Source organism: Culex pipiens, chromosome 2 (genome assembly GCF_016801865.2).
Source record: "Culex pipiens pallens isolate TS chromosome 2, TS_CPP_V2, whole genome shotgun sequence".
Classification (NCBI taxonomy): Eukaryota; Metazoa; Arthropoda; class Insecta; order Diptera; family Culicidae; genus Culex; species Culex pipiens.
This window is the reverse complement of record NC_068938.1, coordinates 56282249-56354337: the sequence shown is the minus strand read 5'-3', so window position 1 is coordinate 56354337 and position 72089 is coordinate 56282249. Positions and strand designations below refer to the sequence as shown.

General features: G+C 36.2%; 1 protein-coding gene across 1 annotated transcript; it reads left to right on the top strand.

The window, feature by feature from the left end:
* Positions 1–18419: 18419 nt before the first annotated feature.
* Positions 18420–57171, top strand: LOC120418621 (zwei Ig domain protein zig-8-like). Its single transcript, XM_039581064.2, has 7 exons — positions 18420–18502; positions 36978–37222; positions 43980–44096; positions 44319–44412; positions 44711–44838; positions 52234–52402; positions 55350–57171. Exons 1-7 carry the CDS (start codon positions 18430–18432, stop codon positions 55451–55453), a joined length of 930 nt encoding a protein of 309 aa, XP_039436998.1. The 5' UTR covers positions 18420–18429; the 3' UTR covers positions 55454–57171.
* The last annotated feature ends 14918 nt before the right edge of the window (positions 57172–72089 follow it).

Here is a 72089-nt window from a genome sequence, read left to right as displayed (position 1 = left end):
TCAAAACTTTTTTTCGTAAAATCGCGATAACTCGTGATGTTTATAAGCAAACCCCTTATGTTTACATATCAATTTTTTGTAATTGTCTGCTCTACAACTTTGTAGAACATTGTTACACTTTAAAAAATAACCCTGCAAAGTTAGAATAAAACACGAAATTTCAAAATGAACATTTTTGTTTTAAATGAAAAATGACCCTTCTGGGTCGATATAGATTCCAAAAGAACATTTCCCTTAAAATGACATGTTCCAAAAATTTGTACAGTCGAATAACGGAAAGTGGCAGATTTTTTAAAACTTTTTTTGTGTTTTTTTCGATGAAAAATACGTTTTTCCTAAATTTTGAGTACGCCATCAAATCGGACGTCCAATTTTACATAAAAGTCACTTTGACACCAAATTTCTATCTCATCACCGTTTCAGAATGCAAATTATTTAAAAACACCTATTTTTTCGCATGTTCAAAATTGAAGGGGTCTTACCACCCCTCCATCACGAGATATCAAAAAACGGACCTCGAATTCGTGATCAGGGACAAAAGTTACCCCTTTGGACAAAGTTTCACGCAACTCGAAGAGGGGTCGGGGTAACTTTTCCTGATTTCGTGTGAGTTGGTATAGAATTACCCAAATATTAGTTAGAAATACGGCTAAAATTCAAACCATTTTTTTTTCAAAACATTGCCAAGTCAAATAAAACAAGCAAAACACAGGAATTTTCGGAAATTTAAGCCTTCATTTTTCAAAAGCGCTATGAAGATTTAAAATATTTAAAAATGGGATTTCAAAAATAATGACTCAGAAAAGAAAATAATGAGATAACTATTTTTTTAAGTACATTTGTACTAAACTGCCCATACAGATTCGCTGAAAACATAATATCGATCAGAAAATTCACTTTATTTTTTGTCACGCTTTTTTTACCATCAAATTCGAGTTAGGGGAAATATACCTTTTCTAATCAAACACCTATCTTCGTCATATGGAGAGTTTGATGCTCGATTAAAGCTCCAAAAATACTTTTTAGGCTATAAACTTACCAGCAACAGCACCGCCTCAAGTAAGCACGCAAATTTATGCCATTTACTCGCCAAAAAGATCAAATTTTATGCACTTTTGATCATAATTTCTATTTTGCGAGACCATTTCTCAGCATTTTGGTGGCACACACATCCACACGCAATGTGAGAGGTTAACTGCTTAACGAAAGTCGCCATAAATATATATTCACTTGCGCTAACGTTTTCAAAGCGCTTAAGATATAAAATTGCTTCCAACTACCGGCAACATGTTCTTTTGCACATTAGTAAGTCACTCACTTGAAAAATAATCCCGAAACATGTAAATAATTAGCAAGGGCCATCAAAAAAAAACCAACGCGCTAAGTCTTTTGACGTTTGAATTTTGACGACCCATTCCAAACGAAGGCTGAAGAAAACCGAATGAGTAGCGAAGGCATATAAAGAACAAAGGGTTGCCACCAACACCACCAGCAGTGCCTGTGGAGTGAGCCAGTGATGCCAGGAAATATTATCTATAAATGCTACTTTTCGTGAGTGTTCGCTTAAAATTTCATCAATTTTGGCAGCACTAAGCAGACCCAAATGAGCGCTGGAAAGAAAAAAAAACTAAGCTGAAAATAGGAAAATGAGCGTGGCCCAATGCACTCGACTGATTAGAATGCATTTGGGAAATATTATTTTTAAAAGCTTGTAAAAGGAATAGCATAACTTTTAATAAAAGTGCAAATAAACAGAAGTTTTCACGAAACGTTGCTCTACTCGTTGGTGTACTTGGTTTTATAAATTTCAAGGAACACTCCAGATTATCCAGCATCATTCAAACAAGACCGCTTATTAGGCTTAAAATGGGTATATTTCCCCTAAGTGACCCTTTAAGAATCACATTTACGTGTTAGATTGCCAGTTACATTGCCAAATGCATTTTTCCAACTGTTCAATACCGTCATTTTGACTGCTGTCATGAATTTCATACTCCTCAATTACATTAGAGCATTTTTGGTTCGTATTTGAGCTCATCGTTCTAAAGTAAGACACAAATATCAGTGATTGAATTATCCGATGATATTTTTTGAGAGTGCTTATAAACAACCATCAAAATTTTTAACCTTTCTAAATTCAACGTTCAATTCAAAGACTTAATAAAAATAAGTTATGAAAAAAAAAATCATCGTTTTTTTTTCAGTGTAGCCAATTACTGAAGAACTTTAGAGTTGAGCGGTAGTGGATTATTTATTGCGTAAATGTTGGCATAGAATCAACTTTGCACCTGTTTTGTTGTTGCTTTTATTTGGTTATGCAAGTGCAGAGTGTACGTCATGTTTGGAAAACATTTTATTCTTGTAAAAACTACCGAAAACAAACAATTACAATTGAACAAAACCAAAACGCATTTTTCTTCCTCAAAGTGGAAAACTCGAAAAGTTTTGGAGCACTGCCAACACACCAGGACATCACGTTTCGCACCTCTACCACACTGTGCTATGCATGAAATAAGGTGTGGCGCAACACTGAGTACGTAGATCTTCAGATAAATGCACAATTCCCCAGCCCCATCCCGTTCCAACGCTGTCCAACACAGAGCATCCTCGTGCATGTGTCTCATCTCACATCTATTGCATACGTTCTGGGTTTGTGTTTGTGTGTGTGTTGGTGTGTTGGTGTGTTTTGTTTATTCTCTGTATTTTTTTTCTCTGTCCTTTTCCAGTACCCAAAGTTAAACGAACAAAGTGGCGACTTTTTGTCATTGTGAGAGTGTGAATGCTTTCCGCCATTGTTTATCTTAGGTACAAAACACACACTCACACATTCAGAAAGGCTTTGTCCTTGCACTTCTTGTTTTGCACCGTCGAGGACGACGCCGTTGATGGCATTTTGGAATGCACACAACAGAACGAGCTCGGGCTGAATAAATAATTCGTTACATTTATCTTGCTTTGGCTTGGTCGCCGGCGTACGGAGGTGCATACGTGCATCATCATGACCATTACCTTGGGAAAGTGTGCGTTCTTGGCACGTGTGGCGTTTTTGACGTATTTGAATTAGCCTGGAGTAGAATAAACAAACCTTTTTACTTCATGTGAGAAATAAACATAAACTTAAAGAAAATGTTACAAATTTAAAATTAATGAAAAAAATAGTTGAACTGGCAAAAAGCGAAAAGTAGAACATTTTTAAAGAATGTCTTTTACTGGGACAATGTGATCAAAACTCTCAAAATATTTTAAACTAATTTTCGCCTTACATGTGGCAAGCTACCACAACCGTCACTAAATCACCCAGTAGGGGAATTGGAAGCCCATTTCCCCCAAAGAACGTGGGTCATGGTCGCCATAAAATGCACCCAAGCGTGAACAAGTCAGCTCCGTTCCTGGCGACGACTCGGTACACCTTCCTCGAAACATGCCCAAGTCCAGAAACCGGGTTGGACAATCTCATGAATAGCATCAGGGTACCGAGGGGCCGAGGGCGGTGAGATTCGGTTGGTGGAAAACGAACGCCACTTTGGAATATTGCACTATCTGTCACCATTACCGGGAGGGAGGATGGGGAGTGAGGTGAGCTTATGCGCCTTGAGGGCACCTTCAGAAGGATTTGTTCACTTTTAGTGTTCCGGGTCCAAGTTGAACGGGAAAGTGGTCGCCAAAGTGATGCATCTGCCTGGAAATGGAGGCAGAAGTTGACGAGGCAGATCATGTCGCAATGATTTCAATTTAAGTGCCATTGAGATTTAAAAAAAAAGGTGTTCTTAAAATGATATGTGTTCAGAAGTTATGAATTTTAAAACACATTTGTATAAGCCAAAGAAGACATTTTGTGTCACCAGCTCGTCTATACAAGTCTCCATAAAATTTTGGCAGCTTTACATACAAATGGCTTTTCAAATATTCAAAAATCTGTGTCTTGAGAATGGAATTTCTATATAATTTGAAATCCTGGGCAATGCAGTTAAATATTCCTTCTCAACTAAAAAGATTAGTTAAACTTTGAAAAAAATCTCATTTAAATTCGATTTTTCACAAATAAATGCACAAAACGTCATACATTTTTTTTTGATATGTTTTAAACGACAAAAAAAAATGCATCATTTGAGCTATGGCACCAACCTGGTCGAATTTTTTGGAAGTGTTGCCAATTTTTCAAAATGTGTGAAAAAACCGAAAAACTTTTTTGTTTTGTGTTTAGATGATAAAACAAAAAGCATTGAATTTGCTATCGTTCATCTCCAATAATATTTTTTTCGAAAAGATCTGAACATTTGCTACTAAGTTGCCTCAAAGACATTGAAAATTGGACCAATCAATGGTTGCTGAGGTACAGCCTCTGAAAGAAAAGTCGAAAAGTCAAAAATAAAGGGTCTTTGGGAAATTGGAAATGGGAAATTGGACGCATTTCTCTGAGTTATTGTCAATTAAAAAATTAACAATATTTCAGTGACGCAGGAAAAACTTCAGTTTCCCTGTTTGTTTTTTTTTTTCAGCAATCATTGGTCCAATCCTCAATATTTTTTTTGTAGCAAATTAGCAGGAAAAATATTTTCAGATATATTCAAACGTAGTCATAACTTGTACAGATAAAACAAGTCTCCGCTTTAAAAAAAAAATGAAGTACCATAATCGTAAAAGATTTCAATTTATATTTGAAATATTTTTCAAATGGTTTAGTTTGTCTAGAAATTCTAATGCATTATGTTTTGAAATAAGTTTTTTCAGTAGTGTTTCAAAAACAGTTGCGTAGTAACTTTGATAGTTAAATTTATTTTTGTTAAAATCAGATTTCAAGTATTCAATTTTGTCTAATTTCACTAAAACAAAAACATTTATGTTTCAGGTGAATTAGTTAAAATGTAAGAATTTCACTGAAAATTCTTTTTTTGGATCATAAAAATATCGATTTATTTGCATTTAAAAAATCAAAAGTTTTCACATTGTACATGAATTTTGTTCTACTGAAAATGCCTATAAATTTGAAGATTTTTACGAATTGTGTTTCAAAACTGCATCAAATTTATGATTTACAAACTAATTTTATCTTCTCCGGGTCCAAAATTTTCCAAAGAATCTGAAAATGTATTCGTTTTTTTATTCGAACTCATTTTTGACATAGGACTATGTCTCTACTTACTATATTGGGGGGCCAGTTCAGAAATTCGATCCAAAGTATCACTTTTAAGCGTTCAAAAAAGGGGACATTTCGAACGCTTATATCTTTTTTCCCTGTAAATTATTCCAGACGGTTGAACCACCAATCGAAAGGGGAAGACTTTACATACATACATGCAATAAATATTGCATTATTTCATACAATTTTATGTGATTTTACACCATGAAATATGTAGCCCATCAGTATGGGAAACCTACTTGACCGAAAAGTCAAGCTCATATATGCGTTTATCCTTACATTTTTTCATCGGTCTGATGGCTGAGTGGGCGAAGGCGCCAGTCCTTACTGTTGGTGCTGGGTTTGAATCCCGTCGGTTGCAACTTTTTTTTTGTGTTTGCAAAAATTGTACATGCAGTGTGTAATATTAAGTGTTTGTTTTGACCAAGGTGATGTGCATGCTTTTGCATGCGATTTTACCATCGGATTTTTTGCTGTGTAGCTATCGTTTAAGTACATAGAAAGTTTGACTGAACATAGTTAAAGCACTTAAAACATGCAATCGAAATTAGTAATTTTTCAGTTCAAATCAGACAGATGACCAATCAGAGCGAGCGTATGCATTCGAGGCCGCGCCCCTTTTGCCCCGTTCTCCGGCTGTGCCATTTCGACAGTGGTGGCCACAACCTGGAGTGGCCGGTGATCTCAAAGCAGGTTCCCTCGGGGCCCGGAGGGCCTTTTACAGAACCATACGAGTTGTGGCAATATGGGTTTCAAAATTCATTGTTTTTGATACTGAACATGAAAATTGACATTTCGACAGTAGTGGCTACAACCTGGAGTGGCCGGTGATCTCAAAGCAGGTTCCCCTGGGGCCCGGAGGGCCTTTTACCATACGAGTTGTGGCAATATGGGTATCAAAGTTCATGGTTTTTGATACTGAACATGATATTGGCCATTTCGACAGTGGTGGCCAAAACCTGGAGTGACCGGTGCCCTCAAAGAAGGTTCCCCCGGGGCCTGGGGGGACATTTACAGAACCATACGAGTTGTTGCAATATGGGTATCAAAATTCATAGTTTTGATATTGAACCTGCAAATGACCATTTCGACAGTAGTGGCCACAACCTGGAGTTGTCGGTGCCCTTATGGAAGATTCACCTTGGGGGAACATTTATGGCAATTCTGCCGACAAATCTATGAAACAAAATTAAATAATCTTATTCCAGATTTCACTAGCAATCCAAAAACTCATTCAAATTGTTTGGTCCTATGTCTTACGGTTATGTCTCTGACATATCATCTTGAACTTTTTTTTTTTTTGGGAATATCATGACACCTTACGAAAGTAAAACAATCCTACACAGTAAAAAAAAAGTGTACTTCAAACACTTCTTTCTCGCGGTCAGTATGATTCAATACCATTCCGTAAGTATTCAATTTGTACAACTTTGCGATATCAAGTCATATGTGAAGTACTTTTTGGACTGTACATTTCATTTTAAATCTTAAAATCAAAGTCAACTAAACTTGTGGCTTTTTTCCAGGCTTTTCAAAAAATTAAATTCGAAAAATTTGGCAACACTGTCAAATGAAGTTTGTCAACTTGTGCCATAGGAAAAAGGAAAAGATTTTTACATATTTTAAAAGTTTTTTGTATGGACAACTGCCGAAATTGGATATAGACTTGTTTCGACAAACAAATGGTATACAATGTCTTCTTTGGTCATGGAAAAGATACTCACCAAGTTAATAAATAAAAATGAACAAAAATGCTGATGTTTGGTAGAATAGTTCAGTGAATTATTGTTGCTATTATTGTAACTCTTGAACAACTTTTTTAAACATTTTCAACAAAATTCTGAATTGATTCTGAATCGATAAATGATATAGTCTTAGAAAGTTAAATGTTGCGTGATTGAGGCGAAAATCTTCATTTATCTAGCAGAAACCTTATTGTCTTCTGTGCTTTAAAATTGTGTTTTAAAATGCATTATAAAGCGGTTCAGTTGTTTTGTAATCATTAGTTTTAACCCTCTACTGCCCAAATTTTTTTTCGAGAATTTTTTTTCCCGTGTTCAGGAAGTTATTTTGACCAACTTTTGTTCTACGAAAAACTTTACTACACTTGTTTTATTTTTTTCGTGTTTCATTTTTAGTATTTTAATTTGCATTTATCTTGTTTAGTTTATGTTTGTTTTTGGTAGTATTATGCTTATTCTAGAACTTCCTATCATTACATTTTGCCTATCTATTTTTTTCATGTTTTTACAGTCACTTTTTAATTTTTTTGCTTGTTTTTCACATTTTCTGCTATAAAATGGCACCATTATCATTTAAATTGTAAAAAATGCGTAGAGGCATAGTCTGGGACACTAGAAAAATTACTGCATACTTCTTTTTACTTAAAATATAGGAAATGTTAGTAAAAAACACTGCCAAAGTTGATCCCTAAAAAACTGAAATTTTTAAAAACTTTGGCAAAGTCACATAACAAAAGTAAAACTTTCAACCTATTAATTTTCTAAAATGTTAAGAGTTCTTCTTTCCAATGCTTTTTAAAGATTAAAAATTGGTTGAAAAATTGATTTTTGGCGATTTTTTGAATCGAAGCCCGTCTAAAGGCGGGGTTGGGTTGCAGAGGGTTAAAATCATGTAAGTATTGAAGAAACCTTTTTTTTTTAAATTTAAACTTTTTTGCGGTACTTGTACATTAGAATTTCACAAAAATTTTAAACATGTTTTAATCGAGCCCAAATATTCTTAATATGATTGGGCTGGTACAAATTTCGTTTAAAGTCTTTTTTTTGCTGAACAAGATTTTTCCATTTCATTGTTTTTTACAGGTTTAAAGGTTGCTTGCTCGCTCACTTTGGGAGACAGGAATATTACATTCTTTGAGCAATTCAGAGCACAATTTTATCAAGCTGAAAAGCATCAGAAAAGCTCTTAGTGCTCTGGAAATGTGCGTAGTTCGTTCGTTGCAGAGGTATCATGCACCACGGGATGGAAATTTGAATGTAGGATGTTTTTCTTTGATCTTTGTGTAACCCTGCAGAACACAAGAATAAAATTCCATATCAGAAACGTGATATTTTCTGTTCTACAAGCTCATAGTGTTTGCATCGAGAACGATGTATTGTACATGTAGTGGAAAGCTCAAAATCCAATATCGTTGCAATTCAATAGGACGGGATTTCTGTGAAAATACTGTACTGTTTCGAAAATTCCCGGAATTAATTGAAGCTGTATTTCCATATCACATTTCTCGACGAAGCTCCTTAAATGATAGATTTTTCAACGCTGCCAAACGCCAGAAAATGGCTGCAGCAAAGTAAGCCGTACTCGTAAAATTTAATACTTGCCGTTAACACAAAATTCAGATACCTGTTTTATAGCACTCGTTACGCGAAATTTGCACTGCTTGGAATTAACGTGTAAAGGAGTGTGGGGAAAAATTACGCTTTTGAACACGTGAAAATCATGTCTTTTTGAAAAGGATGGATTATTTTGCAATGCATCCAAAAATAACGAGTATTGAAAGAAAACGTAAGTTAGCACAAAATGAACTCAAAATTCCCTACAATTAAAATTAAGCCACCTGGAAATTACTTATTTTACGATTCCAGCTTTTTCCACACAATTTCTTCAACAGTGTGAGGGCTTTCATATGTTGGAGGCAATTGTACTTCACACGCATATGAGGTAAAGCTTTTCAACCTGGAAGGCTTCTCGGAGTGCGAAATTCTTCGCACTCTTAAACCACAAATGTCACAAAATTCATTCAATTTTATCACACAAGGCATTACTAAGTCGTCTTGAACTGCCGACAACACACACCATAAAATCTGCATTTGACGAAGGTGCTACCCAACGCTGAGTGCGGGCCAAACGAGTCCCCAAAAGTTATTGCCACAATAAATTCAGCCAGTACCGGGCTCAATATCAGAAAAAGCGCTGATGAACCAGAGATGGCTGGTTGGCAAACCTGTACAGCACACACGGCTTGAATGCAGTGAAGCTTTGTTAGTGAAAATTTGCGAGCTTTTCATTTTCAAAAAAAAAATCGTAAAAAAAATCTAATTGAATTGAGAATCACAAGTGCGCACTCACTTTTAGCTCAAAAAAATTAACATATTTTGCATTTTGTTCCGAAATTACAATAGTGAAACTTTGCACTAAGCTTCCTTGTTTCAACAAAATCTGAGTCCATAAACCTTCCACTCCAAACTCGCGGTCTGTGAAAAGCTTTTATGTTCCACAGCCTACACACAACCAGCTTTGTCAGATTTGCTGCCAAGTAGCATAATGTGTTGCAGAGTTTATGATCCGTTTTTCCCTCGCGGCAGTTTTTGTTCATCCTAGGATGGTGGCGCTGGACTTACCCATTGTCTGGTGGTAAAGTGACAACCCAGCTGGCAAAGCATTTGTTGTCCATTAACCTTTTCTCATTGCCTTGCGGGGTCGTTGGCTTGACGGTGCTGGTACACTATACTGATCATCGTATAGGGCCAATGAAGAAGAGGTGACTCGTAAAGCTCGGCAACCGACACCCAACAACGGCTCAATGGTTCGAAACGATGCTACCGACCTGCAACAACGGAAATAGTGGGATTGTTGACTTTTGTAATAATCCCTGAACGTGTGGTGTTCGTGCGAAGAGCTTTACGGGCGCGCATAGCTGGAACAAGGGTTGTTGCGGAAGTTGCTACAACAAGCAAAAAATATCAATCGAAAATCAACAATCAACAATCAACAATCAACAATCAACAATCAACAATCAACAGAGTTTGGAAACTCACTCACGAGTTACTCAACCATGAGGAAAAACTAAGTAACCTGTGAGTAAATTACTCAACACTCTCGGTGAGTGTGAGGGCCTTCCTCATTTACTCACAAAGAGGGCTTTGAGCGCTCACGAGGGCTATTTTAGAAAACAAATTTCGAGATGTCAAACTCTACATTGGTGAATTTCTTGCTCATTCAACAGCGGAAAAGTAGTCCTGATGGTAGAGGCGCAGTGCTATCAATTAGAAGTTTTTTATCACAGTGGTTCAAATCCTGATTTTTATCTGTTTTTTTTTCAGCGAGTTTTGTCCTACCGATTGATAGGTCGAAGGTTATTTAGACGGGGGATTTTAACAGCTTTACCAGCAGTGGATGGCCGTGTTGCTGACAGTTGTACAAATGTGTTTTGCTTCAGAATCGGGACATGCCGAAGAAGTTGCAGTAGCCGCCGGTGGCTCTGGCTTGGAGGTTCACTGAAAATAAAAAAAAAAAACCGATCCAGTGCTTTGGACAGCTTTAGGCTTGGGCCACCGGCGGCTGCTGATGCTCCACCGGCGTGTCCTGGTTCTTAGGCAAGACATATTGGTACAACTGTCAACGACCGGATCGACCAGTTACGTCAGCAACACGGTCATTCACCCGTACACAGTTGTCGAAGGCCGGGAGTGACCATTACCCACAGCAACAAGTCCATATTCTTTTGGTATGGCTGCCAACATCCACTTGCAGAAGCTGCCCCTCGGCTGTGCGGCCTCCGATTTACCCTGCGGTAAGTCAATCCACAACGGAATCAACCGACCACCGATCTTAAAATTATGAAAATAATCCCCCACCGACCGCTGGACTTTGACAATCCAAGGTTTCTTTTGCAGCAATGAAAAAAAAATCCAGGCAGATGCCAAAAAAAATTATATATTTATACCACACCAACACAGAACCTTCGGATTTATAGACATTGACGCTACCTCGAATGTACAACCGATTGATAAAGACACTTGATTTTTGATTGATGTGGTCATTGATTTTGTAAATAACAAATTGTTGGAAACGGCCTACTCACACCCTCATTTTACTCAAATATGAGTAAATTTACTCAGCCCTCACACTCACGGTGAGTATCGAGAGTGTTTGCTGTGAGGAAGCCTACTCGATTTGTGAGTGTGAGTGGTTTTCCGAACTCTGACAATCAACAATCAACAATCAACAATCAACAATCAACAATCAACAATCAACAATCAACAATCAATAATCAACAATCAACAATCAACAATCAACAATCAACAATCAACAATCAACAATCAACAATCAACAATCAACAATCAACAATCAACAATCAACAATCAACAATCAACAATCAACAATCAACAATCAACAATCAACAATCAACAATCAACAATCAACAATCAACAATCAACAATCAACAATCAACAATCAACAATCAACAATCAACAATCAACAATCAACAATCAACAATCAACAATCAACAATCAACAATCAACAATCAACAATCAACAACCAACAATCAACAACCAACAATGATAAATTAACAAAAACAAAACATGATCGTCAACTGAATTAAACCATGTTCTCTTACCAATTTACCGCTTCAAATGATCCGTAACTTAACGCCAACTGGTGCGCGCCTTTGATGAAATTTCTGTCAGTTTGTGTGTGTGCGCTGAAATCCATTTAAGGGCGTGTGACTACGCCCACCCGATAGCGATTAGAACAAACACTTTTCGGCACTCCCTGCCTACCGTTGACAGCATTTCCCCTGCTGAGTAATTCTCGCTGAAAGTGGACCACTATTTACACAAGGTGCTCAAAAATCAAAAGCAATGTACTTTTCCAATAGCCCCCACTAAGTTATGAATGAAACCATGTTTGGTTGGTTAAATTTGTCCTCACCTCGGCGCCACAAAGCTAACACATTTTTTTAAATTGGTAATTTTTTGACTTAGGCGCGTCTACAAAATTGCTAATAACTTTGCAAAACTTCAACGAACCTATAATGTTTAGGGGTGTTTTGGAAAGGAAATGAGCAGAGCTTTCGAATGCACTTGTCAGAAAAATACCGTTCCATACATTTTTTAGCCACAAAACACCAATGTATTTTTAAAAGTCATTTTTGAAGGCCGGCGCCCCGCTTTATCGAAAAACTGACAAATCCATTCGAAAGCTGAGAAAATTTCACATATAGGACCAATAAATCTAAGGTGTATGTTCCTCCTATCTTTTTTAATCTTATTTTGATTCTACGAGCTCAGCGCTCCGTTCGCCTTTCGGGCACCCCAAATGTTACAATTTGCTTGCCTTATTTAAAGGTTTTGTCAAAAATTATAGGTGCTCACTTTTTAAATGATAGTTTATTGTCCAAGGATCAAAATGCACTTTCGATAATTGACTAATTTTTATGTTTTTTGGTTCGTCCAGGCAATTAATGTCTTAAAATTGATTTTTTTACTTTTTTTTGTGAAATGCTCACTTAGAATTGGGTGGACTTTTTTTTCAGTGAAACTAATGAATGTAACAGGTAGGAAATTTCACCACGAACATTTTTCTCTTAAAGAAAACGTAATTTCGATACTCCAGTGCCAAGATATTTTAGTTTTAGTGAAAAAAAAGTGCCAATTTTACAAATTGCTCAGAATTAACAAGCACGGCCTACTATTTACATGCGGCATATGTTTTGGAGGCCAGAGTATGGTTTCTTATAGTTATTTTGGTCGCTGAATTCGGATCTGGAATCAAATTTCAGATAAACAAAGAACAGTGATATTTTAGTCACGCTCAAATATTATTTGCGTGTATTCCCCATAGCCACTTAAGGATCGGCAGCCGAAGCCGCTAACCACCGCACCACGAGGCCTAACAAAACAATCAGAAGTTGAAAAAAACATTCTCCATAGAAAAATCCGTGAGTAAAATATCAATGAAAGGTGAGCGAAAGATGAAATATGACCGAATTCACTAGCGATTGAAATTACAGCTTATTACCGCAAATAACTTTTGGGCGTGGCTCCAAATTTAACTGTTTATCTGAAATTTGATTCCAGATCAGAATTCAGCGACCAAAATAACTATAAGAAACCATACTCTGGCCTCCAAAACATGTGCCGCATGTAAATAGTAGGCCGTGCTTGTTAATTCTGAGCAATTTGTAAAATTGGCACTTTTTTTTCACTAAAACTAAAATATCTTGGCACTGGAGTATCGAAATTACGTTTTCTTTTAGAGAAAAATTTCCGTGGTGAAATTTCCTACATGCTACAGTCATTATTTCTTCTGAAAAAAAGTCCACCCAATTGTAAGTGAGCATTTTACAAAAAAAAAGTAAAAAAAAAAACAATTTTTCGACATTAAATTGCCTAGAAGAACCCAAAAACATAAATATTGGTCAATTATCGAAAGTGCATTTTGATCCTTGGACAATAAACTATCATTTAAAAAGTGAGCACCTATAATTTTTGACAAAACCTTTAAATAAGGCAAGCAAATTGTAACATTTTGGGTGCCCGAAAGGCGAACGGAGCGCTGAGCTCGCAGAATCAAAATAAGATTAAAAAAGATAGGAGGAACATACACCTTAGATTTATTGGTCCTTTATGTGAAATTTTCTCAGCTTTCGAATGGATTTGTCAGTTTTTCGATAAAGCGGGGCGCCGGCCTTCAAAAATGACTTTTAAAAATATATTGATGTTTTGTGGCTAAAAAATGTATGGAACGGTATTTTTCTGACAAGTGCATTCGAAAGCTCTGCTCATTTCCTTTCCAAAACACCCCTAAACATTATAGATTCGTTGAAGTTTTGCAAAGTTATTAGCAATTTTGTAGACGCGCCTAAGTCAAAAAATTACCAATCTAAAAAAATGTTTTAGCTTTGTGGCGCCGAGGTGAGGACAAATTTATCCAACCAAACATGGTTTCATTCATAACTTGGTGGGGGCTATTGGAAAAGTACATTGCTTTTGTTTTTTGAGCACCTTGTGTAAATAGTGGTCCACTTTCAGCGAGAATTACTCTGCTGTGTGTTCATGAGACGTCCGTGGTAAGGATAACAACTTTTGACGAACAGCGCACACACACAAGTACCAGCGCAAAGAGCAAACTTTACGACACGAAAGTTATGACGACGGAGCGTAAACGCAAACACACACATGTGCACATGACGTACACATTATGGAAATTATGGAACGTTGTCACTGCTGACATCGTCGGTCGTAAATATTAGTTATGCGAGGAACCGGCAATTGGCAAGGTTACGGAAGATTAAGTGATCAATCGTTCGCGTAAGAGGTTATCACCGGGCAGGTCAGGGATGGTAAATTTGGGTCCTAATATTACACAAAGTATTGGAATTAGTTACATAAATTGTAAGGATCTGTAAAATCTTGAAAGTTTATTGCCTATCCAAATCGGCCCGAAACATCCGAGGGCAAAAATATATTTTTTCAAAAAACTTCAAAATTGGAATGAAAAAGCATGTTTGGTTTTATTTATGTATCTTTTGATTTTTTTGTTTTTTGTTTTTTGTTTTTTGTTTTTTGTTTTTTGTTTTTTGTTTTTTGTTTTTTGTTTTTTGTTTTTTGTTTTTTGTTTTTTGTTTTTTGTTTTTTGTTTTTTGTTTTTTGTTTTTTGTTTTTTGTTTTTTGTTTTTTGTTTTTTGTTTTTTGTTTTTTGTTTTTTGTTTTTTGTTTTTTGTTTTTTGTTTTTTGTTTTTTGTTTTTTGTTTTTTGTTTTTTGTTTTTTGTTTTTTGTTTTTTGTTTTTTGTTTTTTGTTTTTTGTTTTTTGTTTTTTGTTTTTTGTTTTTTGTTTTTTGTTTTTTGTTTTTTGTTTTTTGTTTTTTGTTTTTTGTTTTATGTTTTATGTTTTATGTTTTATGTTTTATGTTTTATGTTTTATGTTTTATGTTTTATGTTTTATGTTTTATGTTTTATGTTTTATGTTTTATGTTTTATGTTTTATGTTTTATGTTTTATGTTTTATGTTTTATGTTTTATGTTTTATGTTTTATGTTTTATGTTTTATGTTTTATGTTTTATGTTTTATGTTTTATGTTTTATGTTTTATGTTTTATGTTTTATGTTTTATGTTTTATGTTTTATGTTTATGTTTTATGTTTTATGTTTTATGTTTTATGTTTTATGTGTTATGGTTTATGTTTTATGTTTTATGTTTTATGTTTTATGTTTTATGTTTTATGTTTTATGTTTTATGTTTTATGTTTTATGTTTTATGTTTTATGTTTTATGTTTTATGTTTTATGTTTTATGTTTTATGTTTTATGTTTTATGTTTTATGTTTTATGTTTTATGTTTTATGTTTTATGTTTTATGTTTTATGTTTTATGGTTTATGTTTTATGTTTTATGTTTTATGTTTTATGTTTTATGTTTTATGTTTTATGTTTTATGTTTTATGTTTTATGTTTTATGTTTTATGTTTTATGTTTTATGTTTTATGTTTTATGTTTTATGTTTTATGTTTTATGTTTTATGTTTTATGTTTTATGTTTTATGTTTTATGTTTTATGTTTTATGTTTTATGTTTTATGTTTTATGTTTTATGTTTTATGTTTTATGTTTTATGTTTTATGTTTTATGTTTTATGTTTTATGTTTTATGTTTTATGTTTTATGTTTTATGTTTTATGTTTTATGTTTTATGTTTTATGTTTTATGTTTTATGTTTTATGTTTTATGTTTTATGTTTTATGTTTTATGTTTTATGTTTTATGTTTTATGTTTTATGTTTTATGTTTTTTTTTATTTGGTTAAGGCTGTTGCAAATATTTTGCAAAGTTTAAATCAACGGCCGAATTGATTTAACCTACCAAAAAAGCCTTTATATAGTTCTGGGCGATCATCATTCCCATTTCCTGTGAGTGAACTAATCGCTTCCAATTTCCCGGTCGACGGTAATCACTGAGATGTAGTGCGTCCATCCCGGGAATTCCCGGGACGAAAATCCCGGGATTTTTCTAAAACCGGGAATTCCCGAATCCCGGGATTTTTTATATTTTGTCCCGGGAATTCCCGAAATTGAAAACAAATCAAAATTTGGTTTAGAAATTCAGAATTGGTTGTGGAAATAGATCATCAGCTAAATACTTAGTAATCAATAAGAATTTTAAAGCATTAAAATTTGTATTCGTCATATACCTATTAGCATTATTTTGCTTATTATGGAAAATTGTTAAAATTTTAGTCTACAGCTCCGCAAAATGCTTTACGCCTTAAATATTTTCTATTAAATTTTATTTATCAAAAACAAAAAGACTTAGTACTATATTCACGTATATTTATGACTTTAAGCTTTAAAAAAGTATTTTATTTAAAAAAATAACTTTTCATGCAAAAACCAGCGTCTGTAGCAGATCAGGACAAAAGTAACGAATTAAGACAGCTGTTTAAGCTAATTTTTGTTTTTGTTATTAATTTTCTGATTGTTTTGATTGATTTCCGAAAAAAGGGAAAAGAAAAAAAATAAATAGTACACCGATTTCCAAATTTATTGCTCTGAAATCTTCTTTACCTGTTTAGATTGCAGTCCCGAATATCCCCAGTTAGTGGTAGTGACTTAAAGATATTTTTTTAAATATGTTTTTTTTTAATATAAAACATAAAGTTCTAAACTTACTCAAAGTGTTACATTGTCTGGTATAATTTTATTTCTTGTTGTTTTAGACAGTTTCAATGAAATTGTTCATGCTTTTGTAGTCATGTTATATAAATAAATAATTAAAATAAATATATGATAATTTGTGGTTAATTTAAATTCCAAAGCACATCAAAGAACATTTTTTTATTAAATGTGTTTTAAACTATCTAAAGACTGCTGTCCTTGTTCAGATTGAAGTGTAGCTTATCACCAATTAACAGTTTTGAGCTAATTCTATGATTTAAGCTAGAAAAACATAACAAATATAATGAAAACATAGATTTTATGACTGCTTCAAAAATTTCCCGGGATCCCGGGAATTCCCGGGATTCAAAAAATATTTTTCCCGTTTCCCGGGAAATTCAAAACCCGGGAAAATTGGACGCCCTACTGAGATGTCAATCCGCTGATAATTCGCCACCCAATGGAGGTGGCTGTTCCGTGTAATCTGTCATCCGCAAGCAACATCCCTTTTGTTCAAACTGAACGGTTCGATAGTGACAGAAGGCTGCAGGCGAGACAAGTCCCAGGTGCATCTCTGCCCAGTAAATGTGCATTTGCATGATCCGAACTCATTGCGCTAATGAACACATTCCCAGAGCTGGGGAGCTGTCTCCTATCTAGTTCGGTGGTGAGATGAAATTTGCGATTGAAGCTAATCGTTTTACTTGGAACATATCAGAATGATTTGCAGCCTGTGGGATCGACATTTCGAATTCAAATGATTGTGGTTTTGTTTTCAAAAGTTGTATAAAAAACCACAAATTTCCATGTAATTCAAAGGCATTCAGTCAGAAACAATGGTTGAGCTTCCAGGATTTTCAAATCATTGGTTGTTTAATCGAGTTTATAAGAGTTTATACTAGATACTATATAACTAGATAACGTTGTATCACACACAAAAATGAAACTTAAACTAAATAATTATGCTTTTTCTTGAATAGAATATGCCCCAACATTCGCCTGATTCTTTTCCCGCGATATCGATCGTTAAAAAGTTGCCTCTTTCTGTTGTCATTTCGAATCGATAACAGTCATCGCCTTGAATATCTAAACCCCTCTTGAAGTTTGAGACTACTCGGGGAGGTGGGAAAAAGAGAGGGTGCCATTTGATGGGAAAAGTTTTCCGGAAGAGGCCGACGCGCCGTTGACGGACTGAATCGGAAGCAGCTGTGGCCTGATTTGCTTGGGGGGGATGAAAACCCACCTCCGCCATCGTGGTGTTGTGTCTTTTGAGCGTCTGCTCCTTAAGCTGATTTGAATTGGTGACTGTGGTGGCCTCAAAGGCGGGCACCAACGATGAATTATAAATTACGCCCAGGATTGGGTGAAAGCCATTGGGGAGGCCGCAAATCCGTGGCCAAAATCGCGCAATCAGAACGGCTCACACCGGACGAAGGGAATTATTTGTTTGATGGTGGCTGGGAGTGGGGTTCCAGGGCAAAAGTGATTATAGCTTAGTGGATTTGGAGTTCGGGTATTGGATCCACGAAAAGTGCTAACTTTTCGCAGGGAAGACGCTGAAGTGGATTTGAACAACTTTATCGGGCGATGAATCAGATTACACGGAGCTGCGAGATAATTCTCGTTTAAATGTTTGATATAATGTATTGAAATTTTAACAAATTGTGAGCTTTCTCGACACATCGACACAATACAGAAAAAGCATAAAAAAACTAATGAAAATTTTTCAAACAAAATCTTTTCTACCCTGTGTAAGTAATCTGCAAAAGTGAACAGTGATCATTAAATTGAAATAAATCGTTTGCAAACAAGAGTGGCTCTCCAATTGATCGGGATTTTTGCCACGAATCGGTTTTAAATGCTGTTTTTTCTCTCTATGTTTATTTACAGTCTGGCGTAATGGAAAACATCAGTAACGTGCCGGGAATCAACATGAAATTGGTGCTCTTTTTCATAATGTATTTTAATCTAGGTGAGTGATTCATTTATTGCCTGCCATGGGAGATTTATATTTGATTAACAGTAATTGTAATGAAGACTGCAGTGAAGTCTACATCTTTCGAACTGTTGATGATTGTTTATAAGAGTGAAGCTAAGCTTTCTCTGAAACAAAAAAAAATATTTGTAATTCTCCGCTCACACAGCAGTTGCCGCGACCGCTCTTCGATTTGCGTGAAAATTTGTCCTAAGGGGTAACTTTTGTCCCTGATCGAGAATCTGAGGCCCGTTTTTTTAATATCTCGTGACGGAGGGGCGGTTCGACCCCTTCCATTTTTGAAAATAAGAAAAAAGACATGTTTTTCAATAATTTGAAGCCTAAAAAGGTGATGAGATATAAATTTGGTGTTAAAGGGACTTTTATGTGAAATTGGGCGCCCGATTTGATAGCGTACTCAGTACTCTGAAAAAACGTATTTTTCAGTGAAAAAAAAAGTCACTTAATTTTTTAAACTTAGCTAATTTTTGTAACCCAACTGTTAAAAAAAATTAGGAACATGTCATTTTAAGAGAAAATTAATGTTCTATTTGAATCTACATGTACTCAGAATGATCTTTTATTCATTTAGAACAAAAAAAATCATTTGAATATTTCGTGTTTTTGTAACTTTGCAGGTTTTTTTTAAGTGTAACGATGTTCTAAAAAGTTTGTAGAGATTTTTTTTTAATATTTGAATTGTTAGGGGTTTGCTTGTAACCATCACGAGTTATCACGATTTTACGAGAAAAAGTTTGTTGTTTCGATCAATTTTGGCAGCCTTACAAAAATTGTACGTCAATGTGCGAAAATATGTATCATTTGATGGAATTTTCTGAAGACTATTTGGAATAAAATTGGAACACGAAAAAAAATACTGATCGCCAAAATCAGTATATTTTAATTTTTGAACAATTTTTCCACCAAATTATGATTTCCTGAAAAAAAGGTTCAGAATAAAAGAAATTTCACAAAAAAAATATTTTTTGATTTGAGCTTTGAATGACTTTTTCTTACTATTTAATTAGGCTGGGACAAACTTTAAAAATAAAATTTTTCACAATTGTTGTTGTGGGTTTATTAAAAAATCTGCCATTTTTTTTGTTTTTTAAAGGTTTTTTTGTTCGCAAACATGATTGCAAAATAACTGAACTAGTGTTAAAAGCATTGAAAAAAAATCTCTTTCAAATGTGATGTCTATGGCTTGTTGTTTCAATTTTTATATTTTTATGACCCCTACCCCCCTCGGCCAATAACTTTGAAAAATATTCGCATCGGCTTAAAGTGCTCCGTTTTTAAGATGAAAAATGTAAGTTTTTCGATTTTTCAAAATAATGTCCGTTATTGTAAATTCCTATTTTATTTTTTTCATAAAAGTATAACTATGCGAAAAAAAAATTTCTCTATACTTTTATTTGGCTCAAAAGTTTTATTTTTTTCCCTCCACATAACAATTATTTGCAAAAACTGAATGCTGCTTATTTTGGGAAATCGTTTTTTGTGAAAAAAAAGTTATCAAAAAAAACAATTTCCAGAGAATTGCTCATTTGCTCAATCCGGATTTTAACATTGAAAATTAAACCCCACAAATTTCAATTTCTTAACGAATCCGAGAACTCTTCACTTTTTTAAAGCCTTAGAGCAAATCTCTGAGATTTCGATCACTCGATTTTTTTGGTATTTTTTAATCTGGCTGAAACTTTTTTGGTGCCTTTGCTATGCCCAAAGAAGCCATTTTGCATCATTAGTTTGTCCATTTAACTTTCCATACATATTTGGCAGCTGTCCATACAAAAATGATGTATGAAAATTCAAAAATCTGTATCTTTTGAAGGTTGTACTGAACTGAAGTTGTACTGGACTGCACTAAAAAAATAATAATACACGGTAAAAAAATGGTGATTTTTAATTTAACTGTTTGTCACCAAAACTTGATTTGCAAAAAACACTATTTTTAATTTTTTGATGTGTTTAAGGGAACATTAAATGCCAACTTTTCAGAAATTTCCAGGTTGTGCAAAATATCTTTACCGAGTCATAAATGTTTGAATCAATACTGATTTTTTCAAAAAATTGAAATATTAATCGCAAATAATATTCAAATTAATTTTTCGATGTAAAATGTAAATTTGCAATCAAAAAGTACTTAAGTGACATTTTGATAAAGTGCACCGTTTTTAAGTCATAGCCATTTTTGGGTAACTTTTTTGAAAACAGTCGCAGTCATTCATTTTTTTAAATAAGTGCTAATTAGTGCATTTTTTTAAGCAAATCTCTTTAATTTCCAACTTACTATTCATACGGGACAATACTCACCCAGCATAGACTTGCTCAAATTTTGAGCAATAAATTTGGAAAAAGAAACTTGAGTATTAATGTATTTCTTCATAAATTAAAATGTTTATCAGTTAGTTTGCTTCTAAAAAAAACCTAGAAAATTGTTCCTTGTTAATTTACAATAAAACAAAAAAAAAAACACTTTTTCTGAAGTTTTTTTAAAAGGTCCAATAAACCAAATTTTCAGTTTTTGCTTTTTGGTTGTTTTTTAATACCCCTGACTCAAGGCGGTTTCTAAAACACCCAAAAAGCAAAAAGTGGAAATTTGGTTTATTGGACCCATAAAAAAAAAAAAAAATACAGATTTTATTCTTTTTAAGCGCACTGTAAACTAAAACAATTTTAAGCCAGTCAGAAATTATTGATATTATTAAATTGGGACTGATCATTAATTACCCAAATTGATGTTTTTGTTGGAAAAGTTATGATTTTTATGATGTTTTTTTTTTTTTAAATTTGTTAGCATTCAGTTTGCTCAAATATTCATACGAAACGAATTAAATCCATGATTTTGGTAACCTTACTAATTTTTTTCTATAGAAAATGCAAATAAGTATGAATTTATGTAAAATGGAGAGTCTATAATAGCTTTTTGCTTCCTGGAAACACAGCAAATAAATCAATTACTGTTGCTCTCGGCTTGAAATTCAAATCCATCATTCAAAACAAACTTGATTGACATTCCTCGGGAGCATCACGCCATTCTGTTTGATCCCAACAATCTACGCGATGTGTCCTACATACTGATCAATGTTCAGCGAACCGGTGATAGACTACCTCGCTAGGACACGACATTTCATCAGAAAGGTCAACACTAATCGAATATTGATAATCATCCTTTCCCTTCGGAGCTGCTGCTGACATCCGGTGCTTGTGCCTTTTTGAAGCTGTCGGCAAATTTACTTTCGGAGAAAAGGGACGTTCTGAATTCTGGCTTAATCCAATTACTCAATTTCATATCTTCCGTCACCCATTGATGAAGTACGATTGCCCCAATTCCATTTATTCTGGGTGGTACCATCGAATTCGAATAAGACACAACTTGTTCAACGCAAAATATCGAAAACTTTACAAAAACCAACAAGTCAGTATCGAAGCTCTGATTTATCTTAACTGCACCGCATCATGAGAGCGGGTTGCCCTCAAGCAGTAAAGAAAAAGCCCTTCCGGAATTGCTGCAACGAACATCCTTCCTTCGTGCATCCTGGTTGGAATGTACGTATACTCTCTACTTCCGTATGCGACGGGCATTGCCGCCCAGCGGAATCTCCGGAAGTGAAAAGGCACACAGAGTTTATAAATATGAAATTATGTGACCTGAAAAGTACCAGCCGGTAGAGGTCATATTTCCCCCTGCTTCGAGGAGGAGAGGTTAAAAATGGAAATGCTTGTGCTCCTTTTCTGCTGTTTGTCACCCTATTTTCCAGCACATCTGAGGTAGTGCTGAAGGAAACTTACAAATGCACACACACACACTCATACACACACATACTCTGCAAATATTAACACGGAAACTATCTTGTCAGGGGTTGTCATGAATGATTTTATCTTGTTTCAAGTCTGGTCATATCAGCTACATGGTTTATTTTTGCCTGTTATAGGAGTGTGGCTTTGTCTGTTGATATAACATTTATTTAAGAAATAGTGTAAATAGTTTAAAAATTTGAAATATGAAACACAATAGATTATAGGAACCTTCAAAAAAAAAAAAAAAAAAAAAAAAAAAACTCTGCAATGATACTGATACCGATACTGATACAATGATAATGGTACCGGGACCCGCGGTGCAGGGGTAAGCGTGGTTGCCTCTCACCCAGTCGGCTTGGGTTCGATTCCAGAAGGTCCCGGTGGCATTTTTCGAGACAAAATTTGTCTGATCACGCCTTCCGTCGGACGGGGAAGTAAATGTTGGCCCCGGTCTAATCTAGAGGTTAGGGCGTTAGCTCAGTCCAGGTGTAGGATTCGTCTCCCTAGGTCCTGTCTCGGTGGAGTCGCTGGTAGGCAGTTGGACTCACAATACAAAGGTCGTCAGTTCAAATCCCGGGGTGGATGGAAGCTTAGGTGTAAAAAGAGGTTTGCAATTGCCTCAACAATCAAGCCTCCGGACACCTGAGTTTCGAGTAGCAATCTCGCAATCGAGAACGCCAAGGCAATGCTGTAGAGCGAATAATTTGATTTTGATATTTTGATACTTTAAACATAAATTCCCATCCACATGAACACATGATTTCTATGAAAAGAACCTCTGACCTCAAACATAATCAGTACCAGAGTAGTTCACATCGAAGACAGTTTACGTGTATGTGTGCATGTTTGTGTGCGCGTTCCGTACATGTTTTATACGCGTATGTGTGAACACAGGGGACACACACTCGAAGAAGGAAGCGGACAAAATTCCCATCACGTCGTAAATTTTAGAGCTATCGAGTGCAAATCAATGAATATAAATTCGCCTTCGATATCTCGTTTGCTCGTTCCGGTGAAGATACCCCTCGGGTCCATCTCCCGGAACCGGGGCCAAGGATGCTGGTCTTTGCGTGTTCGCTAGTTTCATCCTTCACTGCTGAGTAGCTGCTGCTCCTTTTTGGGGTTGAGAATCACGAACGTAAAGTTTTCCCTTTCCTCTGGGTTTGTGTATTTTAGGGGATGATTATCGAGTTTTTATCGGGACAGGAAATCTAGCGAGCCATGATTCATGCTTTTTGGTGCAAGTGGAGCTGCTGAGCGGATTGGAAACTTTCGGGACGTAAACTTTAATGTAAATAAATGGAGCTTTGCTTACTGGTGCGATAACGAAACTGAACGATGGGGAACTACACCATAATCTGTCGGTTCACTGAAGTGACTGAGAAATGTGCAATTTTCCGATCGGATGAACCTAACTTGGTGTTGAAATGCTGATAGCATTTTTTTTTTGTAAACTATGTTCTCAAGCTTGTTTTAAGCTCAAAGGAGAACAATATTTTGAACAATGAAATATTTTTTACGAAAAACAACTTTGATAAGTGCCGGTGCTGAGCTGACCCCAACTACATCCGAAAGTTTTCCTGTTGGCTAAAGTTTTTAGCTAACTTTCGTTCCTTGTGTACATTCTGCGATGAAGATCGCACCCAAAACACCAACTTGAGGCAAACCACTTTTTGATGCACTTCAGCATCATGGACTGAGAAATTTATAAGAGGATAAAGTTATGATAACTGATTTGCTTCGAGTGCTTTTCGACAGCAGTTTACAAAGGCCGCTTCACATAAATTTGTTTGTAATAGAGCAATTCTCAACGAAATCGGTAATTTTTTTGGATTTTTTTTTTGTATTTTTTAATCCGACTGAAACTTTTTTGGTGCCTTCGGTATGCCCAAAGAAGCCATTTTGCATCATTAGTTTGTCCATATAATTTTCCATACAAATTTGGCAGCTGTCCATACAAAAATGATGTATGAAAATTCAAAAATCTGTATCTTTTGAAGGAATTTTTAAATCGATTTGGTGTCTTCGGCAAAGTTGTAGGTATGGATACGGACTACACTGAAAAAAAAATGATACACGGAAAAAAAATTTGGTGATTTTTTATTTAACTTTTTGTCGCTAAAACTTGATTTGCAAAAAAACACTGATTTTATTTTTTTTTCATTTTTTGAAATGTTTAAGAGGACATCAAATGCCAACTTTTCAGAAATTTCCAGGTTGTGCAAAAAATCTTTGCCCGAGTTATGAATTTTTGAATCAATACCGATTTTTAAAAAAATCGAATATTGGTCGCAAAAATTTTTAACTTCGTTTTTCGATGTAAAATCAAATTTGCAATCGAATTTTAGTTGCATTTTTCGATGTAAAATCAAATTTGCAATCAAAACTGACTTTAGTGAAATTTTGATAAAGTGCACCGTTTTCAAGTTTAAGCCATTATTAGGTAACTTTTTGAAAATAGACGCAGTCTTTAATTTTTTTAAAATTAGTGCAAATGTTTGCCCACTTTTGAAAAAAATATTTTTGAAAAGCTGAGAAAATTCTCTATATTCAGCTTATTAGAACTTTGTTGATACGACCCTTAGTTGCTGAGATATTGCCATGCAAGAGTTTAAAAACAGGAAAATTGATGTTTTCTAAGTCTCATCCAAACAACCAACCATTTTCTAACGTCGATACCTCAGCAACTATAGGTCCGATTTACAATGTTAAAATATGAAAAAGTCGTGAAATTTTCCGATCTTTTCTAAAACAATATTTTCAAAAATTTTAAATCAAGACTAACATTTAAAAAGGGCGTAATATTGAATATTTGGCCCTTTTGAAATGTTAGTCTTGATTTAAAATTTTTGAAAATATTTTTTTCGAAAAGATCGGAAAATTTCACGAATGTTTCATATTTTAACATTGTAAATCGGACCATTAGTTGCTGAGATATCGACGTTAGAAAATGGTGGGTTGTTTGGGTGAGACTTAAAAAACATCAATTTTCCTGTTTTTAAACACTTGCGTGGCAATATCTCAGCAACTAAGGGTCGTATCAACAAAGTTCAAAAAAGCAAAATACAGAGAATTTTCTCAGCTTTTCTATTTTTTTTTCAAAAGTGGGCAAACATGTGCATTAATTTTAAAAAAATGAAAAACTGCGTCTATTTTCAAAAAGTTACCTAAAAATGGCTTAAACTTGAAAACGGTGCACTTTATCAAAATTTGACTCAAGTACTTTTTGATTGCAAATTTGATTTTACATCGAAAAATGAAGTTAAAAAAATTTTGCGACCAATATTTCGATTTTTTGAAAAAAATCAGTATTGATTAAAAAATTCATAACTCGGTCAAAGATTTTTTGCACAACCTGGAAATTTCTGAAAAGTTGGCATTTGATGTCCTCTAAAACATATAAAAAAATAAAAATAGTGTTTTTTTGCAAATCAATTTTTAGTGACAAAAAGCTCAATAAAAATCATGCTGCAAAATGGCTTCTTTCTTCTTTTCTATCTCAGCAACCAAAGGTCGTATCAACAAAGTTCGAAAAAGCAAAATATAGAGAATTTCCTCTGCTCACTTTTTTCAAAAGTGGGCAAATCCTAGCGAAAAAAAAAAGAATAACTGCGATTTTTTCAAAAAACTTAAAATGTCTATAACTTGAAAACGGTGCATTTTTTGATAATTTCATAAAAGTTCCTACTTTTTGATTGCAAATTCGATTTTACATCGAAAAATGAAGTTGAAAAATAACTCGATCAAAGATGTTTTGTCCGTTCTGTAAATTTCTGAAAAGTTGGCATTTGATGTGCCCTAAAACATATCGGAAATAAAAAAATAATGAAAATAGCGTCTTTTGCAAATCAAGTTTTAGAAACAAAAAGTTAAATTAAAAATCATCAAATCTTTTTTTACGTTTATCATTTTTTTTTTCGTTGTTGTCCTTATTCATACCTACAATTTTGTCGAAAACACAAAATCGATCAAAAAATTCCTTCAAATATACAGATTTTTTAATTTTCATATTTCATTTTTGTATGGCCAACTGCTGAATTTGTATAGAAAATTACATGGACATATCGAAGGCACCAAAAAAGTTTCAGCCAGATTAAAAAATACAAAATTTCGAATGACCGAAATCACATAGAATTCTTTGATGTAAAACAAACATTAATATCGGCTCTGATGACGAAAAATTGCAATTATATAAAAATAGTGTAAAAAGCACGAGATTGGTATTTTTGCGTTGCTCATACATATTTTTCAAGCCAAAAACACTGAAATGAAAAAGCAGCCGTGAAACAGACCTTCGATAATATTAATTATGTGCAATTCATTCTGAACGTATTGATTTCTTCGGTGGAAATTTTCCTGCTTGCAAACAATTTCAAAAGGGTTGCATTAATTGCGCTTTTTCCCCATCAAGGTGAAAATTACAGCATCAAAGCTTTGCACAATGCACCGCCACAAAACTGGGCAGAACGATATTACGGTAACCTGGAACAAAAAAGCAGAGCAATACTGCAATGGGTGAAAATCGGGAGGAAAAAGAAATTGTAGGGTAAAAGGTGAAAAAAGCACGGTACCTTATCAAATGCTCACCTGCCATTGGTTAAAAAAAACGGTAAAAGGAGAAAGTTTCCTGCACCCAACTTCATTTTCGCTAATTGCAGGTAATGAAAAGGTGGAGGGAAGAAAAAGTTAGTTCATTTAAAGACATACTTCAAGTGGAAGTGCAATTATTCGTGGAATGTGCTTTCAGCACTGCTTTAAAGGTTAATTCAAAGGAATTTGATATTTTTTTTTATAGAAATAAGTAAAAGCTGCAGCCATTCCAGCGTGTGGTCGTGGGTCGTATTTCAGTCACAAGTACATTTTCATTGCCCGCTGGGAATGGAATTGGATTGATAAGGTGGGCTACCACACGGCAATAAAGCAGAAAAATTCAAATTTCACGTCGCAATAAAATTGTGTGGCTGGGATTCGCAGAAATCGGATTTCGACCCTGTGCTGTCTCGCTTTTCTACTGTCTCTGTGTGGTTAAAAGGATTTGCCAAACGTCCTGTTTGATGGGCCTTTTTTCGTTTGGTAATGTCAGCCTCGGGGGGATTTTGTTAGCCAGAGAATAAAGGTATATAATATTTAAAATATCCACTGGATGGAGAAAATGCTGCAAAATTGTCGTTTGAGTGAAACGCACGGAAAATTTCAATCTTTTATGGGATTTCAAGATTGCAGCTTGTAGGTGAAAGGAAGAGGTACTAAAGTGCAACATACTCAAAAGATAAATAAACCTAGCGCTTAGTGATGGCTGGATGTTATTCAGAAAAATTGCTTGTCTGCTCAGTTTTGAATGTTAGGAAAATTTAATAATGATAAGAAGTGCTCCACGTGCATTGTTGTCACTCTTTATATGAAAGAAGTTTCAATCTTGGTGTGCAATCTTGAAACACTCTGAAAATTGCTGTAAGTGCGATAATTGGCCAAAGGGATTTCAGGTCAGAACGCGTTTGACACACGAACATGCCCAACTACCGTAACCATTTGTAATTATACCTCGGGACTCCGGCAACCATAATCAACCAAACTTCTTGACACTTCACAAAATGGCCAACCAAACAATTCAAAAAGCGAATTGAGATAGATAGTTGTTATTACATATTTTTGTAGTATGTTTTACAGTACAAATTTCAAAGGTACTGACCGAGAATTGATCCCTGAACTTTCTGCTTGTGAGACAGAAGCCGTAACCATTGATCCACGGAGCCGGAATCATAATCTTTAGAAAGAAATACATACTAAATTTTTTGCAGCAATCCGTTTTTTAAGTATTAAAATTGCGCTTAACCAGACATTTGATCTAAAAATTGAAAAAAAAAAGCTTTGTGTAAATTTTTACCTTTCAACGGCCCGAAAAGTTTAGTCTGAGATGTTCAGCGTGAAAAATTAAATTTTTAAAATACCCACGCAAATATTATTCAAAGGTTTTATCCCTCTGCTCTGGCTGGGGTCGAGGAGGAGAGGGGGGGGGGGGGGCAAAAAAAAATAAAAAAATATAAAAATTTAAATAATAACAAGCCATACTCTCATCATTTGAATGCAAAAAGTGTTTTAAAATGCATTTTACACTAGTTAAGTTGTTTTGCAATCATTAGTCTTGAAAAATATATGATTTGACGAAAACTAAAAATGTGTTACACCCGGAACGAAAAAAAAAACATTTTGCGATAATAAACATCGAAAACTTTCAAAAAATCAAAAGATTTTCAAATCAACCCAAACATGCTAAAAATGATTCTGAACGCAAGGGAATGCATTTCAAATTGATTTCAGCTGATTGCACTTAAATTTCCATGAAAATTGGGAAGTTTTTTGAAATTTTTTATTATTTTTTCAGTTACAAGATCAATTACAACATCGTTTTTAAACATGTGGGACTCAAAATTGTAGTTTAAAATGTTTACGAATCTTCAACCGCACTGAATGATTTTTTTAAAAGTTGCATTAACTTTTTGCATGAGCTTATTATTAGATTTTTGTGAAGTAAAAAAAACTAACATATTTCACAGCTGGGTGCAGAATAGTGGTTCGCAAAGCGGCCTCAATTTAGAACTGTCAAAGCAGAACCAATTTACTGTTCGCAAAATGATACCTTGAAGTGGGAAGTATTGTAATCGATCGATAATTTATTTTGATTTTATAATTAATTTATATTTGAGATACTCAAAGTCAACAAATCTTAAGAAGGGAGATCAAGATTGGCATTATTCGTCGCTAACATTTCAATAATAATTTTAAAATTTTAGCGACGGATTTTCAAAAATTATGAATGGCACCTGCCAAATAATATTGAATAATCTTTCTCCGATATTATCGCTGCGCATCAAAGATACATAATCTCGGAACTTCCATTTGGTTCCTCTTCTGATTCACAAAATTTCACCCACTTCTGACGCAATTTTTCTCTTTTGGCCGCCCATCGTTTAGTCTACGAACAACAAAAGCGCGAAGCATTTAATTTTTCAGCAAAAACTTAACAGATCCAAAATGTTTCAAAACAAGTCCAGATTTTTTTTGATAAGGTCCTATAACATATGAAAGATAGGTCCTTTTCAAAAAAATCTAGATGTCACTTCAGCAGCAAAAAATATGTCACGCTTAAGCTTGAACATAGCCTTTTACTTTGTTTATGTTTACAGCTGTGGTGCAGTTGTAGTAGTGAGGAGCAGTAGGAAGTTTTCGAAAATCACGCTACGCATTCTGTCTTTTCAGCACCCAGTTTCACAGTATCGGTATTTTAGCAATACGATAAATAACAACTCAAAACAACAATTTAAAGTTGTTTATTTACCTTCCTAATGTCAACTGTAAATATTAGTTGACAAAATATTTAGAGTTATCCGGAAAACCCGAATGTTCACAATTGGCGGACCTTAACTTAACAAAGAATGCATGAGTTTTTTTTTCAAAATATAATTTAATATTGATGCGAAACACAAAACTACTAATTGAGGAGATCATCTTGATACAAAATTTAAATTAACTAACTTAGATTAAGAAAAAAACAAAATTATAAGGTTTGCTATGCTCGTTAGATCGGGGTTCAAATCCCGGCTCGGACCAACACAACTGGTGATCTTTTCCTTTCTGGAATCGATTGCTTAGTAAAGGGAAGGTAGTGTATCGTCACAAACTGGACCTTATCACGACACCTTAGGGAGGCGACCTATGGAATGTTAACATTAACCTTAACATGTTAACATTAAGTTGAGAATGAAATTGCCTCTGAATCCGCTTTGTAAATGCCGGCCCCGATACTCTTCAAGGGTGATCCCCTTAGGAACTGGGAAAGATTTACTTTTACTTTTTACTTACTATGCTCGAGAGTTGATATGGAAATTGAACTTATCTTGAAAATGCTTTTCCCTCTTAGAAATAATAAATAATAATATAAAAAAATGTAGTTTTTCATTTCTAAATTCTAAGGGTTTACATTTTTTTTGGCTGCACTCAATTATAGTTTTTGGAATTTTTGACAAGTTAAAATTTACACTTTCTGAATAAGAAGGTTATTTGAATTTTGAAATTGAACATTCAATGTTCTACCCAATTTCGATTTTTTCAAATGTTTTTCTGTTTAGTTTATATTATTTTGCTTTCATATTTATATGCAAGTTTATAAGCATACAATTTCCCGGGAGTCTCGACCAAGTTTCCCAGAAATCGAAAGGTCAAAAAATGATCGATTTCCCAGGAGTTCCCGCTCGTCACCCTTTTCCCTTATTGCTAAACATATAAATTGAAGTTTTTTCTTATAATACGATAAAACATTTTGATAATACAGTATGGCCCATAAAAAAATGCGACATGTGCAGTTTTCACAGAAAAAATGGTGCCATTCTTAAATTTATTTAACAATCTGATTTTTTATGTATTATGGTGTTAGTTTAGTATGTTTTGAAGATATCGTCATGATAATTTTTTGCAGTTCACCAAAACTGTGTACAGGCGGTCTACAATTATGAATGTGTTTTTGGAACAATATTTACCCTAATTAAATAATTTATATTTCAAAAACGAAACAGTTTAAAATATCCAACAATGTACCGAAAGCATCATTAGAAGTCCTTCTTAAATACGCCCAATCAAGGAAGTTTTTTAATTTTGTTAAAATTGGTAATTTGTGTGAAAAATGCCATTTTGGTTAATATTTTGTGTGATTCTGTCAAAATAAATCAATAACTTAAAACCGTTGTTGATGGTTCAAAAGCGTGCCCAGCGGCTCTATATTGTTAAAAGTCACATCAGAGCATCTGTTAGTATCAATTTCCATCATTAGTAGCATTTGTTTTTTTCGTTGAAACATTGCAGGCTCCAAAAAAAAACCAAAAATTGATGCATTTTCAGAATCGGGATATTTTTGAAAAGTTCACTATTTTACTATAACTGGTAAATAGAATACGTAAAATTCGGTGGAACTAACTCTTAAAACTCTCAAAAACAGTAACCTTGAAGGCTGTATACTTTTTAATCCATAAAAAAACCATAATAGGCTATCCAGATCGACCAACATGAAAAAAGTATGTTTTTCTTTATATGGCCTGGGCGTAGAGTAAATTGGAAAATTATGCATTTCAATAAGCTGTAACTTATGTTATGCTAAGGGAATGATTTTAAAGGCATTGATTGTTTGTTTTGAACCTATTTAACATGTACACATGCTACATACATCATAAACAGTAAAAATAGTCCCGATTTTCACCTAATAACAATGTCGCATTTTTTTATGGGCCATACTGTATTGATGTGGGAATGTTGACAGTTTTTGTGCCAAGAAATATGTAATTTTGCATAGGAACTATACAAAATATTTCGTCGTTAAACAGCCACATTGTGAATTAGGAAAATCTGTTTTCTTAAAAAAATATGGTTTCATAAGGAAATGTTAGTATTAAAATTTTAAAAACTCTAGTTTGGTAAAATTCTATATAAAATTTCAAAATATATCTATATCATTATCAAACATATTCATGGGAAATTCTAAGTTTTGAGAAAAAAAATTAGGAAACTTTTCGCGGTACTGTACGGTTACCCAAAAAAAAATATTTAAAAAGTTGTTCAATCATGCAAAAAATTGAAAGCAACTTAGGAAAATGTATCAAAAAATGTTTTTCATTGATTGCACGTCATTGAAATTTTGTTTTTGTGAAAAAACTATTTGTTTGCTATCTGAATTTTCGACCCAAAATTTAAATTGGAAAAAGGTTAGGTGAAGGAAAAGGAGGTGAAACGCTCTAAATTATCCTGCTGTGAAAAAAAAAACACACGCAATTTAAATTTAAATTCATTTGACCTCCACGTGTGAAATTATCGGAATAATCCAAATTCACTGAATTCCATCACAGGCAAGTGGTCTAACCCGTGGCCTGGGTCAATTGTTCACCCAGTTCAACGCGCCGTTATGTGAATTGCGAATTGGAAAACGTTTCCTGGAACCCCCCTACTGCGCTTGCAATAACTCGTCTGTAAACTAATATCACCCGGCTTGTCGACACCCCCGGAAGAAGGGCAACCCTACCTTCCACATTCCTGTCGAAAATGTTTCCGGGCTATGAATCGGCTTTGTAATTAATTTGAGGTCTGCTTACACTTTTGGGTGGGTTATTTCCGGGTGTAACACAACTATTCTCAATTTTTCGGGCCCGAGCACTACCAGGGTACACCGCAAATAAAGTAGTAACCCAGCTGCGTGTAAAAGGTCTGGGTGTAAAATAAATCTTACATTATTTTATGAAATTCTGTGTAACATTACACTCTGAAATATGTAGCCCATCAGTATGGGAAACCTACTTGACCGAAATGTCAAGCTCACATATACGTTTATCCTTTTCATTTTTCATCGGTCTGATGGCCGAGCGGGCTAAGGCGCCAGTCCTTACTGTAGGTGCTGGGTTTGAGTCCCGTCGGATGCAACTTTTTTTGTGTTTACAAATATTGTACATGCAGCGTGTAATATTAAGTGTCTTTTTTGACGAAGGTGATGTGCATGCTTTTGCATGCGATTTTACATCGGATTTATTGCTGTGTAGTGTTTTGTGTTTTTGACCTTTAAATTTTGCTTCATTTTTTCCTAAAGAGATTCTTTAGTCAAAGTAAGGCTACACACAAAAAAATATTACGGTAATGACAAAAGTACCTTACTTTAGATTTAAAAAGTTGTTAAAATTTGCTTCATTAAAAGTTTTTTTCTTGTTTTGAAAATGAAAACTTTTACTGCTACAGTTTTTGAAAATCTCATTGCCCACTGATTTAAAAGTTTTCACTTTTAATTCGATTGTAAAATTTCTTTCATTTTGTCGTTCTCGTGTAACCGTGTTCGCCTAAGTCCAAAATGTAAACAAACGTTTTGGTGATTCCGGTGAGTGGAGGTCCACAACGACTATCAAAACAGAACGCGGCCGCTGCCAGGACTTGGACGCGGAAACCTTCGAAAGAGGATGGTGCGGGCTCGGGTGCGGGTGCGGAACGAGGTTGGAAGATTAGGGGAAAGTTGGTTTTCAAAAGGATAAGGCCATGGCTGCAGCTTCTTGCAGGACCTGCAGCTGTTTCACGACCGAAATGGGTAAGAATGAAGCTTGGGTGTTTGGTGGCGTTTGAGATTATTTTGTTTGTTTATGTAGGACGCCGTTTATGTGGTTGCCGAAGATTGGAGGTCGGGATGTGGATTTGCACCGGTTGTATTCGGTGGTGGTGGCCCGGGGTGGGTAGACGAGATTGACGTTGAAGCAGATTTACATCCACTTTTTGAACATGTACGAAAAAGTTAATTTTCACGGTGAGGAGAAGGATCCGACGGAAGAGGGAAACGACGAGTAGCGGCATAATCGGAGGTGGTCAGCGCGGATGTTGCACTCGGTGGCGGCGGTTTACGACCATCAGCAGCATTATGTGCCAGAAGTAATGACGGGACAGTGTGGGATGTCCCGAGGATCCGCAGTCCATTTCTCGTTGCGGGACGAGTATTACCTAAACATCCGGAAGAACAGATTGCACTAGTTCTAGAAGGACCGTCTGTACGAAAGCCACAGGTCCTGGAGCTGTCGTACTCAGATTACTTCCAGAAGTTGGAGCGAGATCCGACGAACCTGATCAAAAACATCTACCTGGAATACCGAAGAAGTTACAGGTGAGTATTGAGAATGTGTTCAGTGTCTAGCCAATTTCATTTACTTTAAAACCCTTTCAGCAACTTCCGCCCGCAAACGCTCATCTCGCAACGGCGCAGCTTCGGCCGGATGAACTTTGACGGCGAGTTGGCAATATCTGTATCATTCTCGAAGGAGGACGAAGTGATCGTGAACTATCCGCTCATGCGCTTCACTTCCTAGCCGGAAAACGTCGACTTCCCTTCCCGAATCAACAACCAATGGCCAACTCCTCCAAGCCTGTCCTGATGATGGCCGGCAACGAGACCATCCTGTTCTCTACATCGCTGTCGCGCTCCAAAATAAAGGCCGCGATGATGCTCCCCAACGAAACATCCATCCGTAACCTGCTCAGCCTGGGGCCTTCGAACGTGACCGGTGGCGTACCGTAAGAATCGGTACAGTTTGGACGCGGAAGTTGGCCAACCATAAGCAGATCCGTTAAATTCAAAAAAAAAAAAAAAATGAAAACATGCTGTTTTAATATTAAAATATTGAAATAAAATCCATCACATGTTTCGAAAATCATCACTGTAATGTTAAATGTTAGGGGAGAGTGGGGAGACTTGATCCCCTTTTTTTGTATCGCACATAACTCTGTTAATTTCTCACAAAACTATAAACTTTTTGCATGAATTGAAAGCTTAAACATTCATCTATGTTTGGCTAATAAGGGTATTTCATCAGATGAACTATTCGAATCATGCCAAGCGTTTTAAAAAAATATTTTAAACCGGCATTTTAAAAATGTTAGGGGTAACTTGATCCCCCTTTCAACATTTTGCAGAAATCTTAAGCAAAATGTTTCTTATTCATCCAAACTTTTATTTTCTATATGTTACAGCAATTTCACATAAAACCTGTACGTTTGTGTTCAAAATATAAAAGTTTAGTATGTAAAATATTTAAAAACTTAAAATATTATTTTTTAGACCAAAATTAAGCATGTTTACAGAAGCTGGAAATTTTTGTTTACAAAACTTTTGAAAAAAAGTTCAAACTGCAGTAAGTTATGTACAACTATACTAAAGGAAACTATGTACGAAAACCCAGCCCAATTAATTAATCTTGAGGCTGATTCCAGTGACTGTAAAAAATGCAAATCCCTAAATGCACTTTTTTAAACAATTGATTGTAAAAATAGTATGACGATAAATTTAACATCAAATGCGTAAGGGTTTTGGAGTTGATAAGTTTATCAAACAATTCATGTATAAAAAATATTTTTTTTGAATAATTTTTGAGTGTTTTCTATAGATATCAAAACAAAGAAAAAAAGATCTCTTGGACGTTTTTTGCAGCTCGTTTTAGAAAAATGTGTGTAACTCAATCTAAACATTTTATATTTTTTTGCTTTGTTTTCTACAATGAGTTTTAGTTAATTTCGCACAACTTTCTAGAACAAAGCTAATAGTTTTACCCACATGCTGACGAGATACAGGCTTGGGATCAAGTGTCCCCGGGGATCAAGTCTCCCCACTCTCCCCTATTTATTCTTGCCATAAAAAGTTTTTTCTTATATTAAAAGTAAAAAACTTTTACCTTTACAACGATTTTGTTCCAGAAATGCATGGTAGTATCAACAACTTTTTAACTTTTAAATTAAAAAGTTTGAACTTTCTACGAATATTCACCAACGCGAACTTTTAATCCAACGAACGATCTTTTTAAATTTAGAGTATTTTTTCTTTGTGTTTAGAACCTTAATTTGGGGTGTCATCACTCCGGGAGCAAACTTTGCAAATAAGCCATCCGCTCACTCTATTGGGATGGGTTTGCCGCAGTGCTGTAAGCTGTAACTGACACAGCACGAGGGATGTTGCGGGGTTTCGATTAGTTTACGAAACATGAGCAATTTAGTTTTCAAGGGGAGGAGGAAGAGGAAGGGAGGAGGGTTGGCTAGTATAGGCCCTAATAAACACATGAAACTTATCGTGTGTTATATTAACCCTCTACCGCCCAGATTTTTTTTTTCGAAAATGTTTATTTTTCCCATGTTCAGGAGGTCATTTTGAGCAACTTTTGTTCTACGAAAAACTTTACTTCTCTTGTTTTATGTTATTCTTGCTTTATTTTATTTTAATCTTGTTATGTTCATGTTTGTTTTTGATAGTATTCGGCCTATTCTACCACCTTATATCATTACATTTTGCCTATCTAATTTTTTCACGTTTTTACAGTCACTTTTTCAATTTTTTGCATGTTTTTCACATTTTCTGCTATAGAATGGCACCATCATCATATAAATTGCAAAAAAAAATGTGTAGAGGCATAGTCAGGAATACTACAAAAATTACTGCGTACTTCTTTTTACTGAAAATATAGGAAAAGTTAGTAAAAAACACAGCCAAAGTTGACCCCTAAAAAAATGACATTTTTTAAAACATTGGCAAAGTCACATAAAACAAGTTAAACTTCCAACCCTGAAATTTTCTAAAATTTTAAGAGTTGTTAAAGATCAAAAATCGGTTGGAAAATTGATTTTTGGCATTTTTTTAGATCGAAGCCCGTCTAAAGGCGGGGTTAGGTTGTAGAGGGTTAAGCACCATTTGCAAGTTATTTAAAGCATGGAAACCCAACATTTATTCGTTTCGGGGAAATAATTTTGCAGCAAATCACAAACAGATGCCAGTGACTATCTTGCACCTGAAATGTATAACAAAATCAGGAAAATAATTATTTTCTCGCAGATGCCAGTACCATGACAAGGAGTTACGGCTAATGAAAAACATTGGATATAGAATGTATGGGTCCGGCTTGAGATCCAGCTTCAAAATAGTGCTATAATATGAGAAAATTTACAGCTGAAATGGAAAACTCTGCAACACGAATTCTTGCCCTGAAAATGGAACCCTCACACGACCTCGACCCGAACTTGGAAATCGATAAATCTCTTCCAATTTATACCGGAATTAAGTTTCAAACTAATCGGTCCAACCTTTGTTTCTTTCTATCTCTACCCACCTCCCACCCTCCAGGTATCTCCAATACGGTCCACTCTGACGAGCGGTCCTCCTCGGCGGAACATCACGACCACCTCCACGAGCCACCGGCGGCAGATGTGGCCGAGAACGAGATTTACGACTCGGACGAAAGCAACCTGCTCCGGACGCCGCTGGACCGGGGGCCGTACTTTGATTTATCGGCCTCGAAGAACATCACGGCCCTCGTCGGCAAGACCGCGTATCTCAACTGTCGGGTCCGGAACCTGGGCAACAAAACGGTGAGTGATTGGTAATTTTTAAAACTATGTTTTATTAACGGATTTTTTAAAATGACTTAAAGGATTTTGTTAAACCCAACCCCTCTTCGATTTTCGTGAAACTTTGGTCTTAAAAGGTAATTTTGGTCCTGAGTAATTCTCGCTGAAAGTGGACCACTATTTACACAAGGTGCTCAAAAATCAAAAGCAATGTACTTTTCTAATAGCTCCCACCAAGTTATGAATGAAACCATGTTTGGTTGGTTAAATTTGTCCTCACCTCGGCGCCACGAAGCTAAAACATTTTTTTTAATTGGTAAATTTTGGACTTAGGCGCGCCTGCAAAATTGCTAATAACTTTGCAAAACTTCAACGAACCCTTAATGTTTAGGGGTGTTTTGGAAAGGAAATGAGCAGTGCTTTTGAATGCACTTGTCAGAAAAATACCGTTCCATACATTTTTTAGCCAAAAAACACCAATGTATTTTTCAAAGTCATTTTTGAAGGCCAGCGCCCCGCTTTATCGAAAAACTGACAAATCCATTCGAAAGCTGAGACGATTTCACATAAAGGACCAATAAATCTAAGGTGTATGTTCCTCCTATCTTTTTTAATCTAATTTTGATTCTGCGAGCGCAGCGCTCCGTTCGCATTTCGGTTACCCAAAATGTGGCAATTTGCTTGCCCCATTTTAAGGTTTTGTCAAAAAATATAGGTGCTCACTTTTTAAATGATAGTTTATTGTCCAAGGATCAAAATTCACTTTCGACAATTGACCAACATTTATGTTTTTGGGTTCTTCCAGGAATTGAATGTCGAAAAATTGTTTTTTTTTTAACTTCTTTTTGTAAAATGCTCACTTACAATTGGGTGGACTTTTTTTTCAGTAGAACTAATGAATGTAGCATGTAGGAAATTTTACCACAAACATTTTTCTCTATAAGATAATGTAATTTCGATACTCCAGTGCCAAGATATTTTAGTGAGAAAAAAAAGTGCCAATTTTACAAATTACTCAGAAATAACAAGCACGGCCTATTATTTACATGCGGCATATGTTTTGCAGGCCAGAGTGTGGTTCCTTACAAGGGGGTGTGGCTGCCAATCCAGACCTGTCAGACCTAAACTTTCAGACCAAAGTGGGCTTGGCTGCCAATCCCCCTGTCAGATCAAAGAAAAAAAGATAAACAAACTCAAGACACTGATATTGGTGAACACAAATTAGGCAAGACAATTTTGCAACAAAAATATTTTTTCAACAAAACATATGTTTTGAAGCTTAGAAAAATAGTCTATCGACTATAAAATGATTCAATTAATCGGCTTCTTATCGAAAACAGATAAAATAAAAAGATTTATAGCATTTTTTGTTTATTTAAAATTTCAACCAAATTTTCGGTGTTTACCTAAAGCATCTTGCAATAAAGTATGCGGAATTGTGAATCTTCTTCTTACATCATCCCCTTGGTTTCTTATAGTTATTTTGGTCGCTGAATTCGGATCTGGAATCAAATTTTAGATTAACAGTTAAATTTGGAGCCACGCCCAAAAGTTATTTGCGGTAATATGCTGGAATTTTTATCGCTGGTGAGTTCGGTCATATTTCATCTTTCGTTTAACTTTAATTGATATTTTACTCACGGATTTTTTATATGGAGAATGCTTTTTCAACTTATTATTGTTTTGAGAGGCTTCGTGGCGCGGTGGTAAGTGGCTTCGGCTGCCGATCCCTAAGTGGCTATGGGTAATACACGCAAATAATATTTGAGCGTGGCTTAAATATCACTGTTCACTGTTTATCTGAAATTTGATTCCAGATCCGAATTCAGCGACCAAAATAACTATAAGAATCCATACTCTGGCCTCCAAAACATATGCCGCATGTAAATAATAGAAATAATAGAGAAAAATGTTCGTGGTGAAATTTCCTACATGCTACATTCATTAGTTCTACTGAAAAAAAAGTCCACCCAATTGTAAGTGAGCATTTTACAAAAAGAAGTTAAAAATAGTAGTTTATGCAACAAGTTGCAAAAAGAGGATTTTTTCAGCACGAGTCGTACATTTATCCAACGAGGTTCACCGAGTTGGATAAATACGAAGAGTGCTGAAAAAATCAAGTTTTGCAACGAGGTCCATACAACATTTTTTGCAATTCCGAAAAACACCCATTGAGTGAAATTTTATGTCAAATTTTCATGTATTTTTTCAATAAATCGTTTGAATCAAAAAAATGTTGAAAAGTGTTACATTTCGAAACAAGTGCTGAAAAGTTCAACTTTTCAGCACCCATTTCAGTGCTGAAAAGTAGAACTTTTCAGCATTTATTTTGAAAAGTGTTGCTATTCGATTCTGTTATTTTTGGTACAGAAAAGTAGGCTATTTCGTCGTTCAAGAATGACAGGAAAAGTAAGTAGTTTCACGACGGAATTGCAAAAAACAATTTTTCGACATTCAATTGCCTGGAAGAACCCAAAAACATAATGTTGGTCAATTATCGAAAGTGCATTTTGATCCTTGGACAATAAACTATCATTTAAAAAGTGAGCACCTATATTTTTTGACAAAACCTTAAAATGGGGCAAGCAAATTGCAACATTTTGGGTGCCCGAAATGCGAACGGAGCGCTGCGCTCGCAGAATCAAAATTAGATTAAAAAAGATAGGAGGAACATACACCTTAGATTTATTGGTCCTTTATGTGAAATCGCCTCAGCTTTCGAATGGATTTGTCAGTTTCTCGATAAAGCGGGGCGCTCGCCTTCAAAAATGACTTTGAAAAATACATTGGTGTTTTTTGGCTAAAAAATGTATGGAACGGTATTTTTCTGACAAGTGCATTCGAAAGCTCTGCTCATTTCCTTTCCAAAACACCCCTAAACATCAAGGGTTCGTTGAAGTTTTGCAAAGTTATTAGCAATTTTGCAGGCGCGCCTAAGTCCAAAATTTACCAATTAAAAAAAAATGTTTTAGCTTCGTGGCGCCGAGGTGAGGACAAATTTAACCAACCAAACATGGTTTCTTTCATAACTTGGTGGGGGCTATTGGAAAAGTACATAGCTTTTGATTTTTGAGCACCTTGTGTAAATAGTGGTCCACTTTCAGCGAGAATTACTCTTCTTTATCTCGAATGCAAGGTCCATTTTTCGAATGATTTGCAGCTTGAAATGGCGATGGTTTGGAAATTTGGAGTAAAAAGGACTTCTATGTAAAATTGAACGCCTGATTTGATAGCGTTCTCAGAATTCGGAAAAAAATGTTCATCGGAAAAAATACAAAACCAGTTTCAAAAAATTGTGTCATTTTCCGTTACACCACTGTAATTTTTTTTGGAACATGTCATATTTTGGTAATTAAATGGAGTTTTGAAATCTACAATAACCCAGAAGGGTCTATTTTTCATCTAGAACAAAAATTTTCGTTTTAAAACTTTTGTGTTTTGTAACTTTGCAGGTTTTTTTCATAGAGTGTAACAATGTTCTACAAAGTTGTAGAGCAGACAATTAAATTATTTTTGATAAATAGAAATATGAAGTTTTCATAAAACTTTTTTCTAATATAAGGCTAGATTTTCCAAAATCCACACCTTTTTTTTTGAAAGTCAAACTTATCATCTTTCATTTGCGCCCAAGACAGCTAAAATCATTCAAAACTAGAGGTGGGCAAAAAAGAGCGAGCCGCTAAAAAGCGGGTTCATTAAAAGAGCGAACAAACCATGGTTCACAAAAAAGAGCCGCGTTTTTTTAAACTTCGGTCTTTTGAAAGAACCGTTTCAAGATAAAAGGATTTTTTGTGTCTTTTTTAAGTTTTAACATATTATTCATTGAACTTCCAACAAATGGTAAAATGTATTTTTTTTAACAAATGAAAATGTAATTTCAAAAATTTCAATGTTTATTAATTAATGCCAAATTTGGCAAAATTGGCCCATGGTGATCTCTTTCAAGTTATTAAGGATAAAAAATGCAAGTTCAAGGGGGGCTAATTCCCAACTTTTGAAAGCTGAATCGACACATTTCTTTAGGGGGTGGTATATTGCAACTTTTCTTATCAATTTACATTGAAATACTCTCAATAGCACTTGTGTGAATAATTAAAGACCACATAAATGTTTTCAGTTTTTCAAGTTTAGTTTGAATGGTTTTCTAACAAAATAAAAAAAAGCTTTTACAAATTTGAATATAAATTTGAGTATTTCAATGAAAATGTCCTAGTTCCTATAGTTTGCAAACGAATATTCTCGTTTTTAGTATTTTTTGCCTTTTCATCAAAATTTTAAAAAAGATCGAAAAAGCAGTTCAAAAGAGCCGCTCATTTTAATAAGCTAGCAAAAAGAGCAGTTCCTTTTAAAGAGCGATTTTGCCCACCTCTAGTCAAAGTGGAGCGAAGTTATGCTTTTCTGTAAAAAGTGGTTCGACGCAAACGACCATTTTTTTTTGGACCATCCTAACTCGGTGTAGGTCACCCTAATGGTAAAAATTATGGGACTAATTATTTTGGCCAGCGAACCCCCAGTCCAGCCAAATCGAAGCAATTTGATTTTTTTACTGATGATAGATTTGATTTTTCAGCATCGTAATTTTTTTTTTCTCGGAAAGTTCATCCAATTTCCCATCCCTCGCGAAAAACCGGAAATAGACGTAGATGGGAAAAATCAAAATTTTTTACTGAAACTGCGATAACTTTCATTTTCAAGTAGAAGTTGACAACTCCAGAGCATCTGAAATTGGGGTCTGCAAATGCACAACAATTTTCTATACAAGTTGCTGCTTGAGACGAAATTGGAAATTGATAGATTTATGATTTTTTAAAGTTGTAGTTGGAGTAGAGAATCCATGATTAGCCGGATTCAGAGACGAAGTTTGATTTAACAAGGTTTAAGTTTTTTTTTTGTACTTTGTGAACCGTTATTTGATGTATGAGCAATTCTCCACCAAAACTGGAAATGGATTGCAATTTATATTTTTTGATTTGATTCAAATTTTATGGGAGCCTTCCCTGTGACTAAAGAAGCCATTTTCATCCATACAAGGCTCCATACAATTCTGGCAGCTGTTCACACAAAAATGGTACGTACATATTTGAAAATCTGTAAATTTTGAACGAATTTTCTGATCGATTTGGTGTCTTGGGCAAAGTTGTAGGTATTGCTGTAGACTTTTGAAATATAGGCACATGTTTTTTTTTCGCTGAATTTGAAATTAACTTATTTTTGTACAAAAAATCCATTTCCCAATATCATTTTTTTTTAATTTAAAATAAAACTGATTTTGGTAAATTTGTTTTTTTTTGTAAAAAAAAGTTAATTTAAAAACATTCAGGTTTTTTTTCTTGTACCTATCTTTTTAAAATAGTCCTCATCCTGATACCTACAACTTTGCCCATGACAACAAATTGATCAGAAAAATCCCCAAATGTTACAGATTTTCGAATATTTACGTACCGTTTTTGTTTGAACAGCTGCCAAAATTTTATGGAACCTTGTATGTATGTATGTATGTATGTATGTATGATCCCCATACCCGCAGGCAACTTGGTCCTGAAACACATGTGAGCGCTAGGTGAACAATTCGATCATCTTTTACTCCGTAATCTGTACACCCACGTGCATAAGTTTTTTTGCACGAATTTTAATGCTACAAATACCGGCGCATAGATCAAAATGGTTTCCCGCTTCCCTCCCCAAGCGCCGGGAATTTGTAGCGGGTGTAGGGACACTTTGCATAGACGCCCTTGCTCCCATCACGTCACTGAGGGTATGGAGCGACGAGAAATTAATAAGCATGCCCCCTTAGTCGAACCTTCATTAGAGAAGCAGGCAATCCACAACTCACAGCGAACGACCAAGGAAACACCCTACCGCGTATATAGTAATAATTTTGCTTTGTTGTCTTAAGTGATGTGTGTGTGTGTCAGAATAAATGAAAGAATACTTGTTTTATAAAAAGAACGAGCTCACCAGTTGATATCTTCTTCAAAATCAGCTTCTCTTCAAGCGTCTCGCAAGATACACCTAATATCGAAAGGCCGGTCCCCGGTTGGGCTGCTTCCGATTGCAAACGCTCCACTCGTAATCTGCTCCATCGTTCTTCTTTTTCTCTTTTCGTCGAAACAGTGGCAATGTAATCTCCCCGCTGCAACTGTACTCCACCTTAACCGGTCCCACGGCTCCGATTCCCGTTTCGTTCCTGGGATTTTGACTTCGACCAGGTCCATTCACGCGGAGATGGACTGCGCTCGCCACCTTCCCAATGCGCGTTCCAGTGTTCTCAGGCTTCCGGAAGTTGTCCATTTCCCGGTCGAACCTTCGTCGTCGGGGAAGTTTCGACGGCCTTCAGATTCCAGTTCCGCAACCTACCCGGAATGAGGTAGGTTGCGGGGTCTTTAAACTGTCCTGCTCTAGCACCCCCACCTGTGCGATCCATCCATCCAGGCCGGTTTAGCAATCCAACATCCAACGGAACAGAACTCAACCAAAAAACAAATCTTGAGAAAATTCCACTTCGGACAGAGAAAAAAACGACAGCGAAAATTTTGTCGTCCGAACACACGCCTGCCAAAATTTTATGGAACCTTGTATGGGTAAACACAAAATGGCTTCTTTGGTCACAGGGAAGGCTCCCACAAAGTTTGAGCCAAATAATAAAATAAAAAAGGTCGAAATCGGAAGATTTCGTAGAGAATTGTTCATAAATACAAATTTTCTTTTCTGTAAACATAAAAATTGTTTATTTTTTGTTTTAAATAATATAATATCTATTTTTACTGATTTTACACAGGTTTCTTGGGTCCGCCATAGAGACATTCATCTCTTAACCGTAGGTAGATTCACGTACACCTCGGATCAACGATTCCAGAGCGTGCATAACCCACAAACGGACGACTGGTCGTTACAGGTAAACAAAGTTCTGTTATTAAATTATGTTACTGTATCAACCAATTTTTGAAATCCGAATTAAATTAATATATCATCCGATTCTTGAAATCTGAATTCATAATTTTGCAGGAATTTATTCGTTTCCAATAACCGTTACTCAGACAAAAAAGAAATGCAAAAGCAATTTTGGAAATGGTGTTTTTCACACGAAATATATTGCACATTTTTCGTTCCATTCCAGATCCGATATCCACAGAAGCGAGACACCGGAGTGTACGAATGCCAGATATCAACCACGCCACCGGTGGGTCACTCCATGCACCTGTCGGTAGTCGGTAAGTGGCGTGGCAACACTTGCCAGAATTTTTGATGCTCAAGCAAAATCCTTTTAATTTGAACAAAAGGATTTTAAATTACTTTTTATTTAATTGACGAAAAAGTTAAGTGATTTCCAACACTCAAAATGGCACATCAGTTAAGCGAGAACAAACTCACTATGGGGATGGGGGAACCGCGAGAACGAAGAGCACTTTACAATTTCAATTTGTTCCTGGAACTCATTTGGGAGTTTCGTTGTGTATATGTTTCGCCCCTTTTTCTTTTGTTATGCCAACACGCTCCGTTATTTTCCAGAACCCGTCACCATCATCGTCGGTGGGCCGGATATTTACATCAACACCGGGTCCACGGTCAACCTGACGTGCGTGGTGCGAAATTCCCCGGAACCTCCGTCCACCATCATCTGGACCCACAACCACCAGGTGAGAGCAACGGGGTGGGTGGCAAGTGTTTCCCAAAAAGATTTTCTCGGAAAGAACATAGCAGTGAAGTTAATTAAATTTTGTATTGGTAAAAATGATTAGTTTTTTTTAACTGAATGTCAATTTCACATCAAAATTATGATGTTTATTCTATCGGTTCATAAAAAAACGCGAGATAGATTGAGGGAGAAAACTTAAACTTTCATCTAGCAGTTCTGTTAAATTGATAGTTTCTATAATGTTTTGATACAAAATTCTTCGCGTTGTTTATGGATTGACCCTTAGAGCTTTAATATTCGAAAATTGTGTTTTTTTTAGCATTAGTTGAAATAATTACAAAATTTGAAACGCAAAAATTTAAAATAGCAAAAAAACACAATTCGAGAAAAGCTGCTCAATTTCAAATATGACAATAGGGTTGAAATCACACATTTTTTCCTGTTAAGAGCCGTATAAAAAAAAGGTGCAGGTGGTTATGTTACACATGACCAGTATGACAAAGAACTTTGCAAGATGATTGTTGAAATTTTCGATTAGAATGTCCGGTCCAAATTTACCCCTTATAATTACCGTCCTATCGAACTAAGGGGACGGAAATTACAAGTGGAGCTGAAATAGAAATCGAAGTGAATCAATTGCCTTTCCTTCACCACTTGAAAGTTACCAAGATGCGGGAATGTTTTTGCAAGGCTGTTGCAAGCAATCGGCGGCAGTAAAGGAAATTTGAACAGCAGACATTAAAACTGCCCTTTACAGGGCTCTAATTGATTACGAGATAGTTATTCTAAATTTCCAGAAACAGATTTTCGCAGTGGCACAAAAAAATGTGCATCGCAGTAATCTATTTATTACTTCCTGCCTAATAAGCAATATATTTTAACTGCTTAGCTTCAGATAATGGCCAAATGCAACTTTTTATGTCCAGTATCAAAAACCATAAAGTTTGATACCCATATTGCCCCAACTCTTACGGTCCGGCAAATGTCCCCCCATCGGAACATCCGCGGGGCCTCCGGCCACTCCGGATTGTGGCCACTACTGCCGAAATGTCAAATTTCATGTCCAGTATCAAAAACCATAAAGTTTGATACCCATATTGCCCCAACTCTTACGGTTCGGTAAATGTCCCCCCATCGGAACATCCGCGGGTCCTCCGGCCACTACAGATTGTGGCCACTACTACCGAAATGTCAAATTTCATGTCCAGTATCAAAAACCATAAAGTTTGATACCCATATTGCCCCAACTCTTACGGTTCGGTAAATGTCCCCCCATCGGAACATCCGCGGGGCCTCTGGCCACTACTGCCGAAATGTCAAATTTCATGTCCAGTATCAAAAACCATAAAGTTTGATACCCATATTGCCCCAACTCTTACGGTTCGGTAAATGTCCCCCCATCGGAACATCCGCGGGGCCTCCGGCCACTACTGCCGAAATGTCAAATTTCATGTCCAGTATCAAAAACCATAAAGTTTGATACCCATATTGCCCCAACTCTTACGGTTCGGTAAATGTCCCCCCATCGGAACATCCGCGGGTCCTCCGGCCACTCCAGATTGTGGCCACTACTACCGAAATGTCAAATTTCATGTCCAGTATCAAAAACCATAAAGTTTGATACCCATATTGCCCCAACTCTTACGGTTCGGTAAATGTCCCCCCATCGGAACATCCGCGGGGCCTCCGGCCACTTCTGCCGAAATGTCAAATTTCATGTCCAGTATCAAAAACCATAAAGTTTGATACGCATATTGCCCCAACTCTTACGGTCCGGCAAATGTCCCCCCATCGGAACATCCGCGGGGCCTCCAGCCACTTCTGCCGAAATGTCAAATTTCATGTCCAGTATCAAAAACCATAAAGTTTGATACCCATATTGCCCCAACTCTTACGGTTCGGTAAATGTCCCCCCATCGGAACATCCGCGGGTCCTCCGGCCACTCCAGATTGTGGCCACTACTACCGAAATGTCAAATTTCATGTCCAGTATCAAAAACCATAAAGTTTGATACGCATATTGCCCCAACTCTTACGGTCCGGCAAATGTCCCCCCATCGGAACATCCGCGGGGCCTCCGGCCACTTCTGCCGAAATGTCAAATTTCATGTCCAGTATCAAAAACCATAAAGTTTGATACCCATATTGCCCCAACTCTTACGGTCCGGCAAATGTCCCCCCATCGGAACATCCGCGGGGCCTCCGGCCACTCCGGATTGTGGCCACTACTGCCGAAATGTCAAATTTCATGTCCAGTATCAAAAACCATAAAGTTTGATACCCATATTGCCCCAACTCTTACGGTCCGGCAAATGTCCCCCCATCGGAACATCCGCGGGGCCTCCGGCCACTCCGGATTGTGGCCACTACTGCCGAAATGTCAAATTTCATGTCCAGTATCAAAAACCATAAAGTTTGATACCCATATTGCCCCAACTCTTACGGTTCGGTAAATGTCCCCCCATCGGAACATCCGCGGGGCCTCCGGCCACTTCTGCCGAAATGTCAAATTTCATGTCCAGTATCAAAAACCATAAAGTTTGATACGCATATTGCCCCAACTCTTACGGTCCGGCAAATGTCCCCCCATCGGAACATCCGCGGGGCCTCCAGCCACTTCTGCCGAAATGTCAAATTTCATGTCCAGTATCAAAAACCATAAAGTTTGATACCCATATTGCCCCAACTCTTACGGTTCGGTAAATGTCCCCCCATCGGAACATCCGCGGGTCCTCCGGCCACTCCAGATTGTGGCCACTACTACCGAAATGTCAAATTTCATGTCCAGTATCAAAAACCATAAAGTTTGATACGCATATTGCCCCAACTCTTACGGTCCGGCAAATGTCCCCCCATCGGAACATCCGCGGGGCCTCCGGCCACTTCTGCCGAAATGTCAAATTTCATGTCCAGTATCAAAAACCATAAAGTTTGATACCCATATTGCCCCAACTCTTACGGTCCGGCAAATGTCCCCCCATCGGAACATCCGCGGGTCCTCCGGCCACTCCAGATTGTGGCCACTACTGCCGAAATGTCAAATTTCATGTCCAGTATCAAAAACCATAAAGTTTGATACCCATATTGCCCCAACTCTTACGGTTCGGTAAATGTCCCCCCATCGGAACATCCGCGGGGCCTCCGGCCACTCCGGATTGTGGCCACTACTGCCGAAATGTCAAATTTCATGTCCAGTATCAAAAACCATAAAGTTTGATACCCATATTGCCCCAACTCTTACGGTCCGGCAAATGTCCCCCCATCGGAACATCCGCGGGGCCTCCGGCCACTTCTGCCGAAATGTCAAATTTCATGTCCAGTATCAAAAACCATGAAGTTTGATACCCATATTGCCCCAACTCTTACGGTTCGGTAAATGTCCCCCCATCGGAACATCCGCGGGTCCTCCGGCCACTCCAGATTGTGGCCACTACTACCGAAATGTCAAATTTCATGTCCAGTATCAAAAACCATAAAGTTTGATACCCATATTGCCCCAACTCTTACGGTTCGGTAAATGTCCCCCCATCGGAACATCCGCGGGGCCTCTGGCCACTACTGCCGAAATGTCAAATTTCATGTCCAGTATCAAAAACCATAAAGTTTGATACCCATATTGCCCCAACTCTTACGGTTCGGTAAATGTCCCCCCATCGGAACATCCGCGGGGCCTCCGGCCACTACTGCCGAAATGTCAAATTTCATGTCCAGTATCAAAAACCATAAAGTTTGATACCCATATTGCCCCAACTCTTACGGTTCGGTAAATGTCCCCCCATCGGAACATCCGCGGGTCCTCCGGCCACTCCAGATTGTGGCCACTACTACCGAAATGTCAAATTTCATGTCCAGTATCAAAAACCATAAAGTTTGATACCCATATTGCCCCAACTCTTACGGTTCGGTAAATGTCCCCCCATCGGAACATCCGCGGGGCCTCCGGCCACTTCTGCCGAAATGTCAAATTTCATGTCCAGTATCAAAAACCATAAAGTTTGATACGCATATTGCCCCAACTCTTACGGTCCGGCAAATGTCCCCCCATCGGAACATCCGCGGGGCCTCCAGCCACTTCTGCCGAAATGTCAAATTTCATGTCCAGTATCAAAAACCATAAAGTTTGATACCCATATTGCCCCAACTCTTACGGTTCGGTAAATGTCCCCCCATCGGAACATCCGCGGGTCCTCCGGCCACTCCAGATTGTGGCCACTACTACCGAAATGTCAAATTTCATGTCCAGTATCAAAAACCATAAAGTTTGATACGCATATTGCCCCAACTCTTACGGTCCGGCAAATGTCCCCCCATCGGAACATCCGCGGGGCCTCCGGCCACTTCTGCCGAAATGTCAAATTTCATGTCCAGTATCAAAAACCATAAAGTTTGATACCCATATTGCCCCAACTCTTACGGTCCGGCAAATGTCCCCCCATCGGAACATCCGCGGGGCCTCCGGCCACTCCGGATTGTGGCCACTACTGCCGAAATGTCAAATTTCATGTCCAGTATCAAAAACCATAAAGTTTGATACCCATATTGCCCCAACTCTTACGGTCCGGCAAATGTCCCCCCATCGGAACATCCGCGGGGCCTCCGGCCACTTCTGCCGAAATGTCAAATTTCATGTCCAGTATCAAAAACCATGAAGTCCAACTCATCGGAACATCCGCGGGGCCTCCGGCCACTCCAGTCCAGGTGGTGGCCAGTTCCAATGATCGACTCCCGCGACTGGCATGTCTTAGCTGGTCCTTGCCTCCAAGCCATCTACTCCCGGACCTCCAGGCCGTCTGCTTCTGATGTGTTTTTGTCGACGTCCAGCAATAGAAAGAATTTTCGGGACCGACTGAGCCGCGTTTTGTTGATGACGATCCGAAAATTATGAAGTGGAGTGGGGATGATTTTAGATACATCAATCTCACGTCTCTCGATTGACTGATTGGGAAACGTTCGTTCATCCAACCAGCGTGCACCAAAAAGAGGGGAAATTTTTTTCACGTAACGTTTGGATTTACACCACGTAATCTTTCGCAAAAAAAGAAATATTTGTGTCATACATTTTTTAATTGCACTTATCGAACGAAGGAGCTGCTTTGTTTGGCTTATTGCTTACTCGATAGCAAATTGCTTCCGGGAAATTCGATTTCCTACTGAGACGATGGCGGGGAGTGCACACAAATATGCGTTCGGTTGAATGTCGACCATAAAGTTCACAACAGAGACAGGTCGCCGGTATAGAAGCAACAATCTGTCGAACTGCAACTGCAACGGCAGAATGTTTAATAAAAGTCGACGGCAATGTGTCACAATGGAGTTGTGATAAGCTGATGTCACGAGATACCGAAAAATGGAGCTCGGATGCGTGATCACAATCACACAATCAATGGTATTTAAAAAAAAATATTGGAAATTTCCGTAACGTGATACATTTTCCAATTTCAAAACATGAGCAATATCTGGGTACATAGCACATTAGGATCAAACAAAAATTACTAAATTACTTTTTGACGGGCATTCAGATGATTGTTTTAGTGAGCATAGTTCACCCAAGTAACATTTTAGGCTTTATCAAAGCTGTCACAAACCTATCAGCTAAAACCAACATTAAAAACACTTAGTCGTAACAGCCTCCCCAGAACCCCAATAAACCTCTGTGAAAACTCAAAAGGACCTCCGCAAAAGGTTGTCACGGCCTATTTATAAAACCTACATAGGAGTTCAAGGCTTTAAAATTGAATCCTGACAACTTCTTTAAAGCCTTAATTAAACCTTTGTTAAAACCCAGTTAGGAGTTATAGAAAAATGATATTTCCTACGTCTTCAAACGTCTTATGCTAGACAGATTTTATTCTGGCAAAAAAATAGTCTTTGTATGGTTGTCCACGCTCAATACACCATACAAAAAAGGTTTTTTTGTATGGAAATTGTCGAATTGGGTTGAGATTACCAAAAAAAGTGTCCACGAGGTTTTTTTAATTAATTACAATTTTTAATCATTATCAACATATTTTTGAATGTCGATGGTTATACCAATTATGTCAGAAATTCAGCATAAATGTGTGTTTTCATCAAATGCTAATCAAATTTATTGTTTTTTCAATCAAGATGGCGGGCAATCACAATCAATTAAACCACACGTTTAGCGCCATATTCATGCAATGCTGTTTGGCCTTGTTATATGCTTTTTAGGGGCTTATGGTTTTAAGTAAGCTGTTTGGGCATCTAAAGGCAATTGACAGCTACAACACCCTTGGCTTTAAAGAAGCACGAGATAAAACCATTAGGGCATGTCATTGCCATCGGGTTTTCAAGGCACTCTTAAAACTTTCATAAAACCTTATTGAAAGCCATTTGGCTTTTATTGCCACCAGGTTTTATGTCCGAGGCATAAAACCTTCTTAGAACCTTTAAATCAGCTCATGCTTATTGGTTGCTGTGAAAGCCAACATAAAACTTATAAGCAATCAAGATGCTACCATAAAACCTCAATAAAACTAGGTGGTGGCTAATTGGTTTAAAAATGTTACTAGGGTAAACTCCTAATATGAGCTTGATTTAATGAGTAAGATTTTTTGTCAAAAATTTCAGTTTTTAAGGTATTATTTTTATTTATTTTGTTTGACCACTGATTCCTTTATTTTCAATATTTCTTGGGTGTGGACCAGTTCCTACTCAATTAAAGTATTTCTTTGCCAACTCACATAGCAGTTGCGCCCACCCCTCTTCGATTTACGTGAAACTTTTGTCCCTGGTCACAAATTCGAGATCCATTTTTTGATATCTCGTGACGGAGGGGCGGTACGACCCCTTCCATGTTTTTCAATAATTTGCAATAATTTGATTCTAAACGCAGGGGAATGCATTTTCAATTGATTTCAGCTGATTGCACTTAAATTTTCATTGAAATTTTGAAGTTTTTTGAAAAAAAAATATTTTTTTTGCCCCCTGATTATACGGGCCCACTTTGAAGGGGGAGACAAAAACATTAAATAAAATTTGTACCAGCTTAACATAACAACCACAAAATTAAAGGTTATGTCCTTAATGAATCAATTAAATAATGTGGTACCAGAGGTATGTTGAATGGAAAATATGTATTGTCCATACATTAAGCCGATTACATTTATAGTTTCCATGAATGCAAACCATTTCTCTCATCGAATACACAGTAAAAAATCATGGTAATATAACATCTGGGAAAGGGTACATCTTTTATGTCAGAAAAAAAAACTCGAATTTTACCCCTTTTCTGGTGTAATGCCACTTTTTCAGTTTAAATTAAGGTAGAATCACATCATAAAAGAGGTAATATTCAACCTTCCATAATCACACCTCCCATATTTACACATTTTTTTACTGAGCCCAGAAATCATTATTTGCTTTCGAACCTCGACAGGAAATTAATTACGACTCGCCCCGGGGTGGCGTTTCGGTTATCACGGAAAAGGGCGAAACGACCACCTCGTACCTGCTGATCCAGCGGGCCAAAAGCACCGATTCGGGCAAGTACGTCTGCTCGCCGTCGAACGCCAACACGTACTTCATCAACGTTCACATCCTGAACGGTAGGTAGATCCGCTTGAAATTATTTTCTAAGTAGAATAAATAAAACTTTAAATTATCGATGAAGATACACATTTCCTGATTTGCTGATCAAATCTTCATCACGCTTTATAAATGACATGGTCTGTAAAATGCACTTTGCATATGTTATTGAACGTTCTCCATCAGGAGTGACACACAAACAAACACACACACACACATCCACAAGAGTCAGTTGATTTGAAGCTATTCACCACACCACACACAGCAGCTGCTGCACAAATGGACTTTCCACAATTCCGTATGCATTTTGCATTCTGTGTCAGCATTCAACCGGAAGCAATCAATATCGTCTTGCAGTTGCAGCGCTCTAAAGTGAGTTTGTAACATGTCAGTGTGCGTTTGAGTGGGTGTGTGTGTAAGTGAATGTATGCGATGTATTTCTAGGGAAGTTTGACGTATGAGCAATTCTCTACCAAAACCGGAAATGGATTTTATTTGTATTTTTTGATTTGGCTCTAACTTTGTGGGGGCCTTCCCTATGACCAAATAAGCTATTGTGTGTGATTGGTTCATCCATACAAGTCTCCATACAATTTTGGCTGCTGTCCATACAAAAATGGTATGAAAATATTCAAACAGCTGTAACTTTTGAGTGAATTTTCTGATCAATTTGGAGTCTTCGGCAAAGTTGTAGGTATTGTTGAGGACTTTTGAGAAAAAAATAGGCACACGGAAAAAAAAATTGCAGATTTTTTTATCAACTTTTTTTTCACTTAAACTCAATTTCCCAAAATACGTATTTTTTGATTTTCGAGATTTTTGATATGTTTTAGGGGACAAAAATCCGCAACTTTTGAGCCATAGAGAAACATGGTCAAAAAATCTGCCGCCGAGTTATGATTTTTTGAACAAATAGTGATTTTGGAAAAAATCGAAGTTTCATGCAAAAACAAATTTGACTTTATTTTTTAATGCAAAATTGAATTTGCAATCGAAAAGTACTTAACAGATTTTTTGATAAAGGGCTTTGTTTTCAAGATATAGCCACCGAAAGTTTGATTTTAGCGAAATATTTGCAGTTTTTCAATTTTTAAAAATAGTGACCATGAGTGACCATTTCTAAAAATATTTTTTTTGACAGTTCAAAAAATTTGCTATAAAATTGTCAAAGAGACATTGAAAATGGGACCTCGGGTTGCAGAGATAGAGCCGCTTTAAGAAAAAGAAACACGAAAATTGAAATTTTCCTAATCTCACCAAAACAACCCACCATTTTCTAATGACCATATCTCAACAACTAATGGTCCGATTTTCAATGTTAATACATGAAAAATTCGTGAAATTTTCCGATCTCTTCGAAAAAAATATTTTGAAATTTTTTAAATCAAGACTAGCATTTTAAATGGGCGTAATATTCAATGTTTGGCCCTTTTAAAATGTTAGTCTTGATTTAAAAATATTTTTTTCGAAAGGATCGGTAAATTTCACGAATGTTTCATGCATTAACATTGATAATCGGACCATTAGTTGCTGAGATATCGTCATTAGAAAATGGTGGGTTATTTTGGTGAGATTAAGAAAACTTCAATTTTTGTGTTTCTTTTTCTTAAAGCGGCTCTATCTCAGCAACCCGAGTTCCAATCTTTAATGTCTCTTTGACAATTTTATAGCAATTTTTCTGAACTTTAAAAAAAAATAGTTTAGAAATGGTCACTTATAGTCACTATTTTTAAAAATTGAAAAACTGCAAATATTTAGCTAAAATCAAACTTTCGGTGGCTATATCTTGAAAACAAAGCCCTTTATCAAAAAATCTGTAAAGTACTTTTCGATTGAAAATTCAATTTTGCATTAAAAAATAATGTCAAATTTGTTTTTGCATGAAACTTCGATTTTTTCAAAAAATCACTATTTTTTCAAAAATGTATAACTCGGCGGCAGATTTTTTGACCATGTTTCTCTATGGCTCAAAAGTTGCGGATTTTTGTCCCCTAAAACATATCTAAAAATCTCGAAAATCAAAAATACGTATTTTGGGAAATTGAGTTTTAGTGAAAAAAAGTTGATAAAAAAATCTGCAAATTTTTTTTCCGTGTACCTATTTTTTTTTCTCAAAAGTCCTCAACAATACCTACAACTTTGCCGAAGACACCAAATTGATCAGAAAATTCACTCAAAAGTTACAGCTGTTTGAATATTTACATACTATTTTTGTATGGACAGCAGCCAAAATTGTATGGAGACTTGTATGGATGAACCAATGACGCAAAATAGCTTATTTGGTCATAGGGAAGGCCCCCACAAAGTTTAAGTCAAATCAAAAAATACAAAAAATAAAAATGGTCGAAATCGGCCGATTTCGTAGAGAGTTGCTCGTATGATGGACAATTCTCTGGCATTTGAAAATATCCAATATACAGTTTTTAATAACAACCATACCAACTAGACAGTTAGTCCTACACCTTGTTATTATTGTTTGCATAAGGTGTATGTTTGATAAGCTTCTTATTGTCCGTTGGAAGAAGTTCGGTCTGTTTGCGAGTGGCAAATAAAAGTTTGCGTTTTAAGTAGCCCGCCGTGTTTGATTTCTTCCGGAACTCTCCAGAGTGATCCGGCCCATCCGGTTCTGTACATTTTGGCCTGACACTGCCTTTTGCTCGAAAAAGAAGAAAAATGTTTTACAAGACATGCAGTCCAGACTAAATTAACCGAAGTTTGATTATCTGAATCTGTGATCACCGCCAAATTAGTTGCCATGTTGAATCTATAAATTCTAAATCAGTTTAGAGTAGTTTGACGGTCATACTTTAGCTCGACATTTGATAATAAGAAAATGGAAAAAAAGTCGTGATTCTATTATCCGAAGTAAAATTTTCCCGAGGCCTTCGGATTATCGAGTCTGTACTGTATTGAATTTATTATTTGTTTACTATGCACAATTTTCACCATTAAAAAATCTCTTTACAGGAGAACACCCGGAAGCGATGCAGCACGGGGGCCAGCTCCGGATAGGTGACCCAGTGCACGTGTTTGTGTTCGTAATCATCACCCTGGTGCTGAGCAATCGATGAAGTCCCGCCGGCAGCGGAAAATGGAAGACCGTCGGAAGCCGGTGTGTATAATATAGAAGGCGGAGTAATTAGAATAGCGACAATGATGCCGGGGACTCGATCCGGTGGGACCTCCGGCGGTGGCGCAATCGACGATTCAATACTCGAGATCATCCAACGGCGTCGTGAATCGGAAGTTGAGCAGATGTGTTTTGAATGGATTGTTGAAGACAAGAAGGGCCAGAAACAGCCCACAATGTGGGCGGCTAGTGTAGACCTAGGATAGCAAGTCAAGAATCACTCAAAGTTGTTGATTTATCCGATGAAACTGTTTGGAATTGCGCTGGGAGCGAGTCCTCGACGACCAAACCATCATCACCGAGTTATGTTTGTTACTGGGAGGGCGGACGATTGTTCTGGGAATTGTGGCATAGATGTTTCGAGCAATGTTGGTTGGCACGCATAATAATAGTATTATAGACAAGAATTGTATCGATTGAAGATTTCGTTGGAATTACTTAAGATTAACAACGACTGTCTACGGTTCCACTGAATGATCTTAGTGCGTTAGAATGAAGAGTCTTCAATTCAATCTTCAATCAGAATTTTCTTCATGGAAGCCGCAAACTGACACAGATGTGTTTCTTCAAGCATATTGGTGATTTTTTTCCCAAAAAAGTTTGAGCTCTAATTTCAAATCCAGAAAAACAATATAACCGGAAGTGGTTTTTATTTGTATTTTTTTTTTAATTTAACTCAAACTTTGTGGGAGCCTTTCCTATGACTCAAGAAGCCATTTTGTGTCATTGGTTCACCCATACAAGGCTCCATGCAATTTTGGTAGCTGTCCATACAAAAATGGTACGCCAATATACGTCAATCTGTATCTTTTGAAGGTATTTTCTGATAGATTTTTTGTTTTCGGTAGAGTTTTGAATTTTTTTTATATGTTTTATGGGACAAAAACCGGAACTTTTGAGCTACAGAGTAGCATTTACAACAGTTTTACCACCAAGTTATGACTTTTTGAATATAAATGTTATTTTTTTTATCGAAATTGCAGTGTTTTTTTAAATTTCAGTTTTTATTGTTAAAATCAAATTGGCAATTGAAAAGTACTGTACAATTTTTTTTGATAAAGTGCACCGTTTTAAAATATAGCTACTTAAAATTTGACAATCACTGAAAAATACTGTTTTTCGATTTTTTTAAAATAATTTTCATAATTGTCCATTTCTGAGAATATTGTTTTCGATAAGTTCAGAAAATGTTAGTGTAAGTATTAGAGAAAAGAGATATTCTAGAGCTCTAAAAAAAATAACTCTTTTTCGCTTTTAGATTGATCCATGGAAATAATCGAAGAAACTAATTAAATAATGAATAAATGACCATTGTAACATTTTTACTTAAAATGTAACAAGGGTCATTTTCAGGGTACGTGAATTTTCACAATTTGCGGACAGCGTGAAATTCGTGAAATCCACATTTTCCGCGAAATCCCGTGAAATAATAAATCAAACCAAAAAATAACAAATTTAGCAAATATTCAATCCACAAAGGTTTCAACTGAGAATTGGATTTGTGATATTTACTTTCTGTACTCTTGAATTGAAGTCTCAGTTAGTTGTTACAACATTTAATAATGAATGAATTCAAGTAAAAATATTGTTTTTTTTTCACAACTGGGCTGCTGCAAATATTTTCTGAAATGTATGTCCCTCGGCTCTAACCATAGTCGAGGGGGGGGGGGGGAAATATAAAAAAAAAATAAAAATTTAAATAGCAGGCCTAGATTTCAACATATGGATGAAAAAAGTGTTTTAAATTACATTTTACATTTTAATGCGTTTTAACTGGTTTTCGGTTGATTAAACTTAAATTTTCATAAAAAAATTTGAAGTTTTTCGAATTTTGTTTTGCCCTTTGATTATTCAGGCCGACTTTGAAGAGGGGGGAGGGGGGGGATGGCGACATAAACTTTGAAAAATATTTGCAACGGCCTTATCAAATAATCTTAAAAATGAAAAAAGAAAGATGGCAGTTAGGCCAATCCAAATTCGGCATGCTTTGTCTCCACCCCATAAAAATTGACCAGAATTGAAGTGAGTACAATCGATTGTCAACGTTGTATTTATTTGTAGCGTTTTAAATTAAATTTGGCACTTTTCCCAGTTTGATCTTAGAAATACCCGTAGCACTCCGGGATTTTATGTAAGTTTGATTGATATTTTGTATTTCTCCACAGTAGTATGTAACTGTAAAAATGTTTAAGGCATTTATAAGTACTTTTTGCTTAAAATTAAAAAAAAGCTTCAGGTTTTTTTTTACAGGGACAAAAACAACATTTTTTTGAGTTCTTTGAATTTTTCAGTGAAAGGAAAAAACTGTAAACTGAAATAATTTTTTTGCATTTATTTTCATTGTTTGGATTTGTTTGAAATCATTTTGAATATTAGTGAAATTTACATGTACAGTTCGGCAAAGAGTTTTTTTTTTCGATTTTTTTCGTGAGAGATTTTTTTTAAAATTATGATAGTTTTTATGCTAGGCAAATAACGTGTAATAACAATTTGGCTACCATTCCAAAATAAAATTTAAGATTCAAACTTGGTTAAATCAAAAATAAATACGCGGACTATAAAATATTACTTAAATCTAAAAAATCAGCCCTTTTCTATAAATATTTCAGTATTTTTCCTTATCCCGTGAAATTCCCACGAAATGCGATGATTTGCTTTGATGTTCCACATGAAAACTGGAAATTTCAGCTTGTAAATCATTTAACTTGAATGCTTAATGTATAATTTAGTGTTCGAAACCCGTTCCGGTCGTTTAACGTTAGGTTTAAAAGAATATTTTTGCATATTTCACGATCCGTGATATTTCGGGAAATTATGTGTTTTGGGATAGTGAAACCCCGTGAAAATTGCATTTTTTTAGCTTGAAATATCACTAAGTCTTGTCATTTTCAAGATTGTGTATTGTTTCTTGACCTTTTTTAGGACTCTGGGTTAAATATGAGCAAAATCGATCATTATTTACCCATTGATACTCGGAGGTGAAGTTTGTATGGAAAAAATCGAAAAAATGTATGGAAAACCCAGGTTCTTACGGTTTGGTCTGCACGGTAAGCTACTTCCAACCAAATATTCCCAAAAGTGAGATTCTTTTTGAAAATTAAATGCTCTACAATTTTGTACAACATACCAAAGCTGGAAAACTCGATCCTGAAAAGTTATCAGCGATTTAAAAAAGTCATTTTTGTATGAAAAACATTATTTTCGCCAACTTTAGGCTCGGGTTAATCTCATACAAATTCGCTCAAAATTTACACAGGTGTTTAAAAATAACCAAAAAACCGATTTCCGCTTGTGGAGAAGGGGGTCATTTTTTCTGGGCACCCTAATGGTCACCCGCGACAGACTCGGACGTCGAAACATAGGGAAACGTAAAAAGAAACCTTTTCAAAACTTTTTTCCGTAAAATCGCAATAACTCGTGATGGTTAGAAGCACCCCCCTTATGTTGAAATATCAAAATTTTTGTAATTGTCTGCTCTACAACTTTGTAGAACATTGTTACACTCTAAAAAATTACCCTGTAAAGTAAGTAAAACACGAAATTTTAAAATGAAAAAATTTGTTCTAAATGAAAAAATGACCCTTCTGGGTTCATTTAGATTCTAAAGAACATTAAATTTCCCATAAATTGACATGTTCCAAAAAAGTTTGCAGTTGAAAAACGGAAAATGGCAGTGTTTTTAAAACATTTTTAGTGTTTTTTTTCGATGAAAAATACGTTTTTTCGGAATTTTGAGTATATTATCAAATCGGGCGTCCAATTTTACATAAAAGTCCCTTTGACACCAAATCAATATCTCATCACCGTTTCAGGCTGCAAATTATTGAAAAACACCTCTTTTTCGCATGTTCAAAAATGGAAGGGGTCGTACCGCCCCTCCGTCACGAGGTATCAAAAAATGGACTTCGGAATCGTGATCAGATACAAAAGTTATCCCTTAGGACAAAGTTTCACGCAAATCGAATAGGGTTCGGGGCAACTTTTCCCGATTTCGTGTGAGTTGGTAGAGAATTACCCATTTTCAAATGAAGTTATCTCGAGTTTAATGAAAAATATCGTAGCGTTTGTCGTGCTCAATCTCCCCTTTTGAATGCAACTTTGCGCATTTAATAAGAATTTCGCTTTTCCGGATATTTTAGTATTCAAACAACATCTTGTTTTAAGCGATGGTAAAGGCTTCATGAAAACAGCTAAAATTTTGGTCGAAGTCTTACAAAATATATCGCGTTGGCATAATGAAGCTGAATAAAAAGCTGGAGCGTTCAGGGCAAAAATTAAAAATACTTATATTTTTGCAAATAAAACTGAAGTCAATGTTATAATACCTTAATTGTGCTTGCTTGTAGTCCTGGTCAGTACTGAGAGTTATTCAAACATGATTAATTTTCATATCAATTCCTAGGTTTCAAACCATTTTTTTTAATTTAAAAGGTAATTATTCTGAAGCCACAATCTAAAATCAGAATAGCAAACGCCTTTATATTCACGTTCCGTTAATAAAACATTAATTAGAGCTCTGACCACGTTGAACGTTTTTTCAATTGATTTGATTATGATCAACATCGTTGGGTAAATCGTCACGTCCGCGTGATGCACAAATATCACATTGATCAATTCTAGGCAGGTATTTTGATTTACGGCCACCAGAGCCCCCGGTGGAGTGATTTTTTAATTTGATTTATGATGTTCATGCATCACTTTTCAAACACAAAAAGCGGCCTCCCCCACTGCTCTACCACCACCAATGTCCCTTCCCAATCAATCGTTCGACCTCCGAGCAAGATTTTATTTGCGCTAATAAAACAACCCCACCTCCCAAATCGAATCCTGCTAAATCATCCGCGAATGATTAATTTTATGCTTCCTCGCGGCCCAACCCCACAAAACCCACACCCGTGCGCACCGATATTATAATTCATGTTTGCCTAGATTGATTGCAATGTTTGAGGAGGAGGAGGAGGATCTAGGCAAGTGTGAAAAGGGTTGTTTTTGGAGTTGATTCGGTAAATTGTGAGAAGGTGTGAATCGGCAAACACAGAGTGTTGTAAATATTTGGAAGCGAAACCGATTTCTAGCGGACTAACTATTTTAAGAGATTTTAAATAAAATTGTGAGAAAAAATACAGTTAGTCCTCCTTTGATGATCCGAAAAAAGACCAATTAATCACTTGTCTCGCAGGATCAGCAAAAACGAAACGAGAAAAAAATAATAATAATCCTGATGGTAAGTTTGATGAGAAAAACTGGTGCGGTGACTGTCGATGGGCAATTAATGTCAAAGCTAATAATGATTGGGCAATAAATTTTGCTTCAGCAGTGCACAAAAAAAAGCGTCCGCTGGGAAGTCCTGTTGAATACTTTGCAAACGGGTGTATTTTATGGTGGTAGCACACGATGATGATATGCCTCTGCCAATCAGATATTAATTACTGCTGCTGTGTCACTGCTGGGCCTGATGGTGTGCAAATGGGCGTTAAAAATTTGACAAATTGTAGCTAATTTGAATGATGGCTTTTGAATTAATTAAAAAAAATGTTATGTTTTTCAGGGTTGTTTTTATTTTCGTATTTGTAAAAATTATACTACATATAACAGTCAAGCGATAAATTAGATGGTTTCTAGTATATAGTGTTCTTCTCATAAAATAGTAAACAAAAATCTTGAAAGTTCAATTCTACTTTTTTCCAAAGGTATTTTATGCATTTTTACTGTATTTTTAAACTTCTTACTAGAATGTACAGAACCGGATGGGGCCGGATCACTCTGGAGAGTTCCGGAGGAAATCAAAAACCGCGGAGGGTAGAATTCAGACGAACTTTATTTTGCTGCACTCGTACACAGACCGAACAAATTCAACGGACACTTTATTGGGATCTCTCGCTTTTTCCTTAAGAACTTTGCCATCTCTTCTCTTCTCGAAACTTTTCGCGCTAAAACCATTTTAGCATGTTTTGAAATCTACAATTTCAAAATCCAGTCAGTGTATTTGAACACGTAAGTTCCAATTGATCAATGAAACTTTAATTGTTCTCTTAAATTTCTTTTTCAAGCTTTGAAATTCTTTGTATTTTTTTCTATCTGACTCGAGTTTAGTGGGAGCCTTCCGTTCCGTTTACAATTTTGGCAATTTCCCACTTTAGTGTGCCCAGAAAAAACGACCCCCTGCTCCACAAGCGGAAAACGGGTTTTTGAGTTTTTGAGTTTTGAGGTTAACGGAGTTTTGAGTAATAAGAATCTCACTTTTGGGAATATTTGGATGGAAGTAGCGATCCGTGCAGACCAAACCGTAAGAATGTTGGGTTTTTCATACATTTTTTCGATTTTTCCCATACAAACTTCACCTTCGAGTATCAATGGGTAAATGAAGACCGATTTTGCTCATATTTGGCTCAGAGTCCTCAAGAGCTCAAGGAACAATATTCAGCTTGGTTTTTTTTTTTTTTTTTTTTTTTTTTATTATAGAGACTTTACACCATTGTGCATTCATCTCTTCAAGGTGGATAGTGAAAGAGGAAAGATTACAGAGTTTAAAATCACTTCAATAATTATTACCATGCCTTTTTTCTAACGATTTCTGTCTATGTTTCAAATATTTAGCGGAATATTTAGAGAGTGAATTATCAAGTTCTTCAAGTTTTTCTTCGTCCTCTTCTTCCAGGGATTTAGAAGTTATCTCACAACACTTTTTCTTATAATATTTTGCTTTTATGACATCTTCATCTTCTTCATCTGTTGTTTCTTCTGCAGCCATCTCTCTTCGTTTTGTTGTCAATTCGTCATCCGCGTCCAAATATGCCTGTAAGCGCTTTCGGCGGCGGGTGTGCTTAGAAAGCACGGTCTCGAATCCATCGTTGTCTTCTTCGTCAATTTCACTTGTTTCCATTGCATTTTGTTCTGGTTTACTGTTGTTGCTTTTACTGCTGCTGCTGCTTGGCTCGGGTTCAATCGGTTGTGTACTGCTTTTTTGGTCCACCTTTTTACTCGAATCCGCACATTTTTTGTTCTTTGCTTTGAGTTTGCAAAGCGATTTTTTGCCTATAATCGTCACTGTTGCAGCAGCATTGTTTACAGTGATTGATTTCGGCGTTGGCTGTTTCAGCAACATCCGCAGGGTCCGAACTCCATTTGGGATTCCTGGGAAGAAGTTAATCCAGCGGTCGTTGGTGATGGTCAAAACTTCGCCGTATTTACTCATCACTTTGACTACGTCATCATTGCTTATGCCTAGAGGTAGGTCAAGCACACGAACTTCCGTAGCGTTGTTGTCCAGGTAAATCGGGATTTTGCAACCCTGATATACCAGAGGTTTGTCGATGATGGACGAGGCCATTGCTGAGTCGGCGAACTGCAACACGGCTATTTTTCTTCTATTGCATAATTGCAATGCTCGCAAGCTTGGTTTTGAGAAAAAGTCCCATATTCTGGGCACCCTACTGCCCATACAAAAAAATGATACTTAACCCTCTACAACCTAACCCCGCCTTTAGACGGCCTTGATCTAAAAAATCGCCAAAAATCAATTTTCCAACCGATTTTTGATCTTTAAAAAGCATTGGAAAGAAGAACTCATAAAATTTTAGAAAATTTATGGGTTGGAAGTTTTACTTGTTTAATGTGACTTTGCCAATGTTTAAAAAAATGACATTTTTTTAGGGGTCAACTTTGGCTGTGTTTTTTACTAACATTTCCTATATTTTAAGTAAAAAGAAGTATGCAGTAATTTTTGTAGTGTCCCAGGCTATGCCTCTACGCATTATTTTGCAATTTTAATAATGATGGTGCCATTCTATAGCAAAAAATGTGAAAAACATGCAAAAAATTGAAAAAGTGACTGTAAAAACGTGAAAAAAATTGATAGACAAAATGTTATTATATAAGGTGGTAGAATAGGCCAAATACTACCAAAAACAAACATAAACTAAACAAGATAAATGCAAATTAAAATACTAAAAATAAAACAAGAAAAAAATTAAACAAGAGAAGTTTTTCTTAGAACAAAAGTTGCTCAAAATGACCTCATGAACACGGGAAAAATAAATATTTTCGAAAAAAAAAATTGGGCAGTAGAGGGTTAAATACTCAAAAAAAAAAATTACGAAGTAAATAATAGTTTAAATTTGAAAGGTGTAATTTTTGAAGGTTGAATATTACCTCTTTAATGTTGTAATTTTACTTCAATTTAGACTGAAAAAGTGGCATTACACCTGCATTACATTTTCTGACATAAAAGATGTACTCGTTCCCAGATGTAATATTGTCATGATTTTTTTACTGTGTATCTTAAGATAGAATTTTCTGACTGATTTGGTGTCTTGGGCAAAGTTTCAATAATCTTAAATGCATTTTTCTGCATTGATTATCATTAGGCTTAGTGATTTTGCACGCTATAGAATTTTTCACGGAAACTCATATCAAAAAACACAAAATTTCACGGAGCGTAAAAATGCTAAAATAACTTTTAAAATCTTAGGTTAAACAACCGGAAAGATTTTTGTGTACTTAATTCTATGTAAAGAATCCAAGCTCAGTGATTTTTTTAGCTGGAAATTTCCAGTTTTCACGGGGACCATTGAATTAAACCGAGCCTCGTAGCCCAGTGGTAACGCTTCCGCCTCGTAAGCGGTACACCCAGAACTGGGCATCGGTATACGAGAGGATAAAGAGCATGGTTCGGTAGTAAAATGGCACTGTGAACGGACGGAGAGGATAAATCCCGAAATTACCGAGAGTACTTTACTCATGGGTTCATTTTCAGAAAAGTTCACCCTTCAAAAAAAAAGTGACGATATTGAGACTCGAATCCGAGACCTTTGGCATATTGAATTGCGCCTTTGCCGTATCGGCCACCACAGTTCGATGGTTGAGAGGCGGTCATTTGTTCAAATAAGCCACTCAATGGGATGAACTGTTTTAATGAACGAATGAACACGATTTGTTGTTGTTGTAGCGCGAGAGGTCTTTACTCACGCCAAATAGTACTTTCCTCTCGTTTCTTTTCGAAAGGACTTTCCGCATGGACTTTAACTTTGGGTGTAGATCGGGGTTCAAATCCCGGCTCGGACCAACACAACTGGTGATCTTTTCCCTTCTGGAATCGATTGCTTATTAAAGGGAAGGTAGTGTATCGTCACAAATTGGACCTTATCACGACACCTTAGGAAGGCGACCTATGGAATGTTAACATTAACCTTAACATGTTAACATTAAGTTGAAAATGAAACTGCCACTGAATCCGCTTTGTAAATGCCGGCCCCGATACTCTTCAAGGGTGTTCCCCTCAGGAACTGGGAAAGATTTACTTTTTTTACTTTTGAATTAAAATTAAAAAATCGTGGGAATTTCAGTCAGTTTTAGTCAGTGTACCACCAGCTTTTGATGGAATTTATGACGTTAGCCTTAGAAGAGGCAGCTAACAAGAAACGTCAAGCTATGTATGGTTTCTGTAATAAGTCCTCTACTATGTGTTTCTAACAATAAATTATTAATTAATAGTTCCCCCTGAAGAAGGCGCCAATCAGCGCCGAAACGTCGGACACAGCATAAACAGCGTTTTACTTTGCCCAGACTGAGTAGCCGATCAAACTCAAAATAATAACAACAGTCGAACTCTCATCAATTATGCTGCTAAACTTTAGATAATTGTTTGGAAGTGATTCATAATGGGTTATTTTGTCTTGAAACATGTAATTACTTTTTTGTATTCTAACTTTTCAAGAAGCTAGAAACCACAAAAACTATGTTCAATAGAAAATTCTACCTCGAATGGTTTATTTATGTTAAGGCTTAAAAATGAAAAAAAAATCGTTTTTCAAATATGATTTGAAAAATATGGTACAATCCAGACTTGATTATCCGAAGTTCTCACTTGGGTCATTCTTTACCAACTCAAACAAAATCGGAAAAAGTTGTCCCGAACCTCTTCAATTTGTTTCACGTTGTCCTCAGGGGTAATTTTGGTCCCTGGAATCCGAGGTCTGTATTTTGGTATCTCATGTTGGAGGGGCGGTACGAACCCTTTCATTTTTGTACATGAGAAAAAAATTGTGCTTTTCGATAATTTGCAGCCTAAAATGGTGGTAATTTTAAAATTCGATATCAAAGGGTCTTCTGTGCAAAATTTGACGCACGATTTGTTGGCAAATTCTGAAAAAAAATGTATTTTTCATCGAAAAAAAACAAAACACAAAACACAAATTTCACATTTTTTCTGCAGGGGGTTATTTTTTAGAGTGCAACAATGTTCTACAGAGTTGTAGAGGAATTTGCTTGTAACAATCAAGTGGTAACGCGATTAAAAAAAAAACACTTTTAACATCAAATTGGAGTTTACGCGTCTCTATTTTAATCTTATTCGAATGGATAATTGAAACTAGACCAGGAATGGAATAATCGTTAAAAAAACATTTTCGCTTGCGAAGTTACTTCACCCACAAAAAAGAGTGGAGACGAAACAGTGACAGGTCATTTTTGGACGTGTGACATTACACCTGCAAGTGTAGTAGAGAAATCGATGTTCCGCCGAATAATCCCGGTGATGATTTTTTCAGTTTCCTTTTACCGATTTTTCGTGCGCGAGAGAGGAGAGCCAAGTTCCTTTCAGGTTTTTTTTTTCTTGATGAGCGTACATTTTTTTTTTCTTTTGATGAAGATTGTCTTACATATGTTTATAGGACCTTTAAAAAAAAACTCTAGATTCTTCCATCGCTGGTCTGGGCTGTGTTGACATTTGAAGATTACTTTCGTCTTCTTTATTCATTATTCTAAATAAACATTGTTGTCAAAACATTGCGCTCAGAAGAATTCCATGCCTCATCAGATACCTTCATTATGTCCTGGATAATAAAATTCATAACGTGCATCATGGTTTCCAAAGTACCTCACTTTTCCCCATCATTTGAGCCCCTTACAACGCAATATAGCGGCCCACTCGGTTGGGTTTTTATTAAATAATTTTCCATGTAAATTTTCCCATTATCTACTCGTTAAGTACCGGCCCTGTGCTATCAATCTTGCGTGCGCGAAAATTGACTCCTACCTGCTGGAATTTATGAACCTTTATCAAAGCTGTAGAGATGGTTAGGGTATGTTGATGCTACACCCAGAACTGGGCATCGGTATACGAGAGGATAAAGAGCATGGTTCGGTAGTAAAATGGCACTGTGAACGGACGGAGAGGATAAATCCCGAAATTACCGAGAGTATTTTACTCATGGGTTCATTTTCAGAAAAGTTCACCCTTCAAAAAAAAAGTGACGATATTGAGACTCGAATCCGAGACCTTTGGCATATTGAATTGCGCCTTTGCCGTATCGGCCACCACAGTTCGATGGTTGAGAGGCGGTCATTTGTTCAAATAAGCCACTCAATGGAATGAACTGTTTTAATGAACGAATGAACACGATTTGTTGTTGTTGTAGCGCGAGAGGTCTTTACTCACGCCAAATAGTACTTTCCTCTCGTTTCTTTTCGAAAGGACTTTCCGCATGGACTTTAACTTTGGGTGTAGAAAGAATGGCGCATGGTTTTTCAAACACACTCAAATTTAAAGTCGATATAAAAATATAGTTTATGAAATTTTTACGTTATTTTGTATACAGCTGTATTTTAAGGAATTTCTTCGTCAACAGGAAATGATACACAAATAAATTTTCAAAAATACCATACCATCTTTATAATTCCCTCATGATACTGGAACAGCTGCTATTCTTCACCAAACTCCACGGGTTTGCCACGACCGCCACCATTCTCGACAACGGCACATCATAAATCTATTCTGTTAACTGCCAAAATGCCGCGGAAATTCATATCGTATACATACGAAAGCCCCCCACCTCAATCTCTCCCTATCCCACCACAGTCTGTCAAAACATCGTCGTAAAAGTGGCAGCAGCGCCGCAAGACACGAAGATCAGGGTGTAGTTTTAAGTGAGTCTCTTTTCCAGCATTTTCCAGCTCAGGAAAGAGCAGTTTGTGGTCCACCCCCTCATTCATCATGCCTTTTTAAAGTAATTTCAAGAAACATTAGCAAGATTGATGGAGGAAATGTTTAACATGCGTGTTTTAGGACGGAGCAACGACGACGAAGGAAGACATGACGGAAGACGAACAGCTGGTATTTGCTTCACGTAAGCAAACGTAGTGTAGTAAGCGTACACACACTCGTACAGACATTTGCAAAAACAAGTGTGACCAAACTAGTATGGCAATGTTCAGGACAAACATTTCACAGTGGTGGCATGGTCACTATTAAGGGGCTAATAAAATCTAGTATTTGAGCTTTACACATTTATAAATTATTATTTATTTTTTTTTTAAATTATAATTTGTAATTTTGTAATTTGTTGTTTTATTTGTTACGATAGCCTGTTAGTATAACTTGGTGCAGTCAAGGATTTAATATTTTTTTATACTTAAAAATTTTTTTTTTGCTTTTTTACAATCATCTGAACTTTAAAATTTTTTTGTAACTTTCTAACTCTATGCAACTATTCTCACACTTAGAAAAAATAACCACAAACTGTACAAATGAAGAAAAACCCCTGATTATACTGAAATATTGTTTAATTTAATTCTGGTTGGAAAGTATCAATTTTATTACTTAGTAATAAATTAACTTGAGTGATACTTATTTAAACTTGTCAAAAAAAAATCACCTGTATAATTTCAATTTAAATTCACTCCCTAACCATAACTTACGGTGTCATCACACAGTATCAATTTTCCCTCTAAAACCACCACCCACATGCCCACACCACAAGAGACTGTGTCTGCCTCTGTCTCTCTCTCTGGGTAAGATTTATTCCGGCAGAAAATGGCGTCCTTTCTTGTCGTTTCATCTTCCCACTACTGGGTGACTGGGAAACGAGCTGGGTCACGACCGACCAGGGTGAGCAAAGGGTACATTAGATGTTTGCTGTTCCTTCCGCTTCCACTGACTGGCATGAAGATGTCATTTGCGTACAGGAACCACCTTGCTTGCTTGCTCTCTCGCGCCTGGCGCAGGGCCATCAGATCAATATTACTTTCGTTATGAGCACTGATGCTGGGAAATGCTTTTTTTATGGGAACATCTGCAAATCTAAGAGCCGATAAATGACTATTAAAATCAATAACAGTAAAATGAAAACAATTTAATTTTATTTTTAAACACTGCTGGCAACACTGCCACACCAAACCCGACAAGCGGAAGTAACGCACACCACAAGAATGTGGTTCGCTGGCAGAACAGTAAAGTCCAAGGAACAATCCATCTTAATGTTACATGGGTTACTTGCATTTTGAACAGCTGCAGCGCCATCTTAGAGAACCACCGCCAGAATGTATGATTCCATTTGTGACCCCACTGACCCCGTTAGGCAGCAGCACCGTTACTGATGTCGAAACGGAGGCGGAACACAACCGGCCATTTCCCCTCCTGTCTGGGTGTTGAATGGAGTGTGAAATTGGACACGTGTGCAGCACCCGTAACGCTCGACTGTTAATGCATTCTTGGGAGTGCAGGTTTCAGTGTATGGGAAAGTGTCTTGAAGAGGATTTCAGGAATTTATACAACACTATTATGCTACTGTTAAGTTTAAATTGTCTTAAGCAAAACAAATAACTGTACGAACAATGCACATGTCCCAAATTGGTTTTAATTATATTCAAAAACTCTAGCAAATGCTTTCCTCCAGTTTTTGCGAGATAAAGAAACGTAATATGTCATAATAATGTTGTTGACATAAATTAATTTAAGATATTTTTTAATTATTTAATCACTCGTTTTTTTTTATAAGCTCAACATTGCCCTTTATTCATCATCAAATACTTTTTCAGTGAATCTATCTTTTTCACCATATGTAGATTCGTCTTAAAAACTACATCCTGTAAGACTGTGACCCATATTCTGTTTTGTGCAATGTGCTGATACTTTATTTACAAATAAACAAATTAATAAAAAATCAATTATTTAAAAACATTCAAAGATTGAATCTAAAATCTAATTTGAATGCTTGCAGGTCAGCAAAGAAATTATAGGAAAGTAATGTTTGTATCAGATTAGAACTATGCCTGATAAAAGGCATTCCTCAAAAAGATACAAACATTTGACAAAAGCTTATTAAAACCTTAACCGCTGTAACTTTTTAGCAAAATGACCTAGTGACTTCGTTGACGTTTCAAAAGACGTGTATTTTTATGCTCTAAATATGTCCCAAAGACACCAAAATTGGCAAAAATATTACAAAAAAGATACACAATAAAAAACTTTTTTGATGGACCACACCCAAAGGAAAAATATATCTCAAAATCTGCAACATTGGATTTGCTGCAGAAAATGTCATATTTTATAACATTTTTTGCAGCAAGCCCGTAGATCATTTTTGCCCGCGTGTAAAAATTTCAGCGATCTGCAGTTCTCACCAAAACATATAATGCTGGCCCATCCCCGAGCAACACTCCAAAGAGAAGCATATGTTGGTGCTCTTTCACTCACTTTTCATCAAGCGTCCATGGCGCGGTGGTAGCGTGTCGGATCAATAACCAAGAAGTTAGTGGTTCAATCCTCGTTCTGTTTAGGGGTTTTTTTGTGAAATACAACCAAAAAGCCGTCGGTAATGTCGATAATTGTCGGTAACGGGCAAAAATGTCATACCCCTATATCGCAAAAAATGCATGAGGACAGTTTTCATGCAGATTCTGATATACTTTCATGCCGCCATGCATCACAATCATGCGACTGCCAGTTGGGTGCACCCTAGTGATTTTTATATAAAATGCTGTAGAATGAATAGATGCAGAGATAGAGATTTGGTGTCTTGGACAAAGTTGTTTGAAATGGCTAGTACTAACGTCATGATTCGAAATCCGGACACTTAGTAGCATATCATTTTTGTTAAAGCTGGCAAAAAATCATGAAATAAGTTGGAAATGTAGAAATATCATCAAGATGTAGTATAAACAGTCAGTTTCAAGAAAATGCATGCAAAATATGTATTTTCTAACAATTTTTCATCAGAATTTTAAAATTAAAATGACTTGTTGTGCTTCGAATCCCGGACACTGATGAAAGCTGATTCGAAATCCGGACACTTTTGCTTCGAATTCCGGACACTCGATTTTACTTATGAATCGCACAAATTTGGACTGAAATGTTAGTGAAAGGCATTCTCTAGGTTTCAAAAGCTGTTAACATCAAAACAATCGATAGTTTATATAAAAATTGGCTAGAATTTAAGAAAATCGAAACCATAAATTTCTGCTTTGCCTGCCCGGTGCTTCGAACGACTCTGACATATTTCAAGTGAAATGTTTCGCATTTTTGGTAAACTTATAGTTTTATTGTATTTAATTGTTTTGGCATTATCTACAGCGTTCAAACAAACTTTAAATAAAAGTTGATGTTGGAATTCATCAAATAACACAGTTTAGACATTCATAATGCGAACTTATATCCAAATAATTGATAAAACAAGATGAGGTGTCCGGGTTTCGAAGCGTCCGGGAATTCGAATCATGACGTTACAATACTGTGGAAGAAAGTATACCTCTCTCTCATCTAGGAGCGAAGATAGTTTTTGAAATTATGAGAAATTGTTGGACTACCCTAATATCGTTTTGAACAAAAGATGTAGAATTTAATTCTTAACAGATGCTTCTTAGACACCGAAGCTCGAAAATGCAGCTCTGAAGCGGAAATAAAATTTTCCTGCTAAATTTGCTTTTTCCAACCACCGTGCTCTGGTTAATTGCCTTGGTGTTTTTTTTTATGGATTTTATTTCGTTCAGATCGGTATTAAAAACGTCATCTGGAGAAAATTCAGGTTACACAATATTCTGGAACACTTTTGAAATTTGATCGTCAAAAGGACTCAAAACATTTAAGACGAAATTATGACTGAAATGTCAAGCTGATGATCCTTCCCACTCTTCATTGGTCGGATAGTCGAGTGGGCTAAAGCGCCAGCCTTCGCTGTGACTTTGATAGGTTTGAGATTTTTCCGCAAAATGAAGAGTACAAATTAAATACGTACGGGATAGTATGGAATCATACTGACTGGGGTAGAGAAGGGTTCAAAGTACTTCAAGAAGAAGTTTTCATCAAATTTTGAAATGTTTAAAAAGTTGGTTAGCAATTATTAAGAAAATGTTAATTTAAATATGCTCAAAGTGTTAGATTTTCTCAATGAACATGATTTCGAATCGAAAAACGGAATGCATTTTCAGATTTTTTGGAAAATTTCCCACTAGGAGATCGCTTTTACACTATGTTATATTAGATTAGATTAGATTAGATTAGATTAGATAGGTTAAATGCAATCCCTTCACAGAGCTCCAGCTCACTGGGAAATGCATAGAAAGCATATGTACTCACAACGTTCAAAGTATCCAAACAGAATAAAACAGTACACAACCGAGCCTAACCCAATCTGGGTAAGTGAATGTTCTCAGCAACGATGTGAAGTGCGCAATTCGGTATCAACTAAAAAAAAGAAAAAAAAAATTAAATTGTAAATGTGGACTCTCTGGTTGTCGATCTTCTCGAGATCAATATTGCTCCAGCTGTCAATCAAATTTTCAGTCCCTTCAAGAAGATTGCT

Excerpts from the sequence above, each read along its gene's own strand:
- LOC120418621 (XM_039581064.2), top strand. The coding sequence starts at position 18,430 with ATGGAAAACATCAGTAACGTGCCGGGAATCAACATGAAATTGGTGCTC. Across the intron at positions 18,503-36,977 it reads CATAATGTATTTTAATCTAG|GTATCTCCAATACGGTCCAC; the intron begins GTGAGTGATTCA and ends CCCACCCTCCAG. Across the intron at positions 44,413-44,710 it reads CATGCACCTGTCGGTAGTCG|AACCCGTCACCATCATCGTC; the intron begins GTAAGTGGCGTG and ends GTTATTTTCCAG.